Consider the following 62,354-nt stretch of genomic DNA (forward strand, 5'->3'; position numbering starts at 1 on the left):
GTCTGGTATTCCCATCTCTTTCAGAATTTTCCACAGTTTATTGTGATCGACACAGTCAAAGGTTTTGGCATAGTCAATAAAGCAGAAATAGATGTTTTTCTGGAACTCTCTTGCTTTTTCCATGATCCAGCGGATGTTGGCAATTTGATCTCTGGTTCCTCTGCCTTTTCTAAAACCAGCTAAATAATAAGAAATATAGAATATTTTCTAAGTAATATCTTATTTACAACAAACTATTATGGTTGTAATAGAGTCAAAGAGTCTCTGTTATGGTCAAGGCATGGTCACAGATGCTAGGAATAGAGTGGTAAACAGGATAAGATGGACCCCAGTTGTGTAAGGCATCCTCCACTCTTTAAGGGGTCAAGGATCCAGAACCTCTTCATGGGAGTTCCAAAGGGTCCTAGGGGTCTCCCAGATCAGCCCCCTGGAATTCTTCAATAAATTTGAGAAGGGTTCTGCCTTCCTAAAACTTTTGAAATTCTTTGCTGGGCTAGCCTTAGTCCCCAAAGAGGATTTTGGTCAAAAAAGGACCCAAATCAACACACAGTGTAGACATCTGAGAGAAAGTGGCCAGCAGAAGCCAATCCTGATGCAAGGTTACCCTGGAGTCTTTCCTGTCCTCTGAGAGGACAGAAGCTGTGACAGACACCACCTCCCCACAACCACTGCATCTCCACCCTCCTAAGTATTCTCTGCCCTTCGGCAAAGGCAGGCTCCTGAAAATAACGACTAGGTCAGGACTCATCTAGATGCATGTAATCCACCCAAATGCAAAATCTGTAAGAAACAAAACGTATCAGTTTTCATAACTTAAAGTCCAAGGGCACCTGGATTATTCAGGAACACTAGATCCTGGAGTTCAAACACTGTCTCCCTACCTTCAGATCACTCTCTCTCTCTCTCTCTCCATCCATCCATCCAGCTCCATCACTTTCTAACTCTCAGGTTTATTCCTGTTCACACCTTAGCCTTCTTCCCCATCCCAAATGTGGCTTCTTCCATGTAGTCAGGAAAAGTGGCCCCAAGAAGGACGAAGTGTATTGTCTTTACTGTTCCTTATCCCAGAGGAACAGAGACCCTCCCTTTCTCAGGATCCATACCTATGCCTAATGAGAACTCTGATTGGCCCTGATTGGGGCATATGCCCGCTGCATCCCCCCCCACTCCCCCAGCCTGGGGAAGGGCAGAGTCATGATTGGAGCAAGGGAGGGGTGACTTTACCAAAGGAAAACTGAGTAGCTGTTATCCAAGGAAGAGAAAAGAAAGGCTGGCCAGGCAAAAATAACAAGAATCCCCACATTACCCAACAACCACTTGCACCTGGGCCAAAGGCAGGACTGTAAGGGCTGAGTGTATGTCCTCCTGGGACCAAGATTTCATTGCAAATGGCAGTTTCATGGACCCCTCCTCCTATACCTCTTCCCAATGTGCACATCCTACCCAGCTTGCCTGCCTTAATCCAAATGCCACCACCTCTGCGAGGCCTCATGTCATTTCACCAGATCAAGAGAGATCACCCCACCCACAGTTATCAAGCATTTCAGTTCAGTTCAGTTCAGTCGCTCAGTCATGTCTGACTCTTTGCAACCCCGTGGACTGCAGCACACCAAGCTTCCCTGTCCATCACCAGCTCCCAGAGCTTGCTCAAACTCATGTCCATCAAGTCGGTGATGCCATCCAATCATCTCATCCTCTGTCATTCCCTTTTCCTCCTGCCTTCAATCTTTTCCAACATCAGGATCTTTTCTAAGGAGTCAGTTCTTCGCATCAGGTGGCCAAAGTATTAGAGCTTCAGCTTCAACATTAATCCTTCCAATGAATATTCAGTACTAACTTCCTTTAGGATTAACTGGTTTGATCTCCTTGCAGTCCAAGGGACTCTCAAGAGTCTTATCCCACACCACAGTCTTCTCCCACACCACAGTCTTCTCCAGCACCACGCTACATACCAAGTACTATGCTAATCACTTTGCTTATTTTATCTCCCCTAATTCTCACATCTCCATGAGACAAACACTATTATTGCCCCTATATTAGTTTGCTAGGGCTGCCACAACAAAGTACCCCAAACTGTGTGGCTTAAACAACAGAAATGTATTATCTCACAGTTCTGGAGACTAGAGGTCTAAAATCAAGATGTTAAGTTGGTTTCTTCTGAGGGCTACGAGGAAGAATCTGACCCATGTCTCTCCCCTAGGCTGTGGTAGCCCCAGTATTCCTTGGCATGTAGGTAGCACTCTCTTGTGTCTCCGCATCGTCTTCCCCCTGACGTGTCTGTCTTTGTGCCCCAATTTCTCCTTTATATAAGAATATCAGTCATACTGGCTTAGGACTCACTATTATAACCTCATCTTAACTTGATCATCAGCAAAGGTTTGTTTTTTGTTTTTTGTTTTTTTTCAAATAAGGTCACATTCACAGGTACTGATGGCTAGGACTTCAACATCCTTGCGGACATAGTTCAACCCATAAAATAGCTCCCCTTTTTTTACATGAGGAAACTGAGTCTTAGAGGATTATGTGCTAGAGTTATATACCTGTGAAGGCAGTCCCTGTGCAAAGGTTTGGGATCTGAACAACTCCACTCTGTCTCTTTTCTCATCCTTCTCCAGAAATCTCTTCCCTCTTCAACACTGTTTACCCTGTAACCACTATTCCCTGGATTTGTGTGTAATTTTGCACCACCCTTCCAGACTCTAAGCTCCTTAACAATAGGAGTTTATCATATTTATTTCTGTTTGCCCAGCCAACCTACCAAGACTTAATCTTTATCACTCAGATAAATAGAGATGGACATCAAGGTGAGGATCTAATCTGAGCACTGTCCTTCATAGATCATATCATTAATGAACCAGATAAGTCTTGACAAGTTCATTTTTTAAAGCTTTTTCATTGGTCTGTCTGACTTCATTCTTTCAGCAAATTTTTAATAAGCCCCCTCCTATGAGTCAGGCACAGTGCTAGGCACTGAGGAAACAGATAAATCAGACTAAGTCCACACCCTCTGAGAGTTTAGAACCTGGTAGACAAGACAGATAAGTCAATAAATCATTGTAACACAATGTCTCAAAATACAAGCTGTCTTGATGTCAGGAGTTCTTAGAAAAGCAATGAAGTTAGGCAGGCTTGGACTTGTACAACTTCTAAGAAGTTGGAAAAGAGACCCTACAAGTCAGAGACCATCTTAAAACATTGAATTTTAGTATAAGAGAAAACCAACAAATAATCTCCGCCTTCCTGTTGCTGCAGACGGCCACACTGAATGAACAGTGTATAAGAAACTTGCCAGAAGCCAGCTGTAGTCTAAGCCAGTAAACCAGAGAAAAACCTCACATGGGTTCCAAATCTAGACAGACCTGGGTTTAAATCCAGGCTCTGCTACATTTGTTGTTGTTCGGTCACTAAGTTGTGTCCGACTCTGTGACTCCATGGACTCATGTCCATTGAGCCCGTGATGCTATCTCACCATCTCATCCTCTGCCACCCTCTTCTCCTTTTGCCTTCAATCTTTCCCAGCATCAGGGCCTGCTCTTTTAAATATACATAACAAAATTTCCCATTTTGACCATTTTAGGTGTACAGCTCAGTGGCACTGAGCCTGTTCACATTGTCGTGCAACTATTATCACCATCCATCTCCAGAACTGTTTCATCTTCACAATCTGAAACTCAGCACCCATTAAATAAGAATTCCTCCTTCACACCTCTCTTTACCACCCCTGGCCACCACTGTTCTACTTTCTGTTTCTATTAATTTGACAAGGTTAGGTACCTCATATGAGTAGAATCCTACTGTATTTGTCCTTTTGTGACTAGTTGATTTCACTTAGCATGATATCCTCAAGGTTCATCTTCATGTTTCATGGTTGTAGCGTGTGTCTGAATTTCATTCCCTGGACTTTTTTTTTTTTTTCAATTTCAAGTCCATCTCTTGTTGCTTCCTTCAATTTCTGTCACCCTCTCCTCAAAATAGAAACATGGAGACACAATAATGTACAAGACAGTGACTACATTAAAATACACACACACACAAAAGTTTTTCTCCTGATTACAAATGTATTCTTTCTTATGCCACATTTGGTGATGGCTCCAATTTCTGAAGTCTTCATCATCACCCATTGCCCTTTTGAGGAGGGGTGTGTTTCCCGCAGAAAATGGTTTTGTCTAGCTTTGCATCCCATTGGGTGGGGCAGGGCTGAAGCAATAGGCAGCCTCTAAACAATGTTTACTCCAATCGACACTATTGCATAGCCGTAAATCTACATTCACCCGGTCACATATCTTTCTCTGAATCCAAAGTTGAAAACACTCTCCTGCTCTTCTCAGCTGGGTCATAAATTTTTCCTTAATCCTAGTCATTCAGAAGAAAAGTGTTACGGGTTTTGAAGTCACTCCTTCGTGCTAATAAGTTTGGCCTGTTCTGCCCCACCACCGCCCTCCACCAAATCCCCAGCCCCAACCCCAAGCCCAACCAATGACCTCTCAGTCACCAGTTCCCAGGCTCAGCTCTGGGAGGCTCACTCAGGCAGTGGAGAGGTGCCCTATCCAAGTTGCTACCATCAAAAAGATCTGCAGTGGCATTTGTAGCAGTGGAAAACTAGAAATAACCAAAACATCGAACACGAGGATATTGGTTAAATAAATTATAGCACACATATTAGACAGACTAGGGTGGAAGTCATTAATATACTGCTAAAAGAAAAAAAAAAGATATGCAAAAGCTTTTAAGTTTAATTAGATCCCATCTGTTTATTTCTGCTTTTGTTTCTTTGGCTTTAGGAGACAGATCTAAAAAAAAATCATTGCTACAATATATATCAAAGAGTGTTCTGCATATCTTCTCTTTTGGGAGTTTTATGGTTTCAGGTCTTATTTTGAGTTTATTTTTATATACAGTATGAGAAGATGTTCTGAGTTCATTCCTTTACATGTAGCTGTGCATTTTTCTAAGAACCACTTGTTGAAAGACTGTATTTTCTCCATTGCATATTTTTTCCTCCTTTGTCATAGACTGCTGCTGCTGCTGCTAAGTGGCGTCAGTCGTGTCCGACTCTGTGCGACCCCATAGACGGCAGCCCACCAGACTCCGCAGCCCCTGGGATTCTCCAGGCAAGAACACTGGAGTGGGTTGCCATTTCCTTCTCATAGACTAATTGACCATAAATGGGTGGATTTATTTCTGGACTCTCTGTTCCATTGACTCGTGTGTCTGTTTTTGTGCCAGAGCTATGCTGTTTTAATTACTGTACTTTGTAGTATAGTCTGAAGTCAGAAAGTATGATTCTTCCAGGTTTATTCTTTTATCTCAAGATTGCTTTGGCAATTCCAGATCTTTTGTGGTTCCATATACATTTGGGGACTGCTTGTTCTAATTCTGTGAAAACTGTCATGAGCATTTTGATAGGAATTACATTAAATCTGTAGATTGCTTTAGGTAGTATGGATATTTTAACAGTATTAGTTCTTCTAATCCATGAACACAAATATTTTTCCATTTCTTTGGATCGTTGTCAATTTCCTTTACCAATCTTTTATACTTTTCAGAGTACAGGTCTTTCATTTCCTTGGTTAAGTTTATTCTTAGGTAGTTTATTCTTTCTAATGTGATTTTAAATAGAATTGTCTTCTTGCTTTCTCTTTCTGATAATTCATCATTAGTGCATAGAAAAGCAACAGATATTTATATAGTAATCTTACACACTGTTGGTGGCCATGTGAATTGGTACAGTCACTATGGAAAACAGTATGGAGATGTCTCAGCAAACAAAAACTAGAACTACCGTATGAGGCAGCAATCCCACTTCCAGAAGTATTTCTGAAGAAAGTGAAAACACTAATTCATAAAGGTATGTTCACTCTAATATTCATAGCAGCATCATTTATAATAGCCAAGATATGGAAGCAACTTAAGTTTTCATCAACAGATGGATGGATAATAAGATGTGCTGTGTACACACAATGGAATATTAGTCATTTAAAAATGAAATTCTGCCATTTGCAACAATGTGGATGGACTTGGTATTATGTCAGACCGAGAAAGATGAATACTCTGCTATCATTTATATGTAGAATCTAAACAATAAAATGATTGTATGTAACAAGACAGACTCACATAGAGAACAAACTAGTGGTTATTCGTGGGAGAGGGACGGCAGAGGGGCAAGTTAGGGATATGGGAGTAAGAGACACAAACTACTATGTATAAAATAAAGAATCAATAAGGGTACATTGAACAGTACAGAGAAATAGCTTATTAATGGGTTGGCCCAAAAGTTCATTTGGATTTTTCCATCATCTTACAGAAAACCCAAACGAACATTTTGACCTACCCAATATTTTGCAATAACTTTAAATGGAGTATAGTCTGTAAAACTATTGAATCACTATGTTGTACCCCTGAAACTGACATAATATTATAAATGATACTTCAACTTAAAAAGAACAATAAAACATGGAAAGAGGTTCAGAATAATCCTCATGTGTGTGTGTCCCTTAACTACAGAATAACTTAACTGTGGAATTACCGTAACATTTCCTTTTTATGGATTTGCCTGCAGTTTCTGCAAAGCATACATATTACTTTCTTTATTTAGTCCCTAGACCTGTCATGACAAATGACCACAAGCTTCCTGGCTTACCACAACAGAAATCTATTTTCTCACAGTTCCAGGAGTCAGAAGTCTGAAATCAGCTGTCGGCAGAACCACGTTCCTTCCAAAGGCTCCCTGGAAAGTAGTCTTCTTCCAGCTTCAAGTGGCTGTTGATGTTTCTCATCTTGAGTCCACATCTACCCACTCTATGCCTCCACCTCCTCGCCTTCACCTCTTCTGTGTGTCTGGCCCTAAAAGCCTTCTCTGTTGTAAGGATACACGTGATCATACATAGACAATCCAGGATAAACGCTTACTGTCAAGATTCTGAACGGAATCATGTTTTATTCGCTCTTAACCGTATAACGTAATAGTCACAGCTTCTGGGAATTACAATGTGGACATATTTGGGAGGAGCTACCTTCCAGTCCACTACACTTTATAATCAACAAAAAGAAATCTTATGTTTTCCTTTTAGATACGTGGTGTTGGAGAAGACTCTTGAGAGTCCCTTGGACTGCAAGGAGATCAAAACCAGTCAATTTTTTAAATGCAATTTAAAAAATTAAAAAAAAACTCAAACTAAACACAACAGGGTACAAACAAAGTTCACAGTATGAGGCAGCATGAAGCAGTGACCAAATGCTTCTCCACACACGTCCAGGAAATTACTGCCACAGCACTGAGAAATTAGTGATGTCAGATGTGACTTTAAAAAGAAATTGGTGATCTGGATTTGCCTATAAATTTCCTGATTTTCAAATAAGGCAACTAATTCACAGGAAAAAACAAAACACCACCTCATACACAAGCCATAAAAATGTGTGTTTGTTTGCAAACCAAACAAAAACATACCTGTAGGCCCCACTGGTCCATGCACTCCATCTTGTGAGAACTCTGTCTTCAGAAGGAAAGGTGGTGGGGTAGATCACTCCCCTATATCTCTTACATCTTTGGGGCTCTCTAGGAATCTCATCTCCTAAATAGTAGGAAATATTAATAGAAGGGCCATCAAAGTTCCATATAGTGAAACCTATGGTTTTTCCAGTAAACATGTACGGATATGAGAGATGAACCGTTAAACCATAAAGGCTGAGTGCCCAAGAACTGATGCTTTCAAACACTGGTGCTGAAGAAAAGGCTCTTGAGAGTCCCTCAGACAGCAAAGAGATCAAACCAGTCAATCCAAAAGGAAATCAATTCTGAATATTCATTGGAAGGACTGATGCTGAAGCTGAAGCTCTTAATACTCTGGCCACCTAATGCGAACAGCCCACTCATTAGAAAAGACCCTGATGCTGGGAAAAATTGAAGGCAGGAGGAGAAAGGAACAACAGAGGATGAGATGTTTGGATGGCACCACCGACTCAATTGACATGAGTTTCAGCAAGCTCCAGGAGCTGGTGATAGACAGGAAAATCTGGCACGCTGCAGTCCATGGGGGCAGAAAGAGAGTCAGACACAACTCAGCGACTAAACTGAACTGAACGCACTCACTACTTTCTGCATTGCTCTAGCCCAGAACCTGGTGCTGATTCATGATGGACACAAAGTAAATATTGTTGAAGGGATGAATAAACAGCCCAGAGTAGGAACTACATTCAGGATGAGAAATCATAGATGATTTCTTTCCTTTTATTTGTTCCTTTGCTATTTTTTCTTATTATAATTTTCAGATGCCATTAAAAGCTATTTCCTTCTTTCTTTTTTTTTTTTTTCAGTCGCTCAGTCATGTCCGACTCTTTGTGACCCCATGAATCACAACACACCAGGCCTCCCTGTCCATCACCAACTCCCAGAGTTTACCCAAACTCATGTCCATCGAGTCAGTGATGCCATCCAGTCATCTCATCCTCTGTCGTCCCCTTCTCCTCCTGCCCCCAATCCCTCCCAGCATAAGAGTCTTTTCCAATAAGTCAACTCTTCGTATGAGGTGGTCAAAGTATTGGAGTTTCAGCTTCAGCATCAGTCCTTCCAATGAACACCCAGGACTGATTTCCTTTAGAATGGACTGGTTTTATCTCCTTGCAGTCCAAAGGACTCTCAAGAGTCTTCTCCAACACCACAGTTCAAAAGCATCAATTCTTTGGTGCTCAGCTTTCTTCACAGTCCAACTCTCACATCCATACATGACCACTGGAAAAACCATAGCCTTGAATAGTCGGACCTTTGTTGGCAAAGTAATGTCTCTGCTTTTCAATATGCTATCTAGGTTAGTCATAACTTTCCTTCCAGGGAGTAAGCATCTTTTAATTTCATGGCTGCAATTACCATCTGCAGTGATTTTGGAGCCCAAAAAATTACCCATATTCAAATAGTTGTACCTCTAAATCTAGGATGCTAAGACCTTCTTAAAGCCCCATATTATAGTACAGAAGGAGAGAGTCGAGTTTTCTTGGCTTGAGCTCCATCTTAAGAGGCTGAACAAGTAAAGAGCTTGCACCCTTTCCATCCCCTCTTACAACAGTTTCTTTTCTGCAGCCACCAAAAGCAACATGGAGCCAGAGACTGACGTGTTCAGAAAGGCTCTCTCCTATCATTTTGTCCTTCTCCCTCCTGGTACAAGGAACCCTGATGAGATCCACATCTAGACACTGAGCACCTGAGAGTGGATATATTACCTAGACTTCTACCTGAGAACTCCTGTAGTCCTATGCACCACTTAATCCCATTTGAGCTAATAACATTCAACCTCTGCAGAGTCTAGCTCAAGAATAGTAAATAGTTGTGCCTATGCTCTGCCCCACCACCCCAAGCACCCTCCCACCGACCCCCCGACACATACACATACACAGAAAACATTGCTGATAGGTTGTGGCACTCTTTACATACTGCATCAGGATCCTTCTAAACACAACTCCCCAGGCAGTCATAACCATCAGTCCAATTTGGCATGCAAGATAAAAGCCATTTTTCATCCCTCATCTAGTCCATGCTGGAGAATATATCTTTATCATCAACAAATGTTTATTGACTTCCTAATGTGCACAAAGGCTTACAATCTAGATATGAATTCAGGAAAGCCTCAAAGAAAAAGAGATACAAGACAATGCCGGGTAGCCCATGCTAAAGGCCAAACACGTGATGGATTGACTTGCTGGAGGAACTTAGATGTTGCTGGAGATGCATGAGAGCTTCAAGAAGTTTACTGTAGAAAATTAGACTGTAAGGAATCATCGAAGGAAAAACGGAATTTAGGTAAGTGAAAAAACATGGAGAGAAAAATTCCAGCTTCAAGAAGAAAGTGATCAAGAGCTCAGGGACTGACAAGTATACAAGGGGTAATTTTGGAAATGGAGAACAAACCCACTTAGCTAATACCACGTCGTTCAGGTGACATTCAACTCAAATGCCACTCCCTGGGTGAGGTCTTTCCAGATCAGACCGGCGAAAACAGGGATTTGTTTTTCTTCATGGACCTCCAGACCATGAGTTCTATAGGGATCTTGCTTATTCACCTCAGTGTTCCCAGTCACTAGAAGAGAGCCAGGCACACAGTAGGTACTCAGAAAATATTTACTGGATAAATGAGTAAACCACAGGTTCCTGTAGGGGAAGTTATAGGTGCTCCATATGGAGATATATGTGGGTTTGATTGTTACTGCATTTGGATATCAAACTAAGGACTTGGGCCTATGGAAAAGTATTCCAAAGTGTTTCTCATCTAATCCCATCAAATGTATTAGGTCAAAACAGGATTTTATTTTAATATTTTTTTGACCTGGACCATTTTTAAAGTTTTTGTTGAATTTATTACAGTATTTCTTCTGTTTTATGCTTTGGCTTTTTGGCCCCAACACATGTGGGATATTAGCTCCCTGACCAGGGATCGAACCTGCATGCCCTGCATTGAAAGGTGAAGTCGTAACCACTGGACCACCAGAGAAGTCCCCAAAATGAGAATTCTAGATTGAATGCATTTTTGGATCACTGGGTAACTTCTTGAAGTTAAACGAAGTTGACCATGGTTATTTTCTGCAATTCTTTCTTTCACGTCTACCGTATCTTTCCAGGTGGCACTAGTGGTAAAGAGCCAGCCTGCCAATACAAGTAGATAAGATGTGGATTCAATCCCTGGGTCAGGAAGATCCCCTCCTAGAGGAGGATACGGCAACCCACTCCAGTATTCTTGGTTGGAAAATCCCATGGACAGAGGAGCCTGGCAAGCTACAGTCCATAGGATTGCATAGAGTCAGACAAGACTGAAGTGACTTGGCATGCACACACTGTGTCTTTGTGGATATTCAAATATTCTCCAAGTATTATCCCATAGCACTCTTATTTTCTCTTCTTTATTTTTTTCATTAAATGCAGCGTACTGAATTTAGTGTTTACGTTAACATGAAGACAATTTGGAAAATGGAGCTGTGGAATCTTTAGAGATGCTGGAACGGGAGTTTCTGCATATGCAATGGTATTTTAGGAGGATCAGTGTGGTAGAATGGATTAGGAGAGGAGAGAGGCTTAAAACAGGGAGCCTTACTTGGGGATGATAGCAGGAATCATCCTCTCAAACATGCCACGAGTAGAATGTGCCAGACACGAGACAGCAAGCATAAAGCAATAAACAAAACAAAGTCTACCCACCTGGACAGGGTGCCCATATGTTCTGGTTTGTCCAGGACAGTCCCAACTTTTGTCTGTTGTCCCCATACAATTAGTAAATAGTACCATGTTTATTCAGGGCTTCCCTGGTGGCTTCCCTGAAGGTAATGAATCTGCCTGCAATGTAGGAGACCGGAGTTTGATCCCTGGGTAAGGAAGACCCTCTGCAGAAGGAAAGGGACAACCCACTTCAGTATTATTGCCATGTTTATTCTCAAAATTGCCATGGTTTGGATAATAAACTAATGGCCACTCAGTTCGTGGAGCTCACGTTATGGAAGAGACCAAGAGGTAAGCCCACGTGGCACCTTTGTATAAATCAGAATCCCTTTGTGGGTGGACACAACTTGAATAAAGGCAGTTTTGTGGGAAGATGCAGGCTCTCACAGGACACTCAGAAGGTAGAGCTCAGGCTGGGTGTTTATCTCCTCTCGCTTATTGCATGCAGCGTGTTTTGTAAGCTAGGTGTGGATTCAAGAATGATTAAAAAAAAAAAAAAGCACAAGATAATGCCTAGCCCTGCCTTCTTGGGCAGTGAGCCACCTGCACAACCATCAGTTGGCATCCTGGAGATAATCAGTAAACAAATAAATATACAAGTAAACGCAGCGTCAAGTATTGGACAGTCCTGTGAAGAAAACTAGCGTGAAGCAAGGGGATCAAGAGTGAAGGGCAGCCCTGGTGCATACTCCAGCAGGCACCACTGGTGTCGTAGCCTGTGGAGAGGGCGCCCCCTGGGGTTGAGCAACCTAGCCACCCAGACATGAGGTGCTTTGTTAGAAAGGAGGGTCAGGAAGTCCTCTCTGTGGAGGCAGTGGGTCATTTGTCACTGACTGTAAAGGAAGAGGGATAGACAGGAGAGAAATGTCACAGTGGTATGGAGTCAGTGTGACATGGTGGCCAGCCTTGGGAAGGACTTTGAGGAATGAGTGTTAAAGATGACTTCAGGCTTCCCCGCCTGAGGAACTAGGAAAACGCTGCTGCTGCTGCTGCTAAGTCGCTTCAGTCGTGTCCGACTCTGTGTGACCCCATAGACGGCAGCCCACCAGGCTCCTCTGTCCCTGGGATTCTCCAGGCAAGAATCCTGGAGTGGGTTGCCATTGCCTTCTCCATGGAAAACGCTCCCACCGCTCAAATCTGCCCAGTTTCCTGAGCCTGCCACAAGCGGGCGGTGCAGAGAACACCCCAGGGAAAGAGGCGCAGTCCCTTCTCTTGGGGAGTTGACTGTCTCCTTCAGAATTTCCCAACCTGTCTGGAGGAACACTAGCTGGGTATGCTAATAGGTGTTACTAGAAAAAGTTGCTCAAGTTTGAGAAAGACTAGATTAAGCAAAATCAAAGAGGTTTCTTTACTAGACGGATTCTCAGAGATTTTAATATACCCTCGTGAGCTTCGCAAATCCGAAGCAGGGAATATAAACAGTAATCCGTCCTGAATTAGCTGCCTGGAGACATTTTCTTCGCAAGGTGTTTCAGGATACCAGACCCCACATCTGTTGGGGCCACGCTTGCCATGGTGCATTGGCAACCTCTGACTCAGCCTCACTCAGGGCCAAGATTAGCCTCTGACTGACTGGCTAAAAGCAGTTGTGTAACCTCCTTGGGCCTCCACTTACCGTTCTATAAAATGGGGATAAAGATATCGCCCTCCCTCTCCTGGGTGGCACGAGGCACTGGTAATTACTATTTGGCCAGGTGCTGAGGTGCTGATGAGCTTTGTCTGACACATTTCTTCGTGCCTCCTCCAGACGCCGTGCCTCGCCTCCCCAGACACAGCCCTGCTGCTCACTCAGACCTCAGCCACGTCGGGCAAGGCGGCAGGTGTCTCTCTTCTTCGTAGCTCCCATCAAAACAGGAGACTCGCCTGACCTCCGGCTCCCACCTGGGCATTGTGGAGGTGGGAGGGCCACCTGCTGGCTGCCATTCTGGGGCCCTGCTGCACGTGGGAAGCTGTTCGGGGCTGGGGCACCCCAAGGGGCTGTCGCCGGCCTGGAAGCAGCCATGCGGTATCCTTGTCGCTGAGGAGCCCAGCCAACTAGGGCCTTCTCAGGGCCAAGCAATGACCACGTCGGAGGACCAGAGCCCGGCCCAGCCTGGCAGGACAAGCGAGCAGAGGTGGGTGCTGTGTGTCTGAGGGTGCAGGGAGAGGAAGGGGCACCAGATGGGAGAGGAGACAGCCCGCGGGCAGGGCTAGCCTTGCTCCAATCCTTCCACCAAGAGTGAGAAAAGGGGGTGCTGAGAAAACTCAGAGGTTCCTATACTTCCACTGAGCCTGCAAACCAGACTATCACCATGCCTCGGGGTAGGACAAGCATCCTCATGAAGCATGGTGGCCTTTTGTAGTTACTTTCGCTCTTTAGTCTAAGCTGTGAGATTCATTTCTACCCAATTTCATCCAGATAGGAAATGCTGGGGAGTCAGAAAAGCAGCATGTGGCACCCCTAATTCGAGGCTGTAGGCACTTGGAACAGGTCTCCAGGTGACTAAAATAATGTCTGGCCCTGAGTAGAAGGACGGAAAAGGAGTGGTTGTTGGATCTCCCTGGGTAATTTTGAAATGCCAGTGTGCATCTGCAGAATGGGATCATAATATTAAGTCCCTTCAGTTGGCTGGTATCAGGACTCATTCCTATGTGCTGGGCATTCTCCTGTGATCCAGTGGTTTGTTTTGATGCACATGTTGCTTATTCGTCCTGACATGCCTTCTGCTCAGCAGAAAAGCATGCCATCGGATAGTAAGTTCTTACTTCCATCCTCAGCTAAATTCAGCTGCTCTAAAATGTGTAAGACAGAGCTGAGACCCAAGCGGATGGCAGTCCCCATCTCCAGGCCCATGGCATCGAATGCCAGTTGAAAATCAAGATCTCTTAATTCTTGGAAATGGGGTGGGGGGTACATGGGGTCTAGTTCCAGGGGAGGGACTAAATTAAGGAGTGACATCAGGGGCCTGTCTAGCTCAATTTCTAGCCCCCACCTTCTTTAAAAGCCATCAGTGTCTTTAGCCCTAGCGTGTTACCAAATGACTTGTCAATGTCAGAGGAGCCATGCAAAGAATATTCAGCACGTCATTAACCTCATTCCAACATGTAATTAGCCTAAAAGGCCTCTTCGCTGCCTCCATTCAGCGTTACATCATAAAGAATCAGATATTTTCAGGACACCGTGAAGACTTTAAAGAGTTAATTATGGCTCAGTAGAGCCCATCCCCGACAGCCTAAGATCCAGGAATTAAACAGTTTATTTTCAAGTGTCAGTCCTCCAGACAGCATTCACAGTCACTTCTTCCAAGGAACCTGAGACTGACGTTGGTTTGGAAGTAGAGCCACCAGAGTATGCTGTGGTGAGTTGGAGGAGGTAATTGAATTCAGGCCTTCCTCCTACTTTGGGCCATGTGTTCTCAGAGATATCATCTGTACAGTCTCAGAGAGAAAAAGGAATCAAGGCAAGCTGGAATTCTACTTACCCTCCTAGTTCCATGGGGCGAATCCAGCTAAAGCCATTTGTAATCTCTGAGCTGGAGAGACCAACAGTGTGTCCAGAGTTCAAAGGGAGTTCAGTCCTAATCTGGATGTTACCATCTGAGCCAATCTAACCATTCAGGCTCTGAGGACATTATTATCAGTCAAGTGTAATTATAGATAAAATAGTTTTATTAATCAGCTTCCTAAGGAGACTGTGTTTATCTGATGGCTGTGCATGGCGTGGGAGGATCTGTGCTGTGCAGGGTGGGTCGCTGGGGAGGACAGGGTGTTAGGGGAGAGCATGGAAGATATAAGAGGGGGTGTGGCTGGGAGTTGTGTCTAAGACTGTACATGACCAGATGGGAGTACAAGCGACGGAATTTTGCCTGTTCTCCCCTCTATGTTGAATCTGTCATAACTCTTTTCCCCCAAAAAAATAGACCTTTCTCTATTTCTATTTAGCTAAGACCTCTGGAGCTCCTGATAGCTATCCAATAGCTATCAGGTTTCCCTGATAGCTCAGTTTGTAAAGAATCTGCCTGTAATGCAGGAGACTCCAGTTCGATTCCTGGATCAGGAAAATCCTTTGGAGAAGGGATAGGCTACCCACTCCAATATTCTTGGGCTTCCCTTGTGGCTCAGTTGGTAAGAATCCACCTGCAATGCAGGGGACCTGGGTTTGATCCCTGGGCTGGGAAGATCCCCTGGAGAAGGGAAGGGCTACCCACTCCTGTATTCTGACCTGGAGAATTCCATGGACTGTATAGTCCATGGGGTTGCAAAGAGTCGGACACGACTGAGCGACTCTCACTTTCATGGAACTCCTGATTGCCAATTCTACCTGCAAGTGCCCTCTTTAGCCACTGTCTGCCACATTTTCAAATCTTATGTCCAGACCTATCTTGGCTTGTCTTCAACGTCTATCACCTTAAACTAGTTTGTAAGTTGCAAGGGCTCCTGAAAGAGTACTGCTCCTTCTAAATATTGTATGGCCTGACTGGACTCTACTCACCTCTGGGCCGGATAAATGAACTTCTCAAGGCCCAACACTAAAGGTCCTCCAGAAAGTCTCCAATTCTGATTTAAACTTGGTTAAACATCAGTGGCTTCCTAAAGGAAATCAACCCTGAATGTTCTTTGAAGGACCGTTGCTAAAACTGAAGGTGCAATACTTTGGCCACCTGATGGAAGAGCCAATTCACTGGAAAAGACACTGATGCTGGGAAAGATTGAAGGCAAAAGGAGAAGGGGGCAGTAGAGGATGAGATGGTAAGATAGCACCATTGACTCAATGGACTTGAATTTGAGCAAATTCTGGGAGACAGTGAAGGACAGAGGAGCCTGGCATGCTGCAGTCTACGGGGTTGCAAAGAGGCGGATATGACTTAGCAACTAAGCAACAAAAACAAACATCCGTGGTCAGATTGGTGTAAGGTAACACTTCAAGCCTAGGTTCCCCGCTACAGCAAGGGCTGAGCACCTATCCCCATGTGGGCCAGATCCAGAGCCAGCCTGGTCATTTCCACCCTTCCCCCCCACCCCCAAGTCTACTCACAGCCTTAAATACTTGGACGGCCTCTCTTAGCACAGCCATGGTCTGCTGGTCAATCGTGCAACTTACCGCTTGCTTTGGCTGGAACACTTGACCCCAGTTGGTTATTTCCTCCCTCAGATAGCCTTGTGCAAAATCTGCCATTTGCCTTAATGCCACCTGAACTTTACTCAAAGTGACAGCTGCAGCCTGGGGTGAAGACAAACCCCAAATCAAAGAGACGCTGCACCTGTTTCCCTCCTATAAAGGCAGGTGGCATCCATTCTCCCCTAGGTACAGCAGAAGGTGAACTTGCCAAAGCCCACCCACAGGGCTTGTGCAGAAAGATGGAGAGTGGGCCATGGCCAGGTGGCAGAACTGTTGGCCACTCTGTAAAGTGAGTTGTTGGGATTCTTGAAGCTTCTTTGTTCCCAGAAGGGCACATGGGAAGTCAGGACAAAAAAGTTTGGGTCAGGGAATGAATATCTTATAAAAGTATAAGATGTATAAAAAAGTATAAGTATAAAAGTATATATTATGACATCTTATAAAAGTATTACTCTATTTAAGATAATTAATAACTGTTGGCCAGATATGCTGGCCTTCTCCTAACTTCCCAGGTTAGTACACTTTTGATAGACACCAGGTAAGAGACTGAAAAATGAACAAATGGATGGATGAATACCAACTAAGTGCCAGGGCACACACCTGTATTATTTCAATTAATCTAGTGAAGAGCTAACATTATTCTCATTTTGCTGATTAGGAAATTGAGAGGTGGATAAGTTTAATAACAACAGCAGCAGCAGCAAAAATAATAATATAGTAAGAAGTATAACCATCATTTATTGAGTATTTAATAAATGCCAGGCATTGAGCTAAGTACTTCTTGTTTTATATTATTTCATTTAATCCTTACCAAAACTCTATGAAGTAACAATTTATTTCTCCAGGTTTTTAGATGCGGAAACTGTGTCTTAGGGAGGTGTCACTGGCTACCGAGTGACAGCACCAAGCTTTGAACCTACATCTATCAGATTAAAAACCTACTGCCCTTTCTTGTTCTTGTTTTTCCTTTGCTACCTTCTTATCTGGCTTTTGCTTTTAGCAACACCATGGTTGTCTGTTTAGCTACTGTATCATTTAAAACTGTTCAGCCAATTTGCACAGCAAAGGAAACCATAAACAAAATGAAAAGGCAACCCACAGATTGGGAGAAAATATTTGCAAATGATGCAGCCAACAAGGGATTAATTTCCAAAATATACAAACAGCTCATGCAGCTCAATATTTAAAAAAAAAAAACAAGCAACCCTATCAAATAATGGGAAGAAGACCTAAATAGACATTTCTCCAAAAAAGACATACAGATGACCAAGAGGCACATGAAAAGATTGTCAACATCACTAATTATTAGAGAAAAGTAAATCAAAACTGCAATGAGATATCACCTCACACCAGTCAGAATGTGTGTTCCTAGTCACTCAGTCATTTCCAACTCTTTGTGACCACATGGACTATAGCCTGCCTGTCTCCTCTGTCCATGGGGATTCTCCAGGCAAAAATAATGGAGTGGATTGCCATGCCCTCCTCCAGGGGATCTTCCTAACCCAGGGACTGAATCCAGGTTTCCCTTGTTGCAGGTGAATTCTTTACCATCTGAGCCACCAGGGAAGCCCATGAATACTTGAGTGGGTAGCCTATCCCTTCTCCAGAGGATCTTCCCAACCCAGGAATCGAACTGGGGTCTCAAGCATTGCAGGCGGATTCTTTATCAGCTGAGCTACCAGGGAAGTTCTCACTCAGAATAGCCATCATCAAAAAGTCCACAAACAAGAAATGCTGGAGAGGGTGTGGAGAAAAGAGAACACTCCTACACTCTTGGTGGGAATGTAAATGGTACAGTCACTATGGAGAACAGTATGGAGGTTCCTTTAAAAGTCAAAAATAGAGCTATGATATGATCCAGCAATTCCACACCTGGACATATATCTAGAGAAAAACATAATTTGAAAAGATACATGCACCTCAATGTTTATTGCAGGACTATTTACAATAGCCAAGACATGGAAGCAATCTAAATGTCCATCAACCGAGGAATGGATAAAGAAGATGTGGTACATGTATACAATGAAATATTGTTCTTGTTTAGTCACTAAGTCTTGTCTGACTCTGAGATGTGTGTCTGACTGTAGCCCACCAGGCTCCTCTGTCCATGGGATTTACCAGGCAAGATACTAGAGTGGGTTGCCATTTTCTTCTCCAAAGGATCTTCCCAACTCAGGATCAAACCCATGTCTCCTGCATTGGCAGGCAGATTCTTTACTGCCACCAGGGAAGCCACCAGAGAAGCCCAGTGGAATATTACTCAGCCATAAAAAGAATGAAATAATAGCATTTGCAGCAACATGAATAGACCTAGAGATTACCATACTATGTGAAGTAAGTCAGACAGAGAATGACAGATATCAGATGATATTGCTTATATGGGGAATCTAAAAAGAATGATACAAATGAACTTATTTGCAAAGCAGAAACAGACTTAGAAAACAAACTTATGGTTAACAAAGGGAAGGGAGGAGATAAATTAGGAGTTTAGGATTAACCTATACACACTACTATATATAGAACAGATAACCAACAAGGACTCTAGTATAGCAAAGGGAACTCTACTCAATATTCTGCAATAACCTGAAGGGGGAAAGAATTGAAAAGGAATAGATATATCTGTATATATAACTGAATCACTTTTCTGTTCACCTGAAACTAACATAGCACTGTAAATCAACTATACTCCAGTACAAAATAAAAATTGAAAAAGGAAAAGAAATAAAATGTTCAGCCAAGTCCCATATTTCGTATTGGTTCTTTGGAACCAAAGGATAACCATTGACTCGGAATGAAACTGAATCCTACCTACCTGCTTTGTACTTCGAGAGGAATTAAAACATCATTTCATGAAAAGAGATGGGGGCAAGTGATGTCCACGACCAAAGACGACACTTGTCTTCTCTTTAACTCCAACAGCTCAGTGATAACTTCCCCAAATGTGGACCCTAGACAAACACCTTGGGGAGTAACAAATGCTTCATTGGAACCTCCCTGAGTTTGCAAGTTCAAGGCACAAACCAGTCAACACTGATGTGAAACTCTCAGTGAGGCCAAGCAGCTTCCCAAATTTGAAGGCTCATGTCTCAGATTTATAAGTACTCTTAAGTACCAGAATTGTTGGATTTCAATTAGCATATGATGACACACTCTAGAAGAAGGTGATAAATCAGAAAAGTTCATAACAATGAAAGACTGAAATTTTGTAAAAGCACACTGCCTGAGTTCTTACACCATCCTGTGTTTACAACAGAGACTGGTTCTCTAAGTGAGTCTCCAACAAAACCAAACTCAGGAAATTTCAGTGTGTAGTCCAGACTTTTGTACTTTTTAAGGCTAATAAAATTGTGGGAGGTAGTAGAAGATTGCAAGGAAACAACCTAAGAAAGCAATATTAGTTAAAAATGAGTGGAAGAAGAAAACCCAGTAGTAACCTCCATAAGAAAGACAGTGTAATCCTGGAAAAACTCATGGACAGAGTTAGAGAAAAATCAAAGTTGTTCACCAAGCATCATTGCTGACCCACAAAAATCTGACCCTGAAGAGCAGACAAGATCTGAGACCTCCTCAAACTCAAAACCCCTCATCAACTAGCCACAGATCCCTGCTAGTTTATAGCGGTTGATGTCCCAGGACTGCCATGAGGTGGCATGTGTTAGACTTGAGCTCCTGGGCCATCCCATGCTCATTGTCTCTGCACACCTGCAACTTTCCTCTTGTTTGAAAGGACCTGTCCTTCTGGCAGTCTCAGACACCACAGAGCATGGTGGCCCATGGCCCGAGCTCTGACTCAGGCAGTGGGACCCTGGCTCTGCTGCTTGTTAGCTGAATGACCTTGGGCAAATTCCTGAAGTTCTTTGAGCCTCAGTTTCCCCTTCTGTAAAATGGGGATAATAACAGGCCCAATTCCTATAGTTGTTGTACTTGGCACGTAATGAGCAACCATTTTTAGCAAGTCATTCCAATTTTTCAGAACCCAACTCACATGCCATATCCCACAAGAAGCAATTTCTGACTGTTTCAGTCCTTATTGACCTCCTGCTCCCTGAAGTCCTACAGTCCCTAACTCAAAATTAGACTTGGACTTCTATACTCACTTTAAATGTCTCTTTTTGAATTCTCTGCTAAAGTGTTTGTTACTTGAAGGATGCAACTAGATCTTGCTTTTTTTTTTTTAATATTCCTGAAAATATTGGCCTATTATATATTTTTTAATTACTATATTTACTAAGTTCACATTTTAACATTTCTGAAATTAGGATAAGCTTTACCATCTACCTATACATTTAATGTAATGTTTTCTGCCTACAAAGTTTACCTAAATCAGTGTTGTCTATTATAATCAACAGCATCTTAGAAGTAAGACTTGCTTGATCAATAAGAGTAGATCTACATGGATCCACAACAGATTTCCCCTAGCATCCCTCCTCACACCAGCCTCCATCCTCATAGCCACCATCGCCCCTGGTCCCTTGACCATAGACATGCTTTAGAGTTCGGTGCAGAGACATGGATATCAGTGTGAAGACACGCAATATCAAACTACATGTGTGGTCATTCCCACCGACGGATGAGGAAACTGAAGTTCAGATAAATTTAGCCAGCAAGTGTCAAGTCACCTGTAGGAAGATTAAGTCTTCAATGATTGACTGACGGATCATCTAATGATAGCCTGTCATTAATGTGGTTCCTGAATTAACGAAGTGAATGAGCCATAGCTGAAGGGACTGGTCCATTCAATACTAGTCAATGGCAGCACCGTCAGCACCACACCATCCTCGAACCAATATCATGAACTGGCACAGAAGTCAATGGCATCCATTCTTCTTCGAATTGTAGCCCCCAGCAATTCTCTCAGGAAGCAAGCTCATGCCCTCCAGGGTACTGAAGTTTGGTAGGAAAACAGCTAAAGAAAATATTCTTTAAGAATTCCTTTGAGAAAGCTTCCCTTAGCTGGGCCTCTCAGATCCATTCAATGTATAGCCATTGTGACTTCAGATTCAACTGCTGCTGCTGCTGCTGCTGCTAAGTCACTTCAGTCGTGTCTGACTCTGTGCGACCCCATAAATGGCAACCCACCAGGCTCCCCCATCCCTGGGATTCTCCAGGCAAGAACACTGGAGTGTGTTGCCATTTCCTTCTCCAATGCGTGAAAGTGAAAAGTGAAAGTGAAGTCACTCAGTCGTGTCTGACTTGGACGGCAGCCTACCAGGCTCCTCTGCCCATGGGATTTTCCAGGCAAGAGTACTGGAGTGGGGTGCCATTGCCTTCTCCGAAGCGACTCAGCATGCTCCAGTATCTCTACAGAAAGAGAGGACACCAAAACTACAGTTATGCAATTGTGTCTGCTGTTTCATAAACGTTACCATAATTCAACCTTAAAATGACAAAATCAGTATACCTAACCTCATTTTCATTATGCTTCAGCCAGCCATTGTCTTTGCTATTGTTTAACCTCCACAATGCCTTCTGTGATGGAAATCACACAAAGATCCATTTCTTCCATGAAGCTCATAGCCATGGAAGGATTATGAAGGGAGCTACCTCACTGCTGTTCTCTGCTGAGTTGGGGTTCTTGGCCAGGAGAATGGACAGCGTGAATAGCTAAGGGATGAGCTGGATATAGGAGACTGGGGAAAGACACCCAAAGAGGAAATAAAGCAAATACACAACCAGCAACAAGAGTTGCCTCAGCACTTATTTGTGCTTAAGCCCATCCTGGGTGTTTCTGTGGATAATAGGTTTATAATCCTTATCCTTGATTTTGATCCCAGCAACCTGAGATGCCTAAGAAACTGATATCAGGACTTCCCTGGTAGTCCAGTGGTTAAGAATCCTCCTTCCAATGCAGAAGATGCAGGTTCAATCACTGGTCGGGGAACTGAGATCCCACATGCTGCAGGGCAACCTAGCCTGCGTACTGCAACAAGAGAAACCACAACAAAGACCCAGCCAAAAAAAAAAATGTGTCTCCACAACTTAGATTCTGCCTCCTCCAGAGGTCCCAAATGATAGCCTAAAGGGGGAGCTTGTGACTCTAGTGCCCTGTGTGCGCATGCTAAGTCACTCAGTTGTGACCGACTCTTTGTGACCCCGTGGACTGTAGCCCACCAGGCTCCTCTTGGGATTCTCCCACATACCTAGACTCAAACCCTGCTTCATGTTCTACCAGCTGCGTGATATTTGGCAAGTCCCTTGAACTTTCTATGCCTGTTTCCTCATTAGTAAATTTTAGATAATAGTAATGATACCTTCCTCACAGGAGCGATGCAAAGATTAAATGATTTAATACATGGAGCATGCCTAGGCAATGTCTGGCAACTAGTAAGTGCCAGATAAATGGTAGCGATTGTGATTATTCATTGCAGAAGGGCAACATTATCCTACTTGGTGTGGTAATTTTCAAAGGTGGGTGATCTCAATCAACATCTACATTTCTCTCCATAGACCATTGGAGTCACCATTCAGTGAGACCTTAATGTGTACCAGGAATCAGAGTAGGTATGTCCAGATGAGGGAACTGAAGCCTTGCAGTCTGATGCCTCATCTAATGGCTCCCAGGTGGCAGGTGCCAGGAGCTTGTTATCATACATATCCACAGACAGAAAACTTTTCATTCTTAAATATTTAAGCCAATAGAGCATAGAAAATGTAATTTCTCCAACAGACTCTTTTCTTTAAAAAAAATGGTTTTAAGATAATGGAGACAGAGATCCTAATCCATAGCTCATATATTTTATCTTCACCCTGAAAGTCTATTCCTGCTAATGGCCTCATCTCTGAATTTACCTAAATGTATTTTTTAACTCACTTTTGTGTTCAGCCTGTGCTGCCCCTTGGGTAGTGAGGGTGATAGATTGAGGGAGAGAAAAATGACTAAAGAAATGCTGGCTTAGGTTAACCACAGTCAGGGTCTAGGAGAAGAAGGGAACCCATTACATCTAGTGAAAGGAACTGGGTAGGAACCTCCAGCCTTATGTTAGGAGGTTTGCCTGTTAATTCACTCCCATGATACATGCATGTAATGAGCGTCTTCTTTGTCCCAAGAACAATACTAGACACCAGAGAATCAAGGAGGTAACAGAATTTCTATTCTACTCTGAAAGACAGACTGTGCATGCAACAGTCATGCAACTCAGGGATCTTAAACCAACCAAGAGGGAAGGACCCTCTCTGAGACCATACCCCCCCTCTGAGACCAGCTTGAACTCTCGTGTCTACACTGTGGTTTTAACAGTGGGCAGCCTTGAGTTCAACCCAGGCTTGGCCACTGCCCAGCTGGGTGACACCCAACAAGCCTGGCAACTCTGATTCTTCATCCTTTAAAAGAAGGTAGTCATAGCTAGTTCCCAGGATTACAGTGAAAAATAACCACGGGAAAACTGGTGAGTGGTTCTAGAACAGTTCTTGGCATGTGGTAGATTCCCTCCTCCTGTCCCCCCTCAACCACCCCAGGAGCACCCAGGGACCAGTTGGCATGGTGGTTAAGAGGATGGGCTCTGGAGGCAGAAAATACTGCTCTGCTACTTACTAGCTGTGTGACCAGGGGCAAGTTACTTCACTTCTCTATGCCTCAGTTCCTTTATCTGTAAAATGGGGATACTAAGTAGCATCCTCATCAGAGAGTTATGAGAATTTAAAGTAGTGAATGTATTAAAAGATAAGGCACATGAAAGTTATCAAGTGTCTATTTGAGCAAACATCAATTCCAATCCGGCATCACCAAACTGCAAGTGATTAGGAGTTTAGGAGCACTCCACCAACAAGAGCCAGGGGAGTGACTTTTTTTTCCTTCTACTTTCTGGTCACACTGTGTGGCATGAGGGATCTTAGTTCCCCGACCAGGAATCCAACCTGTGCCCCTTGCAGTGGAAGCACCCTGTCTTAACCATTGGACCGCCAGGGAAGTCCCGGGAATGGCTTTTAAAGTGCAGACGTGGAAGAAAGCAAGGAAATTATTTGATTGGCTTTCGCTTAACCAGATGCTTTATCTGGGAAATCCTAGTTGGCTGTCTGGGATCAGTGGTTTTGAATTTCTTGTTTTCGGACCTGAGTGGATTTACAATCAACTTTGGCTGAGGCGTCAGTTTGCTTGTGTTGGCTAGCCGAGCATTAAAGGCACCACAGTCAAACAGCCTTCTTGTTTAATTACTTTAACAAATGTAACAGGCCAGCACGTAGATAGGGTCTTCTGTGGTGGCTCAGAGGTCAAGAGTGCCAGCAATGCAGGAGACACAGGAGACATGAGCTCTATCCATGGGTCGTGAAGATCCCCTGGAGGAGAGCATGGCAACCCACTCCAGTATTCCTGCCTGGAGAATCCCTTGGACAGAGAGGGGCCTGGTGGGCTACAGTCGTGGCAAAGAGTCAGACACGACTGAACACACGCACACACAGCACGTAGATAACAGAGTTCATTCTAGGGCTCTCACCTCTTCTCAGCTTTTAATTCATTTAATTCACCCAACACCCTACACGGGAGGCATTCTTTTCCCCCTACTTTACACATGAGGGAACTAGGATGTAAGGAATTTAAGGAAGTTTCCCAGACTCACTCAGCCAGAAAATGGCAAAGTCAGGACTCAAACCTATAAAGTCTCTCTGCAGAATCCAGGCTTAGAAATTTCATTGGCAGTCCAGTGGTTAAGACTTCATCTTCCAATGCAGGGGGTATGGGTCCATCCTTGGCTGGGGAACTAAGATCCCACATGCCTCATGGCCAAAAATCCAAAACATAAAACAGAAGCAATATTGTAACAATTTCAATTAAAAAAAAAAAAAACTTTAAAAATGATCCACATCAAAAAATCTTTTAAAAAAATAGAATGCAGGCTGAGTTACTTGTGGCTCTTGTAAGCCTAATTCATTCTACCTGTATTGCTATGTGGTTGAGACAGCAGAGGGAGGGTGGGCTAGAAAGTCTAAAATGCCTCATTCCTTTGGTCCACCTCTGACATTCAAATACAGGTTTTATGAGCTTAGTGTTTGATATCATTTACGATCTCCACTCCAATCAAATTTAGGTTCAATGTGATAGTTAGATTTAATTAGAGTCAAATTCCTCTTTTATTTTGGTTTTATCTTAATCACTCCTTTTATTCGCTAGCCCAGAAGCCTGTAATTTCCCACACGGGCACCCAGATATGCTGTATTACACACTCAGGACCAGGAGACAAACAGTTTGCTGTCATACACGTTTACTGCCAGAAACTCTGAAATAGCTGAGTCAAGACAGCACAGAAACAAATGTAATTTCTCCAAAGACTCTTTTCTAAAAACAATATCAGAATACGATATTTTCCATGAAACTCTCTCTGCTAAGAAGAACATATGTGTGTAGATATAAACATAAGAAGACTTTCCAAGACAAGTGACAAGATGGGAAAGAACCCAACAGTGGGAACCAGTCTGCATGACCAACCAGATCCCCTAGACACAGAGGAGAAAGAGGCAAATCGCAGAATTTTAAAGCTTAAAGGAATCTCAATGACCACCCAATCCCATTCTCTGCAAACTCTTTTCAAGTGCAGATTCTTTTGTTCAAGAGAAATCTTATCCTGAAGATTGATATAAAAGCCGAGATGCTCTTACTGAATCAGGGAGGAGCCGCCTGGAGCCTAACCCACTCTGATCCCATTCTCTCACACACCCACCCCCAGCAGCTCCTATGAGGGCTTCAGGGATCCCCAGGGTTCCTTAGAGCACAGTTTGAAAGTTGCTATTCTAACCCAGCCTCCTCCTTTCACCATCAGGGGATATGAAGCCCAGAGAAGCTACCTGACTTGTCTGAGGTTACACAGCAAGTCAGAATCCTCAGCAATCCTCTTATCTTCCTTCAACAATTTTTCCATGATGACACTTGAGTCCTCTAATGAACTGCCTTTTGTTTCCCCAGACTGTATGTGTGTTTGTATTTGTACCCATGCCTGGTGCTCCCAAGAAAACCTAACAAACCAGTCCCTGCTTTCACTCTAAAGCTTAGAGTCTGCAGTTTGGACACAGGTCTCGGCTGCCCAGGAGAGCTGGAAGCACAGGGCAAAAAGGCAGGGGGCCATCAGTGCTGTCCTGCAGGTGACCGGGGACTTCTGTTTTCAGCCTAAGTCGGGTCCTGTTTCTGATCTTATAGGGATGAAGGTAGTTCTCACAAAGACACCTGAGAGCTGGCATCCAGGTCAGACCCCAGCCTCGTAGCTGTGGTCACCTGACTGAGCCCCTAAACCTCTTCTTTTCCCCATCTGTAAAGGGGAAGGTAAGAGAGAAAACAACCCCATGGCACATTATGTCCCAAGAGGATAGAAGTTGAGTAAGTTACTGTGTCCGATGGCTGGTTATGCTTTGGGTGAAAAGTAGAAACAAGGCCCCAACATTGGTTCTACAAACTGGCTGTTCCCTTCAATCTGCTGGGAAGGCATGAGTTTAGAGGAAGTGGTGGAGAAGGGCTTTCTGATTAATGTGCTCTGTCAAAGAAAATGCTACAATCAGAACAAACAAAGAGCTCACACAGTGTTTCACTCGCAGGACCTCGTATGAGGGTAGGTCCTGTTATTTGCATTAGAGAGACTTAAGTTATTAGCTAACTAGTTAAGTGGTTCAAGGTGACATGACTAGAAAATGATGCACCTAGATTTGAATTCAGTCATCTAACTGCAAAAAAAAAAAAACCAAAAAACCGTCTAGCTGCAGAGTCTGTTCTTAACCACTGCCCTATCCTACCCTTCCACCTTACTGCTGGGGGCGGGGGAGGGAAGGAGGGCTGCAGAGATGGGCACCATGGCTAGATTCCTGTTTCCCCTCCAGCTTGCCCAAAAGAGAGTTCCCAGCAAACGCAGGATCCAGCAAAGCTCCCAGAGGCGAGAATTCTCAGCTTGTTTACTGACTCCCCGGGTGGGGAGCAGGGGAGCCGGGGTGGGGGGTGAGCTGGGCACAAAAGCAGGATAAAGGTAAACTTTCTGTGTGTGAGAACTGTTCCCCCTCCAAGGAGCCGTGTCACACTGTATGTCACCGTCATCAAAGGGGTTGTGCATAAACCTGAAAAACCAAACGGACCTGTCTGTAGGTGTTACTTATATCACAAGGCTACAGGTGCCTTTATTTCCACCGTACGCCGGTGCTGGGAGTGCCTGCCTTCTCTTGTCTTGAAAACCTCCTCTTTGGACCCAGCACCGCCGTCCTCACGTAAGCACCTTTTCTTTGCTCTTTTGGATAAATCGTAAGGGGCGTCAGGGCTTAGTGGCTCTGGTGGGGGGCCTGGGTCTGTGGGTCCGTCCCCAGCTCCAGATGGCCAGGCCTCCTGCCACGTCCATCAGTCACAGTACCTCCCCGGAGCTGTTTGACTGGGATTTAACTGCTGGCCTGAGAGAGACGTTTTTGCTTCCTCAGGCTGTGTAGCCACCCAACCCCTTCGTGGCAACCCCTGCCCCCTCTGGGTCACTTGATTAAACCAAGGGGAACTCACTGATAGAGAATGCATACGGGCACGCCATTCTCTACCCTTCTTCAAGCTAACCTGAGGAAGGGAAGCTGGATTTTACACCAAAAAATATTCAGCTTCAAGAAAAGCCCACCTCCTCCTGCCTAAGCGCCTCCTTTTCCCATTGGCCTGCTCATGGAGCACCCCCTTGAAACAGAAAAAAAAAATAGTTGCCTTATTACAGTTTGGGGAATTTTTCAGGAGATTGTCTGAACATAACAGCTTAAAGGAAACCCATTCTGCACTCTCACACCTCCTCAGTATAGAATGCTTCCAGAAAAGCAATGGTTAGGGTTTTTCCACTGTATTCTCAGACCTTTTCTAAGACTCTGCACTATGTGAGGTTCTTGAGCGTTCGCCCCCTGCTGGCAGACTGGTGTAGCACATGCTCCCTTCTCCCGCGGGAGCTGAGGACCCACATTCATTCTGATATGCTTCATTCTGCTGTGCTGAGAATTTTACAAACTGGAAAGGCTGTCAGAGATCATTAGGGACAATGATCCCTAATTGTCTTTACAGAGGAGGAAACTGAAGCCTAGCAAGGTAAAGTGATTCAGGGAGACAGCTTCATGTTTTAGTCTAAAGACCCAGGGGAAGAGATTGTTTGCCCTTCTGAGCGAAAGCTTAATTCTTTTGTCCTTATGTTCTCTGTGAGAGGGTTTTCTGGTGATTCAAAGCGTTCTTGGTAAGAGTTTTCACAGATTGGTTGTCTGCTTTTCTCAGAAGTCACCTAAGTAGCAACCTTTTAGAATACTGATGACAGTTGATTCCCCCATCCCCTGCTGGGACAGTAATGGACATACACGTTATGTCTGCTCATCTACATATATTACCTAATTTTGTTAAATCTTTGGGTTATCCTGAGTATTGCATGTTAAAATCTCCATTTGAGAGATGAGCTCAAAGAGGGTTGTGGATTATGACACAACACACCTCATATGAAACAAAAAAAAAGAATAAAATTTCAGCAGGCTGAGTAGTAAGAAATGTGTCCCACATCCCTTTCCTTGTGGGTGGCAGAGGTAGGATTTAAATCCCAATGGATTTAATATAGCTTCCCAGGTAGCTCAGTGGGTAAAGAATCCACTTGCAATGCAGGAGCTGCAGGAGATGCAGGTTCCATCCCCGAGTTGGGAAGATCCCCTGGAGAAGGGCATGGAAACCCACTCCAGTATTCTTGCCTGGAGAATCTCATGGACAGAGAAGCTTGGCAGGCTCCAGTCCCCAGCATTGCAGAGTTTGGACACGACTGAAGCAACTGAGCACACACACATGGGTTTAACCCAAACCCAGTGAGCCTTGTATGGGAGCCCATGGTAAACTATTCGGCACAACTCCTATGAGTCTTTGCGGCACCTTTAGAAAAACAACTAAAAAACGAACAAACTAGCAAACTTCTGATACAAGCCAAAGGAAGATGAGGAATCACTTGGCAAGACATCAGCAAAGCAGTCTCATAGCTGCTCTGGTTTTTCCCAGAAGAGCAAACACTCAAGCACCCAACCCACAAGCCTTTAGCAAAAAGCATTGAAATAGTTCAACCAATGGGTTTTCCTCCATGTGTCTCTTCTGAGGGAGGTCCAAAAGGTAGGAAGTAGACCCTGCCTTGCCCGTAGGGCTCGGAACCTGGTGGGCATTGGGGTATCACTGGGACTTGAGAGGAGGAAAAGCATTATTCTTCCCAGCGAGATGGCCCCGATGGTGAGATCAAGGAAGGCCCTCCCGAGCCCCCTTTTCCGTGGTTTACACCTTCACAGCCCGTTCTGTGCAGTGATGCTTTGGTGCATAAACAGCCAATGTGTAGGTGCTTAATTGGGTGAATTTTTGGTCACATGCCCAGAGTGAAGTTGATGATCTCTGCCAGGGTCAGGAAGGAATTTTCCTTGTCTGGCAGACTGGCCAAGGCTGGGTGGTTTGCGCCTTCCGCTCTCTCTGGAAGGCTGAACAGAGGTGCCATGGACACGACACCTGTGACTGCCGCCTCTGACTCGTGTGAGGGCAAGAAGCCCACAGGCCTGTATCTCTGACTGTGTGGACCCTTCCGGTGCACGCTTGGTGAGTGAACCAAACTCTCAGAAGGATAGGAAGCCCCTGGAGGCACCAAGGACCTGAGTGTCCATGCCATTCCCAAAGGTCCAGCCAGCCTTTCTCATGCCTGGAAGAGAACCCACTTGATTCTCCCCTCTTGTGCTGAAAGTGCTTGATTCTTTCCTACCTACTAGGCAGCTAAAGTGTTGATTACACTTTGGGGAGACTGGGTCTGTAGACGGGCAGTGAGCAAGGGTTCAGAATACTTAAGGGGTCTGGCTAACCCAGGCAAAGAATGTCCAGAGGTCACAGCTGAAAGTGGGTATGGGAGGAAAAGGAGAAGAGAAAATCATGGGAATTTTTTTATAGCTAAAACTTTCATCTCTGTATGATTGAATTGTACTCCAATTTGGTGAGCGTACTTGACCGCAATATCCAACTATAGCTGTCATATATGCCTATGTGTGTGCGTGCACGTGTATGGCTGTGTCAGCCAAATCGGGTGGGATCCTGAAGAAAATCACGCAGCTAGGGTATGTGTTAGAGTCCATTTCATTGTTGTGTTCACGCAGCCAATGAAGTATTGAGGCTCCAAGAAAAGTGAGAGGCAGAATCACGACAATGCTCCTTCTATGAGGACAAGTCAGCCAGTCTCTCAAAAACCAAAAATGCGGGGTTACAACAGCAGGCCTAGGACCCTCCCTAGGCTTCCCCTACTTGTCCTGCTGCTGACTCTAAGTCTAACCCAATGCTTTGCTCCCTTTTTTTCCCACTATCACCCCCTTTTTTGTTCTTTTTTTTTTAAGAATTTTTTAAGGTGGACAATTTTTAAAAGTCTTTATTGAATTGGTTGCAAGATTGCTTCTGTTTAATGTTTTGGTTTTTCGGCCGCATGTGGGGTCTTAGCTCCCCAGCCACGGATTGAACCCGCTCTCCTCTGCATTGGAAGGTGAAGTCTTAACCACTGAACCACCAGGGAAGTCCCCTAGATCATTGTTTCTTAATCTTACCCCCTCCATGAAATGTTAATATCACAGATTCACCATTCATCACTTATGTACTGTGGGCTTTGAAGAGTCGTAAAGGACAATGATGGCTAAGATTTTTTTGACCCTTAAGACCAATTTTTTTTACCGATTTTTTCCCTCTTTGGTCACTGTCCCCTCGTCGGAATACATATTCTAACTTCAGGCCTAAAACTATATATCACTGGGCCTCAATGTCCTCCCTGAGAAGAGGGAACCCAAAAGCTGTTGTTGCCCACCACCCTCTTCCGCCTACATTAAAGAAATCTGAAGAGCTAAAATGTTCGGTTGTTGCAAGGACTGTAAAGGCCTAAGAAACTGGACTGCTGAATACAAAGGAGCCATTATTCCTGAACTTTCACACCTAGGGCCTGCTGGTTAAGTGGCCAAGGTCTTTTGTGGAGAGTCCAAGATTTAACAATATCCCCTCCTCCCACTGCAATAGAAAAAAGAAAAGCTGCTGCCTTTTTTAAAACATACTTTTCCACAAAGCAAAAAATAATTACAGAAGAAAAACAGCATGTTGTATACCGGAAACAGCCCTTTAAGAAAACTTAATGGATATAATTTGCCATAGAAGGAACCCCCAAAGGGAATCAGATACAGACATCACCCGGTACAGCCCTGAAGAAATCACAGTGCCAGCCAGTAGGGTGGTGCAAAGAGAAAAAAAAGAAATCCTTCTAAGAGGTAAATATTGTACTGGTAACAGAGATTCCTAATTTTTCTGTGATCAAATTCAATTTACCGAATGACTTTTGAGAGCTTTGTCAGGCAGAGATGAAGAAGCACGTTCCTACTGTTGCATCCTATATCTGGAGGATTTCTAATTAACACCAGAGACCTGGGAACTGTTCTCCACATGGAAGCCACCTCTCCTTTCTCCAAGCCCACTCATGAAGGTCATGTCAGAGGTCTGCCACCCTCCTCTCCCATTTTCTGAGCCTCCGATCCAGAGGGGTAGGGGGTATTTTTACCTTGAACTGTCACTTAGGAGAACTTTTCTAGGGTCAAGTCCAGAAAGTAGAAAAGGCTTTGGGCTCCCACCAAGCCTCTTTCTTCCTCATAACCTCCCACCCCCATCCCTCCTCATCCAGCCACCTGCTCAGGGATATAAAACCAGTCAATCTGTGGGAAAATCAGAGTCCAGACCCAGGCAGCCTTGACCTCTGTTTGATATGGCTCCCAAGGGGAGATCCAGGAACATGATAATCTGCTGGGCACGTTAACCCTCTCCGGGCATCAGGAAGGAGACTTCCTAGGGAAGTCTGGCAACTTTCCAGTGATGCCCAGAGAGGGTGCCTACACATGAGAATCTGAATTCGGTTATTTCTCTGTCTGTAGCAGAGTTCTCATGCATATCTGATAGTGATGATCGTGACAGATTTGCAAACATCCCCAAATAATTGATCTCTGGTTCTGGAATCACACAGTCCCTGACCCTCTAGGGATCAAGATCCGGATTGTCCTGGTAGTGAGCCTGGGATGTTTCTGTGAGCAGATGAGGCTGTGAGTGTTTGTAGAAAGGAAAGCAGATGGGTTGAAAATTGGAAAAAACTTAATTCCCTACACTGTAGGGTGTATGACTTTGACAAAGTTACACAGATTTCTTGGGCCTTAATTTTCACAACTGTAAAATGTCTGGATGCGGGAAAAGATTGGACTGACAGTAATTTCCAACATGCCAGATCACTCATGATACGTGATATAAATCCAGTCAGGGGTAGCAGACATTTTCTTAAAGCACCAGATAGTAAATATTTTAGGATTTGCAGGCCTAAAGGCAAAATCAAGTGCATTGTGCACATATTATATAACCATTTAAAAATGTAAAATCATTTTTATCTGTGAGCCATTCAAAAACAGGTGGTGGACTAGACTGTGCCTGTAAGTTGTGCCTAGACCCTCTGATCTAGGCATGAATGACTAATTTTTATTTCAAAGCTTATATCTTTATTCTTATGTATATTAAATAAATCCTGGCTTTCCATTTATAGTAGTGATATAAAGTTTTCCTTTTAAGTAAATGCAGTTATGTTAAACAATAACGGGGGTGATTTTTTAAAATAAATTAAATAAGTTATCATGGGGCAGGCGAATAACTAAAGTTTGGAAAATCCTGGACTAGATGACTTATAAGTTCTTGACCATCTTAAAATTCCATGCACTTAATAATCCAAGCATGGAATCTAGTCTTTGCTTTGCCACTTCCCAGCTGTGTGATCTTGAGCTGCTGTGTCCTCTTTGCTGAAGGGGTAGAACCAAGTATCTCGTCAATATTATTGCAAGTTTTTCTAATTCACCAAGAATGAATTTTTTTTTCTCTGAATTGTGGGAATATGGAAAATGGCAAAGGGAAATTTGAAGGAGGAGACTAGTGTGGGCAAGAACGCTTGCCCCTTCTTTTCTATCCCCTCTCCAACCTCAATCAGACATCTTTTCCCAAAGCTTCCCACTCGCTGGTGTGCACAGCCACTGGGATCATGATTTCTTAAATAGACCAACCTGAGTTGTCACTCAAACTCCCTCACCTGCCACCTGGGTGTGTCATCTGGAATCTCGGAGCTCCCATCCCTTATCTATAAGACAGAACGCCTACCAGACCCTGACTCAGAGTGGTTGTTCTGGGGACACCACGAATAATAAACTGCTCAGCCCAGGGCACTCAGTGAAGCAAGTGTGTTACAGTGGCGACAAGTCCCCACTCTCTCATCCAAAACCCTGGGGTGGGACGTGCTGCAGAACTCAGAATTCTTCAAGTATCAGGAAGCCACCCAGGGTATATACTGCAGAGCACAGATTACTCCTCTCAAGATATTGCCTGCTTGGACTGCTTAAATGCATCAATATTTTCTGCAGTGTATCATATGAATATTCATCAAGTAGAACAAATGAAACTATAGCTATAGATATAAAACTGTATGGCATACTATAGTTACATATGTTTAATAAATGTATGGTTTAGTTTACATACATATATAGAAGTATAGATATAATTATATATAAAAGTTTTACAACAGTCAACTCAGGACTGTTTTTGCTGGGAAATATGTTGGCACCAAACACACCCAAATATACTTTCAGTTTCAGAGCTTTCAGATTTCAGAATTGTGGATTAGTGTTTGTGGGCACATTCACTTATAATAATTCTTTCCCTGTTTTCAGAAGTATATTTTTAGACATTATAATCCAGAGTTCAGGGGCCAGGTGAGAGAGACCAGGAAAAGTAAAGGATAATTAAAACCTTCATCCTCAAATCCCAGCTTTGCCACTTACTGGCCTTGTTACCAATTGTCTCAACCTCTCTGCCTCAGTTTTTCTCATCTATAAAATGGGGATGTACACACAAACCTCACAGGATGCGGCAAGAATTAAATAATGTCACCGTGGAAGGCACTCAGAGGAGTGCCTGGCTCCTGAGAGGCTGCATGTTTGTGTTTGCTGACATAATTAAAAACCAAGTGTAGGGACTTCCCTGGCAGTCCAGTGGTTAAGACTCTATGCTTCTACTACATGGGGCATGGGTTCAGTCCCCAGGTGGGGAACTAAGATCCCTTATGCCAGTGATACAGTCAAAAAAACAAAAAACAAGTGTTGCCCTGCTGGGGTCTCCTGTGGTGTGGCTTGCCGCCTCCTCACAGCCTCTTCTGCTATTACAGGGTGATGTTGGACTCAGTGACACACAGCACCTTCCTGCCCAACACGTCCTTCTGCGACCCCCTGATGTCGTGGACTGACCTGTTCAGCAATGAAGAGTATTACCCTGCCTTTGAGCATCAGACAGGTGTGTATGACTGGAGAAGCCCATCTGAGCTGGGACAGGTGGGGCAGGAGGTGGTGCTGGCCTCAGGTGGGCAGCAAGGCCATGACGGCCTGAAAAGGCCAGCTCTCACCTGCGTTCAGGACAGAGGGTTGCCAGAGTCCGGGGCAGGAAGAAGAGCCACTTCTGCACGGAAGAAAGCCCTAGAATCCTCACTGCAACCTCTTCCCGGCTCTGTGGCCTTGGGAAACTCCACTAACCTCTCCGAGCCTTATTTTGCTAATGGGTAAAAAGGAGATAACACCAATGTCCTGGAGCAATTAATTTAAACAAAATAGTAGAAACCCTTAGGCTGAAGCCTAGTAAGTACACTGTGATTGCTTGAGCATCCTGGCTTTAGCCAATATTTGCTAAATACTTACTAGCCGTGCCCCAGACCCTATGCCAAACACCCATTTCATCCTTACAGAAACCCTAAGAGAAATTAGTAATTATTCCCACTTTATAGATGAAGAAACTGAGGCACAGAGAGGTTTCGTGACCCACCCAAGGTCTAACAGTTAACTAAGTCTCATGCACATTGACTTGAGCTCTGTGCCCTTAACTATCCTACATGGTCATCTTACATATTGTATAGTGCTGTGGTTATCGGTATTAATATTATAGCTATTCTCAGAACTTTTATTTCCTTATCGCTAGAGCAGGGATGATGAATTTTATAAGGACCAAGAGAGCCAAACTGTGAAATATATAACCTGGCAACCAAGGAAGTGCTCAGTAAACAGGGGTCCCCTCGTTGTCCCCCCAGGCCGCCCTCCCCACGCTTCCTCCTGTCCTAGTCCAGTTCTCTCCACCTAAGAAGAAAGCACGGGGCCTTGTGCAGGCCATAAGCCAAAGCGAGGCCAGCTGAGCTTTGCCCCAGAAACCCTCTGAGGGCCTCTGTCCCCAGGTGCCGGGTGACTGCACATCACGGCAAGCCTGGCTGACTGCTAGCACAGCAGGTACACACCCCGCGGTGGGGGTGATGCAAGCGCCGATCCAGCCCTCAGGCCTCACCACCCAGCCTTGACCCTGTGTATTCCGGCCCAGCGGGGCTCACACTCGGAGTCAGAAAGCAGGTGGCTTCCAGGAGAGGGTGAGTCTCCAAGGTCACTGTGAAATGCCCCCCTCAAGGAGTGCCTGCCTCCAGGCCAGAAACCAGCACTGCACAGACAGACCAGAGGCGCGTGCTTACACAGACCAATCCCACACCCTCCCCTAACCCTGCACGTGACACATAGGTATCTGTGACATGGTTCACTCTCCTAGGGTCCAGATCATTGCATGGGCACCTGGCTCATCCTGCTGCACAGGACAGTTCTTCAAGCCTAAAGAGCGCCTCATTCCCAAAAAGACAATGAGAAATGTACTCAATTTCTCCCTACCCTCCCACCCTGTGTTTGGTCAAGAGGCTAAATCTGAAGGAGGAAAACAGAGGTTTCCAAGTCCTTGTCTCTTCCCTGCGTGTCCCGTGATGGTGGAGCCCAGCCCCACCCACACATAACCCAGACCTGCCATCCTGGGAGCCGCCTCTTCCTGCCTCTTCTACCAGGTGGTGTCAGAGTGGGATGGGAGAGGGTAGCCTCAGGTGCCTGCCCCATGCAGTGTTCCAGGAGCTTCTGTAGTTGTCAGGAGCTCAGACTTTGGAACCAGGCATGGCCAAGAGTGGGCCAGCTCCCTGCCATTACCAAGGGAGGGGCCAGGTTTGGGGCTTTCCCTCTTGCACTCTGGATTTCAGAAGGAGCCGAGTGTTTCTGAGCTTATAAAGGTCAAGTTTGGGTGTGAAACAGTCCCAAGTGAGGACCAGGCTCCCACTGGTGGGAGGAATGCCCTGCAGGGCCTTCTGTCTTTTTGTCTCCCAGGAGGTGACACATGGGTCTGAGTATGTGCAAAAACCTTCTGAGAGGGATGTATCAGGAGATAGCCAAGTTCTCCTCCAGACACTGCTCTGCCAACTTGCCACCTTAGTGGCCATCTCTTCTGAAGTCCTTGCCCACCTCCTAGGAAATTCCAGCTTGAAGTCAGGGTTGTCCAAATGGCAGCTTCCTGTTTGGGTCCAAGGTGACGGGGCTGGTGCTGGCACTGACTGGCCCCGTGACCTTGGCCAGGTTTTCCCTAACATCTCTGAGATATGTTTTCCTCAGCTAAAATAGCATCTGCCTCCCGGTGTTGGGAGGATTGACTGAGATTCCACATATAATGTGTTTAGCAAAGTGCTGGGCACTTGGTAGGTGCCCAGCAACCAAGACACCACATGGAAAAACAGCTTTCTCTCTCCTCGCCTCACTTTTCATATTGAACAAAAGCGACACGGGTCTCTATCTCAACCTATCCAATTCAGAATTGTTGGCAGCTTAGACACTTTGAAGGACTTCCCTGATGGCTCAGGCAGTAAAGCGTCTGTCTACAATGAGGGAGACCTGGGTTCGATCCCTGGGTTGGGAAGATTCCCCTGGAGAAGGAAATGGCAATCCACTCCAGTACTATTGCCTGGAAAATCCCATGGACAGAGGAGCCTGGTAGGCTACAGTCCATGGGGTTGCAAAGAGTCGGACACAACTGAGCGACTTCACTTTAGACACTTTGAGACAAAAAGGAGAGAAAGGGAGAGAGAAATGGTATGCCTGCTGGATAAATGATGTCTACAAATAAAAAGGGCAGGGAGGAATAAGCAACATGGTCAGGAGAACCAGCTATTTACTGCCTCTTAAATAGCTCTAGCAGAGGCAGCCAAACCTGAACCCTCCGTGTGTTAAGAGCTCAGGACCTGGCCTCTCTTAAAACCAGCACTTAGAGGTTGCCCTGCAGGCTGGCGAGTGGACGGTCGCAGATTGCAAAATGCTCTAGAATGTCATGAGTTCACCCTGAACTTCCCTTCAGCTCTTTTAAAATAAAGAATTATAGATACTGGAAAATTTTATCCAGCGTGGATAGTGGAGAGCTGTGTACATTTCACTAGCAGGTGATGTTTTTAAAAGATGATTTCTCCAATCGAGTTCCAGTAGCCAAGCATCTGACAAGTCATGGAATATCCTGACTCACCCCTACTTCCTGGAACTCTATCTTGACCCTCCATAAACCCACACCTCCCTCCCCTGATGGCCAAGATGGCCAGGCCAATGTGCAGTGTACCTTGGCTTTGGGATCTTGCTTATACTTTGCAACAGAGCTTTCTAGGTTGGGGCAGCTCTAGGGGTTCTTAGGAGGTCCCTTGGGGACCTGGAGTGACAGTTGAGACAGACAAACTTTAGGCTCCCCTCTCTACCCCCACCCTCACTTTGATTCCAAAGACAGTGCAGTATAGTGGTTACCAAGGCTTGGCTGCAGGAGCTGGGTTACACCTAAATGACCTCCTCCTTGGGCTTCCCTTGTGGCTCATCTGGTAAAGAATCCACTTGCAATGTGGAAGACCTGGGTTCGATCTCTGGGATGGGAAGATACCCTGGAGAAGGGAAGGGCTACCCACTCCAGTATTCTGGCCTGGGGAATTCCATGGACTGTATAGTCCATGGGGTCGCAAAGAGCCAGACACAGCTGAGTGACTTTCACTTTCACTTTTCACCTTGCTTAGCCACTTACTCGTTGTGTGACCTCAAGAAGGGCTTTCACCATTCTCTGCCTTTCTTTCTTCATTTACTTTGTAAAATAGGCTACATGATCCAGGACCTCGAGTTGAGGATGGGATAAGAAAACTCAAGAGTGTAGCAGAGTAACTGGCATGTACTAAATGCTCAACAAATACGTTAGCTATAGGAGATTTTATGGCTTCCCTGGTGACTCAGCAGTGAAGAATCCACCTGCAGTGCAGGAGGTACAGCAGACTTGTGTTCAGTCCCTGTGTTGGGAAGATCCCCTGGACGAGGGCATGGAAACCCACTCCAGTACTCTTGCCCTGGGAAATCCCATAGACAGAGAAGCCTGGCGGGCTACAGTCCATGGGGCTGCAAGCAGTCAGATACGACTTAAGCCACTGAGCACAAGCACAAGGAGATTTTATTTGACGGAAAAAAAAATTTTTTTAAGGTACAAAATGCTGATCTTGGGTATTAACATCCAGATACTCAGAGAGAGAGGTATCTGGGTTCCAGGGGGGCTTTTCTTAAGTAAGATTCCTATTCCAGGTATAGGAATCTTTGAGATAGGATCTTTGAGATCAAAGAGAGTCTCAGAATTTCTAAATCAAAATCAAATAATGAAATATAAAATCATCAGAAAGCCTAAGGTGAGCCCCGTGGCGGTGGTCATACCCCAGCACACTCCCAAGGACAGACCTCACTGCCAGCCACCTCCAGCCTCTCCCGCACACGTCTGAGCCTTTGGGCAGCTGTGGCCTGGGACGGCTTAGGGCCTGGTGCTCTCTGTCCTTTCTAACCACATGCTCGTGGCCTCAGCTTTTGGATGATACCCAGCCAGCCTTCTCATCTCTTCCCCATCCAGTTTCTCACACTGCTCCAGTCTCTTTTATCTTTTTTTCCATCTCATGGTCTAAATCACTCCACAGGCTTAGAAGGAAAGTCAAGAAAGACTATTGGATGGGGCTAGACCAACTCTGGAGGGAAACCTAGAAGCCATATATCATTTCAGGTCCCTCCTCGTAAAGTCCTTCCTTTCAGTGACAAACCACAATTGACGGTGCCCTGTGCTACCTAGTCCATTCACTGGCCCTCTTCAGTACTGCTGCAGGCAAAAGACTTTCCCAGGTTCCGATGCTAATAAATCATGCTAATTACAGTCCAGGCTGGCTAACTCAGGTCTCCTCCGACCCAGACTGTCTGCCTCCATCTCGCTGGGTCCTTGGGTTCCTTTGTTCTGCATGTCCCTCAGTTAGACTGAGGCCCTGGTGGAGACAGCGTCATTTCCCCAAGAACAAATGTTGTCCCCAAATAATAACTAATTACAAGTGACACAGGGAATTGTTGATCTGAATTGTCATCCAGATCACTGGGCTAAGTTTCTCTCAGCCCATGCATCATTTCTCTTCCATTTCACAGCAAGCTTCCTAAAAGATAGACACTATTATTATTCCTGTTTTACAGATGAATGAAGCTGAAGTCCAGAGAGGTTAGGAAACTTTACTAGGATTGCACAGCTAACAAGTGGAGGAAATGCAATTAACATAGTGGTATGGAGTGACCCCAATATTAACAAGTACATGTTAATATTTAACATTAATGGTATTGAATGAGCACTTACTCTCTGCCTGTCCTGTTCCAAGCACTTTCCATGCATTGATTCACTTAATCTTTGTAACAGCCTGGAGAGGCAGATCCTATTATTCCCATTTTGCTAACAAGTTCTGGGAGGCAGGCCCCCTAAGTGTGAGATCACACACACTTCCAGCTTTAAGGGAGAATTCAAATAACAAGCTCCAGAAAAGTAATTTTTCAAGGAGCCTTGTGGTGTTAAGGAGGAGAAGCCATCTAGTACCTTCCCCTTAACTCCCAGCAGAGCAGCACTGCTTTTTTCCAGATAAACTTCAATTTGAAGAAAATACTATTCAGCTAAAAATAAAAAATAAAAATTCTGCCTCTACCAACCCCAAATTCCCAGTCCATCCCTCTCCCTCCCCAGACTATTACATTTAGATTGGATAAACAACAAGATGGTACTGTATGCACAAGAAACTATGTCCAATCTCCTGGGATAAACCAAGATGGAAAAGGATATTTTTAAAAGAATGCGTATATATGCAAAACTGAGTCACTTTGGGCTTCCCTGGTGGCTGATGGTAAAGAATCTGCCTGCAATGAGGGAGACCTGGGTTCGATCCCTGGGTCAGGAAGATCCCCTGGAGAAGGGAATGGCAACCCACTCCAGTATTCTTGCCTGGAGAATCCCATGGACAGAGGTTATAGACCACAATGAGCAACTAACACTCTCACTTTAATAGATTAGCATAGCATTGTAAATCAACTATACTTCAATAAATATAAATAAACTCTTAGCATGCCCACTCTAAACAATAGTCTGGAAGGAGACAACTGTCCAGAAGCTTGTCAAGTTCTCCCTCAAAAGTGACCACCAGGAGGGAGCCAGCCTGTGGAAAGAGTTTTAACTGCCCCTCGGAGTGATTTTTAAAAACTAAATAAGTCAGCACTTAAAAATTGTGAGATTTCACATAACAATCTGGGCCTGGCAACACAAGGCCTACCTTCCTGCCTGGCAACAGCCGACTGGCAGAGCTGGGCCACAACTGTCCACTTGGCATGAACTTGCCCATTCTCACGGTCCCCATCAGCAGCCACTTTCGGACATGGGCATCACCTGCTGACCCTGTGGGCATCTGAGTGCACTAGCCCAGCTCTAAAAGCTTAAGCCCTCCCTCTGAATTTGAATGCATCCCAGGGTATAGCATCGTCTCTGAGAACATCACCCCAGAATTGCTGAAAACTCCCTTTAACCCCATAAGTCTTCTTCCCAGTGCAGCTAACCCTTTAAACAAGTGTCCTGACCTAGTTCCAACTTCAAAGGAGCTGGCCAAGCCCGCTGTGTAATCATGGCCTGGGGACCTTTGGATTAACCCTACCACACATGGGATGTCGTCTGTCCCCAACTAGTAAACACAGGCAGAAGTGGCTCATGGCACAGTTTCTCTGTAAAGTCTAGATTATTTTGTGAATGGCAGACATGTTGAGGAAAACACTTTACATTTCCAGACAGTACAACCTGTTGAAGATAATATATTCTCTGGGTGAATTACCCTGTCTTTTATTTTCTCTGAGTTCATTTCTTCCAAGTAGTAGGATGGTCTTCATGTCATTCAAACAGTGTTATCACCAGTCTCTCTATCCTTACTCTGATTTTTCAAACCTAGGTTATATATGTACATTATATATATAAATATATATGTGAAACATAAAATATGTAAATATACATACATACACTGTACTATATAAGTATTTATATAAACTATGTACATATATTTTAATTTAATTATATTTTTATATATGTGCATGCATGCTCAGTCACTCAGTTGTGTCTGACTCTTTGAGACTCCATGGACTGTAGCCCACCAGGCTCCTCTGTCCATGGAATTTTCTAGGCAAGAATATTGGAGGGAGTTGCCATTTCCTAAGAATACTGGAGGGAGTTGCCATTTCCTACTGCAGGGGATCTTCCCCACCCAGGGATCGAACCCGCATCTCTTGCTTCTCCTGCATTGACGGGCAGATTCTTGACCACAGCACCACCTGGGAAGCCCCTTCTATGTATATACCGGTCATCCAAATTGTTTAGGCTGTGTGTCCAGTTTGGTCCCTGTCAACCAAGAAGAGGGAGGCAAATATGATGCAAACTTCCCACCCGCAAAGATGGAAGAGTTAGTGGGGGCCTAACTCCCTTACTGACCAGCCATGCGGCCTTAGCAGAGTCACGTAACCTCCTGGGCCTTCAGTTTCCTCCCTGTGAAGTTATGATAGTAGCTATCGGGCCCCAGGCTGGTCATTTCACTCCCCAAGCACCCACAAGGGGCTAGGCCAGCTCCCAGCCCACTCAGGTTGAACTAAGCGGAGCTGCGCCCGCCCACCTGGGGGAATGGGGAGGGAGGTGACAGGAGGACCCCTGAATCGGGGTGAGGAGGGCTGGCCTCCCTGAGAGGGGCAGTGAGCTGTGCTCTTGAGGATGAGCAGGAAGTAGAAGACAGGCTGATGCCATCCTAAGTGACCAGAAGTGCCTGGGGCTGGAGGCAATGCTGGGGGTGGGGTGGGGACGGACCGAGTGAGGAGGAGGAAGCAGGCCTTCCTCACCGCTGTGAGGACAGGATGGCGCAAACACCCCACAACCAAAAGTCTGCCCAGCATGTTGGCTCTTCGCCCTCCACAGGGCCGAGAACAGCCACTTCTCTCTCCACTCTGGGGGCCGCGGGAGGCACTCAGCCGGTGAGGAGAGCCGCCATGTTGGCCCCGGCCCTGGCCTCCCTCCAGGGGCGGGAGCGGCGCACAAAGCCCGCTCTGTGGGGAGCTTCGGAGCCCAGGGGAAGCAGGCAGAGCCAGCGGTGCCTTCCCAGTGTCTATGACACTTCTCTGAATCCTTCAGGCCTCGCTGGCCTCCAGAAACAACACGGCCATGGCCGTCTCCCAGAGCCAAAGAAAATAACACAGGGGTTGAGGTGAGGAGCGGGGAGGGGCCTGGAGACTTGGCGAACACTCTCCATGGAAAGAAAGAAAGTGTGTCCTCCAAGGGCAGCGCCCAGATAGATACCCCCCCGCGGGGTTCAGCTCAGGACTGGGGCGGAAGAATTGCAAGGTTCATAAAAGTCTCATGGGAATACCAGGGAGGGGGAGGCCCCGGGTTTACTCCAGCCAGAACTCAGCACATGGAAACACAGCCCAGATGGGAAAAGGGCCCCAGATTTTCCAAGGAGATCCTGGAGCCCCACCCCACGACTGATAGGGGTCCCTCCTCATCCAGCAACGTCAACCTCTGCCATCCTGGCCAGATATCAACTCTGATTAAAAACTTAAATTTAAATAAACCTAAAATCTGGGATGCTTTGCTGTAGTGCTTACACCCAGACAAACATCTCGAACATAAAATACAAAAACATAAAATACAAAAAAGAAAAAAAAAACTATTAAGGGACTAAAAATAACTGCAGGCATGCATACTTGGGGCAAATGGCTGAAAGTGAAAGTTGTTCAATCCTGTCTGACTCTTTGTGACCCCATGGACTGCAGCCCAAGCCCACCAGGCTCCTCTGTCCATGGAATTTTTCAGGCAAGAAAGAGTGTGTAGCCATTCCCTTCTCCAGGGGATCTTCCCGGCCCAGGGATCAAAGCTGTGTCTCCTGCATTGTAGGCAGATGCTTTACTGCCTGAGCCACCAGGGAAGCCCTAAATGATGAACAATAAAATACAAAAAGCCCTAAAATACAAAAAGGCCCAAACCCAACCACCACTTCTGAGGCACCGGAGCAGAAGCAGGGAACCGCGCGTGATTCCTGGGCTCAGCGCCTCCAAGGGGATGGGCAGACCACCTAAACCACCCCTCCAGCCTGACCCACCAATTCACGCCCTCCCTCACCCTACTTGAGAAACCAGGTTAACCCTCCCCCAGCATCTAGCAGGGACACCTGTTTCTTGTTCTCATTCCCTCGTGCTGCAGCACAAGTCATAAGCCTTGCCTGAATTCCTGGTCTGGTCTCTTATCAATTTCTATTGATTAAAGAGTCCAAGGACCCGAATCTATAACAAACCTAGTGTTCAAGTTTGATCTCAGTCCACTTCAAGGTAGGAAAAGAGATTTCTGGAAGGGCTCTGAGTTAGAGGGAGCCTCAGTTTCTTCCTATTACCCATGTGGGAGGATTTGAGGACGCAAAGGTGGTGTAGGTCAGGGCACATAGCAGCCTGACCAACACAAATGGATGCTTAGGGGCAGAGAAGCCATCTCCTGCTAGATATTAGAATTGCCACAGTTCATTTGGTGATAGTGGCAGCAAATTCAGCATTTAAAGAGAGAATCATAACAGCCTCGCTGCCATTTACTGTGGGGTCTAACTGATGAGAGATACTCTGTCATCCACACAGCCTGAGCCAGTCACCTCTTCCTGGCTCTGCCTGCTGCTTTCTCCTCAGCCCTCTCCTTCTCTCTGGCTCTCCGCTGGCGTCCAATTCTCCTTCCATATTTCATCTCTTCTCTGTACTGACCTCTGAACACCAGCATGATAGAATGGGAAGAGCACTGGCTTTCGAGTTCAGACTGGAGTTCGTATCCCAACTCTGCCCACCACTGGCTGTGGGACCTTCAGCAGGTCCTCTGTGAACCTCGGATTCCTCCTGGGGGACAGAAACCAAACCTCCTATTCATGATGAATCCTTAGCTCACAACTTGTTGTTTCACACATAGTAGGTGTTCAGGGATAATCTTTGTTGTTGTTAAGTTGCTAAGTCATGTCCATTTCTTGGCAACCCCATGGACTGCAGCACACCAGGCTTCCCTGTCCTTCACTGTCTCCTGGAGTTAACTCAAGCTCTTATCCATTGAGTCAATGATGCCATCCTACCAGCTCATTCTCTGTCAACTGCCTTCTGCTCCTGCCCTCTTTCCCAGCATCAGGGTCTTTTCCAATGAGTCGGCTATTCACATCAGGTAACCAAAGTATTGGAGTTTCAGCTTCAGCATCAGTCCTTCCAATGAATATTCAGGGTTGATTTCCTTTAGGATTGACCAGTTTGATCTCCTTGCTGTTCAAGTGACTCTCAAGAGTCTTCTCCAGCACCACAGTTCAAAAATATCAATTCTTTGGTACTCAGTCTTCTTTATGGTCCAACTCTCACATCTGTACATGACTACTGGATAACCACCATTGCTTTGACTATATGGACCTTTGTCATCAAAGGTGCTTAATGATAATAATAGCACTAAAAATCTTCTAGACTGTTTTCTAAGTACTTTTATATATATTAACTCATTTAATCCACAGAACAACCCTATGATGTAGGGGCTGTCATTATGCCCATTTTACTGATGAGAAAACTGAAGCTTTTTGAATGAATGAACAAGTACCATGGTAATTGCAAGATTTGTCAAAGTGCCTGATCAAGGACCTGGTCCCTCAGCTCTTCCACACCTGATCCATCAACCTTTTAGTTTCTCCTGGCATTGGGACAGTCTGTTGAGCACCCATCTCTGCCCCTGGGTCAGCACAACCACCTCTCAGTCTCTTGGACAGGATGGTGCCCACCTCTGTCTGGGGGCATAGGGAGCTTCAGTGAAGGAGTGAAGGGGATCTGACCTTGGGATAGAAATTCCTCAAAACACCGCCAAAACACAAGAACGGCAATACAACCAACACTTCCACCTCCCCCATCCCCTAGAGAAGCCTGCTCCGGTGATCCATGGTCTGCCAAACACTTGGGCAACATCTCAGCAACCCAAGATGGCCAGAGACAATATACAAACCAGTAGCTAGTGTGGGGCAGCTGTCCATAAAAGCAGAGGGAATCAAATCCGCTTCAAATGGTGCCTGGAACACCACAGGTATTGAATAAATATTGATCAATAATTTTCTCTGTGCCATGTAGTCTATATACATTAACCACAAACTCCAGAACAGCCCTGTGAGTGGAGCATATTATCCCCATTTTGCATATAAGGAAACTGAGGTTTAAATATCTGTGGACCTTGCCCAAGTAGAAAGCCATGGAACCAGGATTAAAACCCAGGCTTATCAGGCTCTAAAGTCTATACTCTTGATGTCATGTTGTTTGAAACCAAATACCTGAAGGGACTTTTTCTTTCCTTCTCCTATAGTGACCCCCCTTCAAGGTACTCCCAAGCCATAATCAGGTTTCTTATTCCTCTCATTCCCTCATTCCCAATAAGTCTACACACAGGATGCCTCTGGTTTTCACTGCAGGATAGAAAGTTACTAGGGTCCCAGAAAAACACCCCAGGACTGGAGGCCCTGTTGACTCACTGGACAGAGGATGAGGATGTTAACAAAATCAGAGCCTCCTCCGGGGGGCTTCTAATCCTCTCCCAGCTGTCATCTCTCACTTGTCTCTTCTTGGTGCAGCTTGCGACTCCTACTGGACATCCGTCCACCCCGAATACTGGACGAAGCGCCACGTCTGGGAATGGCTCCAGTTCTGCTGTGACCAGTACAAGCTGGACGCCAACTGCATCTCTTTCTGCCATTTCAACATCAGTGGCCTGCAGCTGTGCGGCATGACACAGGAGGAGTTCATGGAGGCGGCCGGCGTCTGTGGGGAGTATCTGTACTTTATCCTCCAGAGCATCCGCTCACAAGGTCAGTGTCCAGAGCGTGGGGCCTCAAGGACAGGGGCGAGGGATTGGGACCAAATGACCTCTGAGGTCCTGCCCCACCATAGGACTCACGTGGCGATATTTTATTAACTACAACTGTTAACCCAGATCCTCTACTAACCAGACCTTTCCATACCTAGAAGTTCTAGCACGCTAGAATCAGAGATTGGAGGAAAAGCAGAGTGAGTACCAAGGAAGTAAGTTGAGTCCATTTTTAAAAAAGTGAGAAAGAAAGAAAAAGAAAACTAAAACATCTTCAGGGATTGCCCAGGAACCAGGCCGATACAAAATATTATGTTCATAAAGATTGGTAGCCATGAAAAGTGGACAGAAAGAGACTTGGCTTGACCTTTCATTAAGCAGCAGAAGAAAATTAACTAGACTCTTTACCTTCCCTATTTCCAGGCAGGCTCAACTAATTGCAATTTCATCACATTCCTAATGGTCAAGGATCAATTGGCCGCAAGGTGGCGATAGTATCTTTATTTAACACATGCTAAGTCACTTCAGTGGTGTCCGACTCTGTGCGACCCCATAGACGGCAGCCCACCAGGCTCCCCCGTCCCTGGGATTCTCCAGGCAAGAACACTGGAGTGGGTTGCCATTTCCTTCTCCAGTGCATGAAAGTGAAAAGTGAAAGTGAAGTCGCTCAGTCGTATCCGACTCTTAGCGACCCCATGGACTGCAGCCTACCTGGCTCCTCCATCCATGGGATTTTCCAGGCAAGAGTACTGGAGTGGGGTGCCATTGCCATAACATGCCCTGAAAGGGGGTCTTCCCTACTAGCTCAGTTGATAAAGAATCTGCCTGCAATGAGAGAGACCCCAGCTCGATTCTTGGGTAGGGAAGATCCCCTGGAGAAAGGATAGATTACCCACTCCAGTATTCTTGGGCTTCCCTTGTGGCTCAGCTGGTAAAGAATCCACCTGCAGTGTGGGAGACCCCGGTTCGATTCCTGGGTCGGGAAGATCCCCTGGAGAAGGGAAAGGCTACCCACTACAGTATCCTGGCCTGGAGAATTCCATGGACAGTATAGTCCATGGGATCACAATGAGTCGGACATGACTGAGCAACTTTCATTTCATGCCCTGAAAGGGGCTTCCCAGGTGATGCTAGTGGTAAAGAAGACTCTTGCCTATACAGGAGACGTAAGAGAGGGGAGTTCAGTCCTTGGGTTGGGAAGATCCCCTGGAGGAGGTCATGGCAATCCACTCCAGTACTCTTGCCTGGAGAATCCCATGGAGAGAGGAGCCTGGTGGGCTATCCATGGGGCTGCACAGAGTCAAACATGACTGAAGAGACTTAGCATGCACACACATGCCCTGAAAGAGTAGAATGTATATGGACAGATTTTTTAAATCCGGAAAGGTTTTTTGAGAACATATAATTCTATTTTCCCATATCACAGATAAAGGGACTGAGGACCCAAGTGGTTAAGTAACTTCTCCAAGGTCACACAGAAAACAAGGCTGATTCGTGGAAAGTCAGTACAAAGCAAGGGCTTCGAGATCAAAAAGACCTTTGTTCCTACCCTGGCTCTAATACGTCAGAGCCACAGGACCTCTGGCACAGGGTTAAACCTCTGTGAATCTCCATTGTCTCACCTCTAGGGTGGGGTAATGATACACACATCCTCAGCCTTCTTGACAGGATTCAGTGAAACATTACCTGGCATAAGCAGATAAGGAAGCAAATACAGTGAATGACACCTGCTTTTGTCATAATGAATATAACCAAGAAGAAAACATAATTTAATAAATAAAGGAAACATATTTCAGCTCCATTTAAGGAGACATTTCTAAAAGCACCTTCTTTGGTTTCATGTATGGCCAGGTCCCTTCACTGTTCACTGAAACTGTAACAGCATTGTTAATTGGTTATACTCCAATACAAAATGTTCTTGGCGTTAAAAAAAAAATCAAATTAAAAAAAAATAAAAAGGCTGTTTCAAAGTTATCATAGGTAGGAGGCTCCCCATCACTGGAGGTAATCAAACAACCTAATGGTCCCTTGCTTGATGGAGGTGCTGTGACAGGGATTCCTATTTGGGGAGAAACCCAAAGAGGACCTTCCAGCTCTGAGATTCTTTGCCCCCACCTTGATCTCCCCCATCAGGAGTGCCTAAGGGCACAAAAGCCCAGGACGGGGGCCCTCAGGCACTGCTTGGCTTCTGCCCTAGGAACCATGGCCTCTTGAGGGCAAGGAAGGGCCAAACAGGCCTGCCGTCCCTTGATTTCCAGTCCGTACGTGACTATTGCCAGTGCCAGTGACCTACCAGGGTCAGTGGTCCGCACAGAATGGGCTTCCAGGAAACAAGGCAAGTCTGAGCAAATCACAGAGGCTCAGGGAGGAGGTAGGCTCCATTCGGAACCCTTCCAAGGGAACAGCCTTGCACAAGATTGCCAGGACCACAGAGAAGAGTAGCCCATCTAGGAGAAGATGCAGCTTGGCACTGCCAGCCTCAGTCAAAGGTCAAGTCAATCATGTTTGTCTTCAGGCCCCTGCAGGTCCTGTGCTGGGATCTCCCCTCTGGGGCCTTTCTGTTCCAGGCAATTGTTACATCAAAACATATCTGTCCCTGGTCCCATCACCTCAAGGTCTGTGCAAAATGGATAAGTGAAAAACCAGCTGGTTTTTAAACAGGCCACAGGTTGCCTCTTTTATTCTAAAGGATCCTAGGAGCCACAAAGCCACCCCCCATGATGGTCTTTCAGGCAGTCTGCAGGCCAGGACGGTTATCGTGTTGAGCAGTGAGATTACCCCATCAGCCTGCTCAGTTCTTAGATCTCTATTCACTGTTGCTTGGGTGGGAGTGTGTAAAGTGTATTGAAATGCAGGTACTGTGACCAAAGTTTCCAGTGTCCCAATCTGCCCAGGACATAGTGTCTTCACCTGTTATCCTGTTTTTTATCCTCAAAAAAGTCCTTGTTTGGTCTATAAGTTATATGTTAAACTGGTTATTACCTAGGTTAGGCCTTGCATGTGTATATGCGTGCTAAGTCACTTCAGTCGTGTCTGACTCTGTGCAACCCTGTAGACTGTAGCCTGCCAGGTTCCTCTGTCCATGGGATTCTCCAGGCAAGAATACAGGAGTGGGTTGCATGCTCTCCACCAGAGCATCTTCCCGACCCAGGTTTCGAACTCACATCTCATGTCTCCTGCATTGGCAGGCAGGTTCCTTACCTCTAGCACCACCCGAGAAGGCTGGTTTAGGCCTTATATGACCCCACAGATTGGGGCTCTGACAGAAAAGGACACAGACCAAGTTTTGGCAGGGAGAGGAGTCAAAGGGGGTCTCTATGCCCAGTGTGTGGTCTGGCTCCACAGGTACTGCAGTGGGATTTAAGGGCCCAGAATCAGAGGGACCCTGGCCCTGAGCGCGGGGTCGGTGGGAAGGGAGGAGGAAGGAGGCAGCTCCCCAGCGCAGGACAGGAAGATCCCCCGGCAACCCCGCCTGTTCTTGGGAAGAAGGAACAGTGTATGGCTGACCAGAACCAGTCATTCTGAGAACCAGCGGCCCTAGGAGTCAGCAGTCACAGCTATGCCCTGTTCCTGTCTTCTCAGTAAACGGAAACTGGCCCTCACGTTGGACGCCACGTTAGAAAATGGATGTCCTCTGGCCTATGGTGCTGCGTGAAAATGTGATCTGAAAGTCCTGATCCAGTCCCAACCTCACCCCCCTCCTTCAGAGGAGAACAGCAGTCTCCAGACCCCTCTTTGAATCCTCACGTCGGGTTTCTTAAGGCCTCCTGTGTCCATTCTCATGTCCATTGTAGACCAGCATGTCACACGTGTTCAAATCCCCGAGGGATCAGAGGTCACATCCCAGATCATAGACGGCGCCAACAAGGTGGTCAGGGTGGTTTTGTCACGTGTTGCCGGGAAGGAACACAAGCCTGGAGGCTGGGTGACTGGCAAGTCTGCACAAGGGTCGATGACTCAGACCAGTGCAGAGCTCAGGCCTCCCGACCCCAAGCCAGGACTCGCTCCCAATAGCCACTCAAAACATTCTAGAAGCTGCTGGGAGGCCTGGCCCAGGGCTCTCCCGGGGTGACCTTTAAAAACAAAGAGGTTGCGGGATTCCCTGGTGGTCCAGTAGTTAGGACTCAGCGCTTTCACTGCTGGGGCCCTGATTTGATCCCTGGTTGGTGAACTAAGACTGCATAAGCTGTGCAGTGGCCAAAAAAGTACCAGGAGGTTGTATCTCTCAGGAGTGGCTTTGGGGTGGCCCTGTAAGGGCCAGGTGGTCTCCAAGTTTCCTTGTGAAATAAAACTACCCCGCAGAGGATAAAATCACTCCCCTTCTCCCCAGCACCTCCCCTTCTGGCCTGGCCACAGAAACCAGGGTTGTATACCATGGTTAATGGATTTCTGTTTCTTTCCCAGGTTACTCCTTTTTTAATGATCCTGATGAGACCAAGGCCACCCTCAAAGACTGTAAGTAACCAAGTTCACGCTGCTGTGCCATGGCTGTTGTAGCGCACAGGGGCTCGATGGTTCTTGTAGGACTTCACTCAAAGGCTGATAACCTGAAACGGTGGGAGACGAAGAGAAGATGGCAGGAGCAACATGGTGGAGCATGGGGCTTGGGTCTGTGGCTTCTTTATCCTCCCCCAGACTCAATTTCTTTGTCTATAAAATGGTCAGACCCTCGCTGGGTCATGATGAGTTCAAGTAACAGTGCATATAAAGTGCCTAACCTATGCCAGCAGCCTAGTTGCTCCAAATACTGGTACCCATTAGCAGTAAAAAATCATAATTACAAATTACCAACCATTAGAGGCCTTGTGGTTGATAATGTCTAAAAATCAGAGCTCATTAAGCAGATCACATTTATAATTATAAGGCAATGGAGGATCTCAGATGGCCTTGTTGACTGAAAATTAACCCTCGTGGTTTTACTTCTGCAGATGGAGAAGGTTTAGGAAAGGGAACTTTGGAGCCTTCATTTTTTAAAGCTGATGATGATTGCTCTTGGTTACTGAGACCCTCTCAAAGGTCCTGGCCTGGGGGCCTGACCAACCAGGACAAAGTGGCATCCATCTGGGGGTTCAAGCAATGTTCCCATCCATCTTCAATAACTGTAAGATTAAATTCATAGCTACGGTGGCCGTTTGTGAAACCCTTACTACGTGCCCAGCATGCTGCCAGGCCAAATATTCTATGTACATTGTTAGTTCAGTTCAGTTCAGTCTCAGTTGTGTCTGACTCTGCAACGCCATGGACTGCAGCACACCAGGCTTCCCTGTCCATCGCCAACTCCCGGGGCTTGCTCAGATTCATGTCCATCGAGTCGGTGATGCCATCCAATCATCTCATCTTCTCGTCCCCTTCTCCTCCCGCCTTCAGTCTTTCCCAGCATCAGGGTCTTTTCCAGTGAGTCAGTTCTTCCCATCAGGTGGCCAAAGTACTGGAGCTTCAGCTTCAGCACCAGTCCTTCCAATGAATATTCAGGACTGACTTCCTTTAGGATTGACTGGTTTGATCTCCTTGCAGTCCAAGAGACTCTCAAGAGTCTTCTCCAACACCACAATCCTCATATATAACTTCACTGTGTATTTTTATTTTTTAATTTTTATTGGAGTATAGTAGCTTTACAGTGCTCTGTTAGTTTCTGCTGTACCACAAAGTGAATCCTCTATATAATCCTCTATATAAAAAAATCCCCTCTTTTATTTTGGATTTCCTTCCCATTTAGGTCACCACAGAGCACTGAGTAGGGTTCCCTGAGCTATACAATGCCTTCTCATTAGTTGTTTATTTTATACTCAGTATCAATAGTGTGTGTATGTCAATCCCCAAATCCCAATTCATCCCATCCCCCGCTCTCCTCCTTTGGTGTCCATATGTTTGAGCTCTACATCTGTGTCTCTACTTCTGTTTTGCAAAAAAGATCATCTATACTAGTTTTCTAGATTCTACACGTATGTGTTAATATATGATATTTGTTTTCCTCTTTCTGACTTATTTCACTCTGTGTGATGATCTCTTGGTCCATCCACATCTCTACCAGTGAGTAACTTCAGTAGATAGTAGCATTATCCCCATTTGCTACTATGGAAACTGGCGGTGCTGGAACTCACAAGTCACAAGTCATTGCGGAACTGAGCTTCCGACTCATCTCCTCAAGGTCTATGCTCTTAAACGCTGCGCTCCGCACCACATGCCCACAGGTGCACACACATGCACGCACGCGTGCCCCCAGACCCTTGTGCTCACTCTGCTGTCCACTCAGTTGAGACCTCGGACTCAGAATTCCTCTGAGTCTGGGCCCAGCGCCACAATGATTCAGAGAACAAGGGATTTTTGACTTACACCCAACAAGCTAGGAAACCGTCAGAAGGGGCCTAAGGGACGCACCCCAGCCCTTCTCCACTTGTTCTCTCCTCTCCCCGGCCCTGCCCCACCTCTGCCTCAGAAGAGCCAGTGAACCAAGCCTGCAGGGCTAGCCTCGCTGCCGGGCACCTCCTGCGTTGGCCCGAGATGCAGCTCTGTGACTGGACTGCTGGCCTTCGGGGACGTGTGCGTGACAAGCTCAGTGTAGACACTACCCCTCCAGTCTCTATCCCAGCTTCTGGAGGACAGTGAGCGTGATTTCAGTCAACGACGGGGAACATATCCTCTGGCCACACTTTACCAGTCTCCAGTTTCAAGGCAAACAAACCTCTCCAAATCCCACAGACAGCAGAGAGCCTGGGCCCTGTTCCCATTGGCCCGTGTCAGGCACAGCCCCGCCACGGAGACACATTCAAGATGAAGGTCAGTGTGAGGCAGGGAGAGCAACCCTCAGACTCTGCGGACCTCTGCAGAGAAGCTTGGGGTGGGGCGGGGTTCACTGTGATGCTACCACCACTGCCGCCTTGGGGAGCTTTGGACGTGGGAACTTCCCTCAACGTGGCCACACAGTGATGGCTTCAGCCCCTCTATCCCCACCCCCAGCCCCACCCCCGAGCCAAGCGGGGCCTCCAGCCTAGTTTACCCTTGACTACCATCAAATCCACTGCTGAGAAGTAGGAATGGATAGAGCAGGACTGTTTATCTCTGGCAAGACCCACAGGTGGAAACGCCCACCATCCCACCCACCTCGCCTCTTGCTGATCAATCCTGTGTCCATCCCATCCAGCCACATGGCTTCTGTCCAAAGCACGTGGAAGAAATCTTAAGAATTAAAAAGGTGACTCTCTTCCACCTGTTCTTGCCATTTGGGCATTTCAGTGAAAGCTGTTGTCCAATCCCCAGTTTATAGTTCACCTTTGTTTATCTTGACCGCTCCATTTGTTTTCTCTCTTCCTGAAAGATTAAATTAAAACAAAGGCCATGCCTGCTCTGTAGGCGACGCCACAGAGCATGGCACCGGATCTGAGAGGAGGGCGAAACCCTTTCTCCATCTTGATCAACTGACCATCAACGCTGCTCACCTCCGTTGACCTCTCTCCACCTGGCAGCATCTCCACTGTCAGCTGATCTCTCCTGAGCGTTGGTTGAGGTTTGGCCTGTGTGCTCAGGCCTGTTTTCCCACAATGATATGATCCTAGGCTATAACGTAGGAAATAGCAGAGGGGAGGCCAAAGGGACCCTGAACACTGAAGTCACGTGTTCATGTCATTGTTCGTTTCAGTGAACCATGCACAGCAGTTACTTGAGCTGAGGGCTCCAATGCCAGAAAATTAGATGTGATCTCAGCTCCGCCGTTAGACAGGCTCCCCAAACGTCTCCAGGGCTCGCTCCTTCCTGTTCAGCTGTCTTCTTGTCCAAGAGCTTTCTTTGTTGGCTCCTGTTATGATCGCAGTGTCGCTCAGCCCCTTCACCACTGCCTCGATCCTTTCACACTACTACAGCATCTTTCTCCACCGCGTTTATCACCAATATGGGTTTGTTCACTGGCTGTTCCCTCCCACTTGGGTCTAAGTCCCTTGAGAGGAGAGACTGGGACCTGTTTCGTGTGGTCCCTCAGGAGCCTGTGAGTGAGGGACCTCCAGTGAGACACCTCTGTCTTCTTATATGTAAAGTGGGGAGAGTAAGAAACATGCATCATAAGGGTGGATGAGATTGGGTGACCACCTAGCCACAGCAGACGTTCAACACATTTCAATGACTATTCATTAAGTATCTGTTGAACAGATACTTGCCATGAGAGACACACTGAAGCAGTAGTTGTGAACAGCCGCTTTGGAACAGAACTGCTTTAGGTCCAAGTCCTCGCTCCACCTTCCTTGGTGAAACCCTTAAACTCTCTGGGCTTCAGTTGCTCCTCAGTAAAGGGAAAAAGCAATAATACCTCAAGGGATCTTGGCAAAAATGAAATGAGATGCTGTCTGTGAAGCCCTCACCAAGCACTTGGCATTTAGTAAGCACTCATCTGCTTGCAATGCAGGCACCCAGGTTCGATCCCTGGGTCAGGAAGATCCCCTAGAGAAGGGAATTGCAACCCACTCCAGTATTCTTGCCTGGCAAACCTCGTGGACAGAGGAGCCTAGCGGGCTACAGTTCATGGGGTCACAAAGAGTCGGACACGACTGAGCGACTAACACTTTCCACTTTGAATGAATATCAGCTGTCAGTTCAGGTGACCAACAGCCGACGTGGACCTTTGCAGTAGAGGGATAGTGGGTCCGGTGCTGGACACTGAGGAATGCACAGGTGTTGTGGGACAGAGAAGGGTGGGCTCCAAGAAGCCTTCCTGAAGAGTTTTGTGAGAACGGAGTCGGTTGGGTGGAAGTGGGAGGCAGGGAGCCTGTGCAAAGGCCCTGAGGCGGGAGAGAGTCGAGCCCTGTTGGGACCATCTGACCCAAGAGGAGGGAAGGAGTTGAGGAGCAGCAAGAGATAAACCTGGAGAACCAGGTGGAGGTCTGGGTGTGAAAGGCCTGGCTGACATGGCAGCCTCTGCCCGGGAGACCACAGGGCACCATTGCAGGCTGTCACCCCGCGGAATGACAAGACCCATGGGCATTGAGGCCAGCCACCCTGGGCAGTGGTGCGGTGCACGGGGCACCATTCCCTCCTAGGACAGCATACTTTGTCATTCAGGACTTGTAGCATCGCCTCCTTACAGCAGGGATGGTGAGAACAGTGCAGTACAGTACATGGCTGTGCCACAGCATTTATTGAGCACCTACTGTATGCCCCACACTGTGCTAGGTTCTGGGGATACACATGGGAACACAAATCCCTGCCCTCTAGTAGGGAGAGTCAGCCAGTGAAGAAAATAAATACATAATATGTTCCATGGCGACATATACGGCGGCAAAAAATAGAACTAGGACATGGAGTGTTGAGTAGGGTGAGTGTGTACACTTCCGGCTCAGCCGTCAGAGAGGGCCTCCCCGAAACGGTGACTTTGAGCAAAGATGGAGGTGAGAGCCTAAGCCCCTGGACGCCCCAGGGAAGAGCACTCAGGGCCAAGGGAGCAAGTGCCCCAAGGCAGGAGGTGCCTGTGAGTTTCAGAAGGAGCTGGGAGGCCACTGTGGCTGGAGTGGAGGGAGCAGGTGATGTAGGAATTGGGAGGGGTGGTCTGCTGCCACCTTTTAGATTTGAATCATATACACTTTGTGGGTTTTTTAAAATTTTTTATTTTATTTTTGTGGCTCAAACAATTTATTATTTACACACAAACAGGCAGTTTGGGCAGAGCTCTGCATGGGAGGCTTGCACATCATGCAAGGCGTCCAAGTCCTGCGTTTGAGGAGGGGGAGGGGAGGCCCCGGAGAAGGGAGGTAGGGATGGGAGGGGGAAGGGAGGTGAGAGGGGAGGGGCGGAGGATCCTCTTCCAAGACTCCACTTGCAGGGCTGGCCACTGGACCCAGCTGTGACCTGGTCTGTGACGTCTTCCTGCCAGCCTTGGGAGTCTCAGGGCGTGAATTCTGGGCTCCGTTCGTGGCCCATATTGGAGGTGTGGGGACCGCAGACTCTACCTGTTGACAGGAGAAGGACCACCCCCTGCTAGAAGCCTCTGTGGACATTTAGCTGTGGCTTCTAAATGGAAGGCCAGATTTTTTTATTTTATATTGGAGTATAGTTGATAAACAATGTTGTGTTCAGCAAAGTGACTCAGTTATACCTATGCATGTATCTCTTCTTTTTCAAATTCTTTTCCCATTTGGCTGTTACATAATTATGAAACTATACCCCTGTCTCAGACTGCTGCAGCCTGAGTTCTAATCTAACCCTGCATTGATTTCATGCTTTGCTTTCTGCTCTTCATAAGCTGTAGTCCCTTTGCTTTTCCCTGTGTCCTTTCTGGTCTGTTCTCCACACTAGCCGGAGGGATCTTCTTAACGTGTGGATCTTGTCAAAGTCTTCCGTCTTCACTTGTTGAATAAAATCCCTCGCCATTCTCAGGTGCCCACGTGACTTGTCAGCAGCTAGCTGCCCCCGAGGCAACACCTCCCACCCTCCCTAGCACCCGGAGGTCCCCTGGGCTTTGCACTGCTGCTCCTTCCCTCTGAAACCCTCTCCCACCTCCTGACGTTAGCATGAATGTGTTCCTCTAGGAGACCCACTCTGCCCACCCCATCTAGATGCAGCAGGAGCTTTCGCCTGCCTCCATTCTCTAATGCCTCCTTCCTTCGTAACACTTACAACAGGGGCGATTCGTGTTTCACTTGTATTTTCCTCGCCCTGTAGTCCTCAGCCTCTACCTGAGCGAGGACCAAGTCTGCCTTGTCTCCAGCTTTCTGTTTCCAGCTCAGAACCTGGAATCTGACACACAGTTGGGCCCCAGTGTTGAATACAAATTCTCCTGAAACCTACTAATTATCCCCAGAACAGCCGGCACCAGTTGTCTCCTGCCACGAAGGTGTCCAATTAATAGCTGCTCATTTGGTGTGACTTGAGGTCTGAATGTGGCCTCTAGATTTCTTCCTGCAGCTGTCAATCACTCTGTTGCAGATGCTGATTCCAGTTGCTTGAAAACAAGTGGCATCAAAAGTCAAGACTGTCACAGTCATAGTCGAACAAGTAAGTATGCTGATGTCGTTTGTCGTTGCTAATTTCTTGAAACCATTCATGAGACAACACCATCTACTTCAATAAGCTTTGAGACCCAGTGTTTGAACAGGACTAGTTATTTCCTGAACAACACAGCAGAGAAACTGATGATTACTTTTGTAAGTGTTATCAAATTTTTCTTTTCCCTTGGAAATGGTAATAGGAGAATTTAAGTAAATGTTTTAGCCAGATTGAATTTGGGTTTTTTTCTCCTGGTCTACTGTGGATTCTTCTCTCAAAGGTACTCAGGATAATAGCAATTCTGTTAGCTTTCCCAGCACTGAGACAGATCTACAGGGTCAATCCTGCTGGGCTTGGGTCTAACCGTTTAACACGTATTAAATCATGATCCTCTAACCTGTGCTATGAGAGAGGTACTCTTACTAACCCATTTGAGAGAGACAATGACTAGAGAGATTTGGTTACAGAGCAAGAAGAGGTAAATCAGGACCCAAACCCAGGCTCCAGAGTCAGTTTTAACGATGATACAATGGAACAACAGAAATACCAGTTTCTCATGAAAAACACACTTGTAGGATTAGTCCAGCCAGATGGTTGTAGCTATGGGGCCTCAGAAGAACCATACTGCTTGTCAGAAAGAAGAATCAAAGCATCATTCGACTGTCACATCGTTAATTCCATAAGAACTGGTCAGGAGTTCCATAGAGCGGGGAAGCTTCATGAACCAGTGTCGCTGGTTGCCGTAAATTTGGTGTCTCTGTGGGTGTTTTGTAACTGTTTTAGCAGAAGAGAACATTTCACAGCTCTGTAAGGCTCCAAGTAGAGTGTTCGGTCATAATTTTGAGACTAACTCCATGCAGGAGCAGTTCTCATGGTTTCATAAGAAGTTGTATGACTTGAAACTTTTTAATTTTTCACTTTTCTTTGCTTCCCTAAAGGCCTCCAGAGTTCTCATCTATGGGAATTTGTGCGAGATCTGCTTCTATCTCCTGAGGAAAACTGCGGCATTCTGGAATGGGAAGATAGGGAACAAGGTATTTTTCGGGTGGTTAAATCAGAAGCCCTGGCGAAGATGTGGGGACAAAGGAAGAAAAATGACAGAATGACGTACGAAAAGCTGAGCAGAGCTCTGAGGTAGGTGAACAGCATGAAATGCCGTGAGTCTGCCAGCACAGTTATATTAAATGGTCAGCCATAGAAAACTGGGCTTCCCAGGGGCACTAGTGTTAAAGAACCTGCTTGCCGACGTAGGTGACGTAAGAGATGCAGGTTCGATCCTGGGGTCGGGAAGATCCCCTGGAGGAGGGCATGGCAACCCATCCCAGTATTCTTGCCTGGAGAATCCCATGGACAGAGGAGGCTACAGCCCAGCGGGTTGCAGAAGAGTCAGACACGACTGAAGCAACAGCACACACATAGAAAATTACAGGGCTCTTTTTACTTGATAACCAAAAGGTCATGAGACTACACTTTGGGACTTAGTTTCAGGTGAGATTAGGGTTTGTAAACTGACACGTCATCCTTGCCCTTCTTGGCAGTGTTCCCAGGGGATCACTCTGAGGCCATCACACACACACACACACACACACACACATTTTGAACTGCATGTGGTGAGGTTCAGTCTTCAAGATGTCTGGGAAAGGTTTAAGTGTAAGTTGATAAGAGGGTGTGAAAATACCAGGGCAACCACAGGCTGGCCCCGTCAGCTGAGAGGAACGAGGGGAGAGCTCGTGTTCTGTCGCTTTCCCGGGGTGTGAACCCTCCCTGTGCTTCTCTTCTGCTGTCTTTGCAGGTACTACTATAAAACCGGAATTTTGGAACGGGTTGACCGAAGATTAGTGTACAAATTTGGAAAAAATGCACATGGGTGGCGGGAAGACAAGCTATGATCTGCTCCATCATCCAGCTCATGTAATGGATTTCTGTCTTTTCAAACAATAGATTGCAATAGACATTGGAAAGTCCTTTAAAAAAAAAAAAAAAACACCTGCCAACGTGCTGATAAAATTTCTCCACATCTCAGCTTACGTTTGGACTCAGAGTTGTTGTTGTCTGTTTGGGGGTAATGGCCGCAACCCTTAAGCTATTTTTTTTTTAACCCAAGGGGAGGAGGGAATGACCTTTTGTGGTACCCTGATCGAACATCACTTCCCTAGTGAAGAGTTGCAGAACCACAATGCCCAGTGTCATCGGTGCTGCTCAGAGAAAAAGGATCCAATTCTGCTATTTAGAGGCTCATCTGGTGGTCCCACTCCAAAGGCTCCGAAGTTTTCACATCGGTTACTGTGGCAGCTCACAAAGCAAAAAAAAAAAAAAAAGTGATTAGTTTGTAGTTCACATAGTAGGAGGGGGTCAGATGTGATAAGATAAACAGACAGATTTTAAATCGTTAAAGTCAAATTCCATAGTAAAGTTTCTTAACTGGTAAAGGAGCTAAGCCATCAAGCTGATACATAATTGGATTTAGCATAGTAAACTTTCTTAACCAGAATATCTTTTTAGCCGCTCAGCAAAACCCCCATGGCCATCTATCTGGGCTAACACACTTAAAATTAGGCACATTCTTAATTCTTGCTGAATTTGTTCCCCCTCTTCTCCAGGGTAGGGAGCATCAGATGTGCAAAAGGTTAATCCACAGACGTTTGCATCAGTTTCCAAACCACTACTGTTTCCATGGCTCAAGCTGTCAACACAATAAAATCATAATTCACCGATTCTGTCTGTGAGCAAGACATTAAACCTTTACAGAGCCAGGAATTTCCTGACGGCTCTGTAATAGGCAATTAAACTATGAGTCTCTCCCTTTGTTTTCCTACCTGATGGGTACGCAAGCTCTAAAACTCATATTTCCTTGACAAAAATAGTGACGATGGATTTACACCAGTGAATATTCGTTCACGGGTTAAAGTCTGCACTGATGTTTTCTCATCAGTCACTGGTAGGTGAACCATTAGTGACTCCAGCTAGGTGGACTGTCCCCAGGACCCCTTCCCCAGAGCAGGAAGCTTCATGTGATGAGGCACTGAACCGCAAGATAGACTGAGGGCCTCCATCTTAGAGTTTCACGTCAAAAGTCACTTGTTTTTAAAAAATGTGAATGACTGTAAAATAATCTATTTTTTGGATTCATGTGTTTCCCAGGTGGATACAGTTTATAAACAATGTGAATAAAATATTTAACATGTTACACTGTCTCTGGATTGTTCAGTTTAGCAAGGCTGACTCAGGAAACATTGCTCAGATGCTAAGTTGTGTTCAACTCTTTGTGACCCCATGAACTGCAGCACGCCCTGCTTCCCTGTCCTTCACCATCTCCCGGAATTTGCTCAAACTCATGTCCATTGAGTTGGTGATACCATCCAACCATTTCATCCTCTGTCACCCCCTTCTCCTCTTGCCCTCAATCCTTCCCAGCATCAGGGTCTTTTCTAATGAGTTGACTATTTGCATCAGTTGGCCAAAGTATTGAAGTTTCAGCTTCAGCATCAGTCCATCCAATGAATATCCAGGGTTGATTTCCTTTAGGATTGACTGGTTTGATCTCCTTGCTGTCCAAGGGGCTCTCAAGAGTCTTTTCCAGCACCACAGTCCAAAAGCATCAATTCTTGGGCGCTCAGCCTTCTTTATGTTTCAACGGTTCAACTCTCACATCCATACATGTCTGCTGGAAAAACCAGAACTTTGACTATATGGACCTTGGATGACCCTTCTATTAATATTTCCTACCATTTAGGAGATGGAGATTCCTAGAGAGTCCCAAAGATGTAAGAGATATAGGGGAGTGATCTACCCCACCACCTTTCCTTCTGAAGACAGAGTTCTCACAAGATGGAGTGCATGGACCAGTGGGGCCTACAGGTATGTTTTTGTTTGGTTTGCAAACAAACACACATTTTTATGGCTTGTGTATGAGGTGGTGTTTTGTTTTTTCCTGTGAATTAGTTGCCTTATTTGAAAATCAGGAGATGTACAGGCAAATCCAGATCACCACTTTGTTTTTAAAAGTCAGATCTGGCATCACTAGTCTCTCAGTGCTGTGGCAGGAATTTCCTGGACTGGGTGGAAGAGCATTTGGTCACTTCTTGCTGCCTCATACCTTGAACTTTGTTTGTACCCTGTTGTGTTTAGTTCGAGGTGGTGGTTTTTTTTTTTTTTTTTCAATACAATTTTTAAAGGTTACATTCCATTTACAGTTATTACAAAATGCTGACTATATTCCCCATGTTGTACGATACATCCGTGTACCCTACTTTACACTCAGGAGCTTGTGCTTCCCATTCCTCCACCTCTATTTTGCCCCCTCCCCGACTGGCACCCACTAGTCTGTTCTCTCGCTCTGTAAGTCTGCTTCTTATTATATTCACTAGTTGGTCGCATTATTTAGATTCCACAAGCAAGTGATATCATACAGTGTTTGTCATTCTCTGACTTATTTCACTAAGCATAATGACCTCCAGGGCCATCCATGTTGCTGCTAATGGCAAAATTTCATTCTTTTTGTTGCTGAGTAATATTCCATTTTATATATATGCACCACATCTTTATCCAATCTTCTTTCCATGGATGCTTAGCTTTCTTCCATATGTTGGCAAACAATGCTGCTTTGAACACTGAGGCACATGCGTCTTTTCGAGCCAGTGTTTTTGCATTTTCAGATATATATGTAGCAGTGGAATTGCTGGGTCACATGGTGGTTTTCTTATTTTTTGTTTTGTTTTTTTGAGAAGCCTCCATACTATTTTCCATGATGGCTGCACCAATTCACTTTTTTTTTTTTTTCATATAACCAGAATGGTTTTACATTTTGAAATTGGGACCCCTGTCCAACCCAGGTGAAGAGGGAAGTACCATGTTGATGCACTGGATCAAATCTCACAGTCCAGTTGAAAGAAGAGACTGTCCAGGAAATTGGCAATTATCTAACAGGAGGGGAGCTGGGAGCTTTCAGGCTGTCAGCTTGGCAGTGAAAAAGCAGAACCAAGCAGCTCTGGGGAATGGCAGGGACTGAGGTGGGGGCCGGGCAA

The 62,354-nt window shown here is 45.8% G+C and overlaps 1 protein-coding gene across 2 annotated transcripts; it reads left to right on the forward strand.

Moving 5' to 3' along the window:
• Positions 1 to 27,365: 27,365 nt before the first annotated feature.
• Positions 27,366 to 60,517, forward strand: ELF5 (E74 like ETS transcription factor 5). 2 transcript variants are annotated; one of them, XM_027562687.1, is made up of 7 exons: positions 27,366 to 27,470; positions 34,478 to 34,602; positions 46,133 to 46,366; positions 50,770 to 50,820; positions 57,271 to 57,339; positions 58,269 to 58,464; positions 59,123 to 60,517. In XM_027562687.1, exons 2-7 carry the CDS (start codon positions 34,482 to 34,484, stop codon positions 59,217 to 59,219), a joined length of 768 nt encoding a protein of 255 aa, XP_027418488.1. In that variant the 5' UTR covers positions 27,366 to 27,470; positions 34,478 to 34,481; the 3' UTR covers positions 59,220 to 60,517. The 2 variants fall into 2 exon arrangements, with proteins under 2 accessions (XP_027418488.1, XP_027418487.1); XM_027562686.1 differs by lacking the exon at positions 27,366 to 27,470 and adding an exon at positions 29,647 to 29,820.
• The last annotated feature ends 1,837 nt before the right edge of the window (positions 60,518 to 62,354 follow it).

This window comes from Bos indicus x Bos taurus, chromosome 15 (genome assembly GCF_003369695.1).
Source record: "Bos indicus x Bos taurus breed Angus x Brahman F1 hybrid chromosome 15, Bos_hybrid_MaternalHap_v2.0, whole genome shotgun sequence".
NCBI lineage: Eukaryota > Metazoa > Chordata > Mammalia > Artiodactyla > Bovidae > Bos > Bos indicus x Bos taurus.

Excerpts from the sequence above, each read along its gene's own strand:
- ELF5 (XM_027562687.1), top strand. The coding sequence starts at position 34,482 with ATGTTGGACTCAGTGACACACAGCACCTTCCTGCCCAACACGTCCTTC. Across the intron at positions 50,821-57,270 it reads CAAGGCCACCCTCAAAGACT|ATGCTGATTCCAGTTGCTTG; the intron begins GTAAGTAACCAA and ends ACTCTGTTGCAG. Across the intron at positions 58,465-59,122 it reads AAGCTGAGCAGAGCTCTGAG|GTACTACTATAAAACCGGAA; the intron begins GTAGGTGAACAG and ends CTGTCTTTGCAG.